Below are 72,089 nucleotides of genomic sequence, written 5' to 3' on the forward strand. Positions count from 1 at the left end.
GTCCTTGGCACCTTTTCTGGGCTCCATGTCCCCGACCTTTACAGACTTCTCCAGCCCAGACCCTCTGGAGTTCCATGATAAAAGTTGCTCTTTTGTCCTCCTTATAATGGTTTTTCACACAGAGCCATACAAGTGGTTTCTTCTAGTCACACACACACACAGGTGCAATCCCATATAGACTTTTTATTTATTATTATTCAAAAATTAAAAAAAAATTTGGACCACACCATGTGAATTTCAAAATCTCGGTTCCCCAACCAGGGATTGAACCCTGGCCAGAAGAGTGGCAGTGCTATCCTAGAGTGAATCCTCACCACTAGGCTACCGGGGTACTTCCCAGATTTTTTTTTTTTTTAACAAAGGTAACTTTCAATAACAAAGAGAACTTGTACCCCACATGTTCCAGATATATTTGACCTCCATTTGCTTTACTCTCACAGGGCAATGGTTTAACTGACCCCCAATCCATTTTCAGTGATCATAAAACATGAAATCAAATGCCAACTGTGCCTTGTGACTTGTTTGCTTTTTTGCTGGGTGACCTTGGGCAAATTCCTTTGCTTCTCTAAACATGATATTCTTCCTCTATAAAGTGTGGTTGCCCACTTATTGGACTGTTGACATTTTCAAATATTTAATAAAGGGTTTGAAAAATCATAAAGAATTGTACAGGAGACAGGGATGAGCTGTTATTAAACTCTCACTCAAAACTGGCCTAAGAATGGGCCAGAAATTCCTTCAGGCCTGTTTGTACTGTGCCTTGCACGTAGCAGACACGTGGCAAATATTTGTTGAATGATTGGAATCCCAGGGGCTGTTGGAGTTGTGGTGGATCACACAGCACATGGGCTGTGCTACTTTCTGTCCCAGAGCAGGTCTCTGATGGGGCAGCTGGAAGGGTGGGTCGTGGGCCTGGACCAGGGCTTTCTGGTACCTGCTTGGTGCCAAGGCCACTTATTCGCCTGACATGAGGCATCTGTCAGCCAAGGTAGGAAGATGGATTTCCAACAGCCGGTGGGGGTGGTGCTGGTGGCGGAGCTTGTGTTTTTCTGCTTGTGTTGTAGCTGTTTTTCCTCTTTCCTTTTGGGAATAAATTACTGTGGCTTTATAGCCCTTACAAGGGGTTCCTGGAAACTCCAGTTGGATGAATCCCAAAAACTGAATTCTTTTTCAAGTTTCCAACTCCCTCAGATCCTCATTTGGAAGGAAAATGGGATCAGTCTCTTTGCTTTTTGACAGACACCCGATCACCCTCCACACGGGGTCACCTCTCCTTGATCTTGAAAATCTTTTTTTTCCCTCCCAAAGGACTCCCAAGGACATGGCTGAGCCACTCAAAACACAGCCACTCCTGAGGGTGAAGAGAGCACTTTGGAAGCCATGTCACCTCCATGACCAAGTGATCAAACCAATCAGGACAGAGCTGGAGGGTGGGGTGGGGTTGAGGACTTGCCCAGTCTCCTTGTCTAGTCCTATATTCCTTTCTCCTAAGAAATAGGCATTGACATCCATCGAATGCTTTTGCACCCATGTAGGTGCATAGGCGTTAGTGATGCTCTGTTGTCAATTAAATTAAACAACTCCTCTGTCCCTGCCCCTATCTTAGAAAAACACTCTGTGCAGCCAAACATCTGTAGCCCAGGATATGTAATCTCCCTCTGTGTCACTTTGCTCCAGACAAAAATGGTGGAAAAGCTGAAATTTATGCCTTTGGAATCTGAGGCATTAACCGTTGTAAATCAGCCGTAGGTGCCCAAAGGTAGCAATTACCGCTCTCATTAATAGATTTCCCCAGTCTCGCTCATAAAACAACTCTGGAAATGTCTCAGGGGACAGGGTGGGGGAAGTGTGCCCGGGGATCATTAACAGTCAAGTACCCTGGGCGTAGAGGGAGCCCGAAGCCCTCTCCCCGGGGCCGGCCCGGCGGACGTGAGAGAAACTTCATGCACGCAGGGGCCCCCAGACAGGACCGGGGTGCCGCTTGCATGAGGTGGGCATGCGGACTGAGCAGAAGCCCCCACATCTGTGCAGTCCCTCCCAGGCACTGGGAAGCACTGGGTCTTGAAGAGGAAAGGGCTGAGGAGAGAGGCTGGGAGGCTGAGAGAAGGAAGGGGGACACATGGAGGGGGAGAGGCGAGGAAAGCTCACATCTCTATGACTACCAGTGACTTTCTTCTCTTGGGAACACCAGGACTGGAAGCCATCTTGCCTTCAGTAACTAGGTGGGGACAATGGGAGCCCAGGACTGGCCTAGGGCCCCCTGGCAAGTCAGTAACTAACTCAGTCGTGACTGTGAAGAAAGATGTAGCGGCCTGCCCAGAGTGTTCAGCGAGGACCCTTCCCATCTCTGGTTGGTTGTAAACTGGATTTGCACCCAGGCAGTGCCTTCTTCTGCCTGGTCTGGATATGGAAGATGCTTGAGCTGCGGATGTTACTTGTTCACTGCTAGGCCTCCCAGGTCCCGCGGCGGGGCTGCCTGTGGGGAATGGCCCACGGTGGCTGGGGCGAAGCGGGGAGGGCGGATTTATTATCTCTGGCCTCCGGTGCTTCACGGGTCAGGTGACATGGCTAATCCTTAATTACACCTAATGTTAAAGGTTAGTCCACCTCTGGGATGTTTCCCAGCTTGAAGGTGCCTATGGAAAATTAGTTCATTCGTAAAACAAAGTGTCGGGTTACAGACCCAAATGGTTTCCCCTCATCTCTGGTGGAGGCGGGGTTGGGGCCGGGGTGGGGGCGGGGGGCGCTGCGGCTGAGAAACATCCCGCAGCTAGCCTCCTGACTCATCGGTTACCTCTAACAGGGTGTCAAATGAATGATTCCCTTTCAGAGAGATAGCAACTGTGCCCAGAGGAAGGGCGAGTTCAAAGGGCTTCAGAAGCATCGGACAATCACTCAGACAGACAGAGGTCAGCGTGAGGAAGATGCAGCCCAGGGAATTCATGCCAATGGTTAAACTTCCCTGTTCCTCCGCAAATGTCTTCCCACCCCCATGGCCGCTGTGCTTTGTAGGATCAATGGAGACGTTGCCAAGTTGCTGAGAAGTGCTGGGGCCCCTGACTCTGCCCTGGGCAGTGCCCAGGTGGCCCCAGAAGTCATCACAGCCAAGTGCCTGCACTCCGAGGCCGTTTTGCTGGGGCCGAGTTCTGTCTGCTCGCTGTAAAGATGAGTTCCCATCAGTCCAAAATATATTAACTCATCCTGCAAGTATTTACTGGGCCCTCACTGTGCCAAGTACTATTCTAGAATCTGGGGATGGATTGCAGTGACCAAACGGACAAAACAAGAATGGCTCCCCTCCCAGGGCTTCCATTCTAGTGATCGAGGGCACAGACAGAAAACAAGGCGAAACATGTTAGTAAAATGATAGCGTTTTCTGATGGTGATGAGGACCACAGAGAGAAAGCAAGCAGGGGAGAGAGGTAGAGGAAATACTGACCCGAGTGTGTGCTGTACATTTTGATAGGGTATTCAGAGAAGCTCTCACCCAAAGTTGAGAGTGGTGCAGAAGACAGAAGGTGATGAGCCCATAAGCCCAGAGGAGAGCTCAAAGAACAAACACTCCAGGCAGGGAACAGCGAGTGCAAAGGCCCTGAGGCAGTAGAGTGCAAGTTTGTTTGAAGAGCAGCAAGGAGGCTGTGTGGCTGGAGCAGAGAGAGTCGGGAAGAGTAACAGAAGATGAGGTCAGGGAGAGCAAAGGGCCACGCATTGGTTTCTGTGCCTCTAGCTTGTGTCCAGCATTCCCTGACCTTGACCATGGATGTGACATGTTGGTGTAGTGTTTTAGAGTAGGGGTCAGCAGACTACGAGTCTTTAGCCAAATCTGCCCACCTGCCTGTTTTTGTTGATAAAGTTTGACTGGAACAAAGCTACACCCATTCATTTGTGCCTGCGTGCTAAGATGCTTCAGTCTTGTCTGACTCTTTGCAACCTTATGGACGGTAGCCCGCCAGGCTCCTCTGTCCATGGGATTCTCCAGGAAAGAACACTGGAGTGGGTTGCTATGCCCCCCTCCAGGAGATCTTCCTGATCCAGGGATCAAACCCACATCTCTTACATCTCCTGGATCGGCAGGAGGGTTCTTTATCACTAGCACCACTTGGGAAGCCCACCCACTCATGTACATATTGTCTATAGCTGCTTTCAGGCTATTGGGTTGGCCAAAAAGTTCTTTTGGGCTTTTCCAGAAGATGTTACGAAAAAAGTCAAATGAATTTTTTGGCCAACCCAATACAGACTCATAGTAGTTGTGACAGTGGATGAACTGAAAGCCTAAGATATTTACTATTTGATCCATGTCTTAGGGCACGGGCTTCAGAATTAGACCACATTGGTTCAAATCTATGCTCATTTATTATCCAAATGGCCCTGGGCAAGTTGCATAACTTCTCAAAGCTTTATCCTTATGAATGTAAAATGCTGATAGTATCTATTTTACAGGGTTTCCTGAGATTAGATTAAACCACTAATATGAAATGCACAGAGTTGATAAATCCAAATACTTTATAAGGAGTCCGCAGTGGGTGCCTCATCCCTGACTCATAGGTTCAAGATCTTAGCAAAAGGCTTCCTTGGTCTAAGTCTCAGTTTCCCTATATGTTAAATGGGGATAATTATTTATGAAACTAAAATGAGATATGCTGTGTGGCTTCTAGGAAGCACATTAAATGGAAGTTGCTGCTTTTAATTTCATCAAGTTACCCTCCATCATCTCCTTTGTAGGGGCCATCTGCAAGTCCTTCAGGATCTAGGAGAAAAAATCCAACATCTGTCTGTATATCCATGTGCCACTGTCCTGCTGCTGGCTCCCGGAGCATACTCCAGCTGACGGTGCCTGGAAGGGAGTGCGTATTAAAAAACCTCCCTTCCCCACAGCTTGGCATCTGGCCTAAACTCACTGCTACCTGAAAGAGTGCCAACCTGTTCAGCACATTTGAATTTGCAAATAATCTCTTATTTACTCTCAGAGTATCCACAAAGCTGAAGCTTGTCATGGGTTTTTATTATGTGGTAATAAGTACTGTTGGGGAAGATCTATCTTTGCAAAGCCCAATTAGTGTATTTATTTATTAGGCTCTTGTATCATCAGGTAAGAGTAATAAATAAGAGGGTCATTATAGGATTCTGCCCACTGAACCCAGTTTGTGCATTTGCTGATGGGCAGAGGTGGATGGCAAATGGCAAGAATTTGGGGTGGGACGGTGGTGGTCCGGGCTTGGGAAACGTTGATTTTGTTGGACTTTGTCATGCCTCTTGGCTGTGATGACAATTCACTTGAGTTACATTGCATTAAAAAAAAAAAAGTGGCGAGAGTCCAGTGGTTGAAATGCAGACGCCCACATGTATTTATATTTGCAGTGCCTGGGCCATGTGTGCGCTGATACAGCGAACGAGAAAGTTGTGGAACTGAAAATAACATATGTCTGTCTGAAGTGCCAGAGGAAATTGTAGCATGGGCGAGAAGGGGAAGGGTCCAGATTTAGAGATGGGGGAAGAAATATGCTCCTTGTTCAGCCGTGGTGTTTATACACAAGCCCTCATTTCTGCTCACACATAATGAACAGCCACAGAACTGACGGGAAAACAAATGCAAAACTGGGCAAGTTGATTGTTTCTTCTAGAGCTGGTTGGAGGAATGGAGTTCTGGATTGGAAATAAAGTTCTGGCAGATTGAACTTTGACCCCCACCCCCATCCCCTTTTTGCGGTTTTCTGAGTTCCTAGGATCTGGTTCGTGAGATCGATGCTGTGATTGTGGTTGAAACAGGTCAAGGTGGACATGGTTAGAAAGGAACCCATCCTTCACCACAAACCTCCTTGACTTAAAAATGATTAAAATAAAAATTTCCAAGTCAATTACTTTCAGTCCCCTGAGAGCCAGAGGATCATTTAGGGTTTTTCTGGAGTCAGGGACCCCTAAGATCACATTTCTCTTCTGGCTGGGGTGTTATTTTTAAGCCTTGGTTACCAGCCTCCGACTCTTAGTTCCATGTGTCAATATGTATAAATAGATGTGACTAAATTAAAAAAGAAATAATAGGTTGAATTCACATCTTTGTTTTTTTTCCATCTTCATGAAAACAAGTAACAGGTTTGACTTCATTTTCCACATTTCTCTTTGCCGTTTTGACATTATCAGATGCAGCCCAGTTCACATCTGAGTCTGACGTTATCAGACTCAGAGTACATTTGATCTTTGCAAACAAAACTCCATAGAAAGACTCAGTCTCTGACACCTCTCAATGGTTCTGTGACTCATTGCCTTCAGAGCACCCCTGAACCCCAACCTCAGATCCAGCTGGAAACCTCCCACCATGGCCCTTGGCTTGAAACTAGACCCTCAAGATTTTAACATACATGATGGCCAAGCCACTTACATCTGACTTCCTCACCTCAGTGTTTTCATCTGCAGAATGGATGTAATACTCTCGCCACCTGCCAAGATCCAGGAGAGGATGGGAGGAGTTGGAGAAACACTCTTGGTGGGACTCAGAGTAGCTGCTGAAGTGAAATAGAGCCCGATGGCCACTCAGCAATTGTTTTCTGTTTCTTTCTCATCTTCCTGGTTTAATGTGACCAGCACCTGGTTTTCATGCCTTTATCTCCCTTCTGTTCAGAAGTGAGTTCAGTTTGTCAGGCATGCTGGTCCCAGAGACCTGAGCCTGGGGGCTGAGCTATCACAGCTTGAACCAGATGCCTCCCCTTGGTTTGGTATGTTACACCTCATGACAACTGCCAGAAAGACACTGCTGGTCCCATTTCACAGATTGGGAGACTGATGTGCAGCTGCTCCTTTCACACCAGTTGAAACTTAACTATAACACTTGCGGCAGTTTAAAAAAATACGGTTGTTACAACCAAAGACATATGCAGCTGTCTGTCTGTGGAGAAGGATGAGGCAGGCAGGCAGAAGGCAGGGCGTTCAGATGAGGGTCTTGCGAAGAAAGCACTGGATCCTTCCACATCCTGGGTAGTGGGTCTAATAGTGTCCCCTTACCTTGAAAAAAAAAATTGTGTCTGCCTAGAGGTCAGAATATGCCGTTGTTTGGAAATAGAGTAATGAACATGTAATTAGATAAGGCTCTTGAGAGGAAATCATCCTGGATTTAGAACAAGCCCTAAGTCCAATGACTGGTGTCCTTACAAGAAGAGGAGAGGGACACAGACACAGAGGGAAGAAGGCCATAAGACGGGGGCAGAGACTGGAGCCAGAGGATGCTGGGAGCCACCAGGAGCTGGAAGAGGCAAGGAAGGATGCTCCCCTGGGGCCTCTGGAGGGAGCATGACCCTGCTGACACCTCGATTTTGTACTTCTGGCTTCCAGAATGGTGAGAGAACAAATTTCTATTGTTTTTCTTTTTAAGATTTTTTTTTTTAATGTGGATCATCTTTAAAGTCTTTATTGAATTTGTCACAATATTGCTTCTGTTTTATGTTTTGTTTTGTTTTTTGGCCACAAGGCATGTGGGATCTTAGGTCCCTGACCAAGGATCCAACCTGCACCCCCTGCTTCGGAAGGTGGAGTCTTAACCACTGGACAGCCCAGAAAGTCCCAATTTCTATTGTCTTAAGCCACCAAGGTTGGGCAGTTGGTTAGGGCAGTCTTAACAAACTCTTTCCTGCTGTCCTTCTGGTGAGCTGTTTACATTTGGTCACCAGAGATGAGGGCAGGCGGGAACTCGTGCTGAACACACACAAGGAAGTGTTGGCTCTGTCAAGGGAAACATTAAATCTCTTTGGTAAAACAAAACAAAAGGCTGGAAAGTCTCTTGTCTTTCCTTGGAGCGTGCCTTAGAGACAGGATCCGTGAATCTGTGAGGAGTCTGGCAGTGTGGGGTATGGGATTGGGGCAATGATGTAAAATGATATGATTTATTGCTTGTTGAGCAATATTTTCAGCCATGGATCTTGCTTTCAAGCTTAACTTATTGCCGAAACAACCGGCAGGCCAGGGGACTCTGAACACAGAGAATATCTCCAGTAACAGCAGAAAGAGTGTGGCTGATGTATCTATGGGGAAGGGGAGAGGTTAGTGGTTTGAAGACTTGATTATGGAAACACTGCACAGGGAGACTGGATGCCATCATCAATAACCGAATGACACTGGAGTTTGGGGAATATTGAAGTAGTTGGTGGAGCCTTATCTCCAAGGGACTGATATGAGAAGTCTTTTACAATGGGATGCTGGGAAGGGGCATCTAACCCCAACAGGTGAGTGGGAAGTGGTATAATTAGCATTATTGTGGTAATTGAGAGACCTGAGAAGGGTCAGCCCAAATGTGAGGCCACATTTTGAAGAGGACACATGATATGATAGATGAAGGAAGATCAGCCAAAAACAAATTACAGCAGTTCAGCTGGGAGATGACTAGAGGAAAATCTAGAATCTTGGCAACAGTTGTTGTTAAGTATCTGGCCATCCATATGTGAGTATATGCGTGTGTATGTGTTGTATTTTTTAAAAAGTGAAATATAACAATCACAAGACTCCACTAATGCCTCTGCAGAAGTTAGAAATGGTAATCTGTATCCAAAAGGACACACGCATTTCTAACTTGGGGTGGAGGCTGTTGCTGGGATGGCTTACCCTCAGGAAACTGGCAATCTGTCACTCGAGGGGGTGAGGACAGGCCTGCTGGGGACAGGGGAGGGCTTAGTCCAGGAGAGGGTGGGAGAGGGTTCTCTGGAGCCAAGGGTTTCACGGCTGAGTGTCCACCTGCGCAGAGGAAAGACCACCTGCTTTTGTCCATCTCTCTGCTGGAGTCCAGGGAGTTGGTCTTCTCACCAGGCTGTCCATCAGAGCCCAAATCACAGGGGTCAAGAATTACTCAAGCTGATGAAAATGAAAATGTGATTTAAGATGAGATTTTGAAAAAGATACCATAGGCTAGTGGCTCAGAGCCTGAGCTCTGGAGTTTGCAGCCTGAGTTCAAATCCTGCCTCTAGATATACGAGATCAACCTGTTTGAGATCTCAGAGATGTTTGATGCCTCTGAGGTCATGAGATCAGCATAGTGTATGAGATTATCACCTTGCTGGGTGGGAGAGAACCGGGTTCTAGAAACACAGGTATGCTCAACTGAAAAATATTCTTTCCTCTGTCCACTTGTGTGCACCCACATTGTAGGAGAGGGGATTCCGTTAATTGCTCCACAAACATCACAAAACTTGATATTATCTTATTTAAAAAATTGTTCTGACGGGTCTATAGCAGTCTATAATTATGATTTTAATGTGCATTTACTTGATTGCTATTTATTTGAGTACTCTTTATTTATAAGCTGTGCTGGGTCTTCACTGCTGTGAGGACTTTCCTCGGGTAGCTGTGTGCAGGGTTCTCACTGTGGTGGCTTCTCTTGCTGTGGACCTCAGGGCCTAGGGCGTTTGGGCCTCAGTAGAAGTGGTACCCCACTCCAGTGTTCTTGCCTGGAGAGTCCCAGGGACGGGGGAGCCTGGTGGGCTGCAGTCCATGAGGTCGCTAGAGTCGGACACGACTGAGCGACTTCCCTTTCACTTTTCACTTTCATGCGTTGAAGAAGGAAATGGCACCCCACTCCAGTGTTCTTGCCTGGAGAATCCCAGGGATGGGGGAGCCTGGTGGGCTGCAGTCCATGAGGTCGCACAGAGTCGGACACGACTGAGCGACTTAGCAGCAGCAGCAGTCGTGGTACACAGGCTTACTTGCCCCACGGCGTGTGGGATCCTTCCTGATCAGGGGTTGCACCTGTGTCTTTCTGCACGGGCAGGCATATATATTTACATATATTTTTTAACCACCGAATCACTAGGGAAGTCCTTATCTGAACACTTAAAATTTTTTTTTCCTATTTAAGACTTTTGCCCTTTTTCTGTGCCGTTGTTGACTTTTTCTTAATGAGTTCCAGTTCTTGATATACTATGGATATGAATTTTTCAGGCTTGCCTTCTCATTTTCTTTATGAAACAGAGATGAACAGAACAGAAATTTTTGTTATTGAACAGAAATTTTCAAATTTTTTCAAGTTAACTACATTTTGGTAGATTCTAATGACGATATAAGATTGAATCATCATAGGAATTATTTGCTTTGAAATATTATTTCCTACAATGGATTTCTTAAATTTTTATTCTTAATTGTGGAGATTCTCAAATTTAATGAAATCCAATTTATCAATCTTTTCCTTTATGATTTTTGCATCCTGTTAAGAAAATCTTGTCTGTCCTTTGGCTGTGAGGATATCTTCTCATGTTATTGTCTAGAGGCTTCATTGTTTAACTTTCTCAATTTACGCCCCTGTTCCCATTTGGGATTGACTTTTATGTATGGTGGAGGTTGGGGTGACCTTTGCTTCTTCTTAATCCAGACATCCATCTTGACCCTGCAGTATGGGTGGATCATTTTTCCTCCATGCATTGCAAATGAATGTTTATTGTAAGCTTCCAAGGTGGTTCTAGAGGTAAAGAACCCACCTGGCAATACAGGAGACCTAAGAAACGCAGGTTTGATCCCTGGGTCGGGAAGATCACCTGGAGGAGGGCATGGCAGCACATTCCAGTATTCTCTCCTGGAGAATCCCATGGACAAAGGAGCCTGGTGAGCTCCAGTCTGTAGGGTCGCATGGAGTTGGACACAACTGAAGTGACTTAACACACACGAACAACCATATGTGTGAGCCTCTGTTTTCTGAACTCCATTCTGCTGGCTCAGTGGATACTTCAGGGATGAATAGTAGATGCCCTGGGTCTCACGTGCTCCTGAAGAAGATGGAGGTTCTGAGCTTTTGCCTTCTGAGGAGCGCCTGTGTTTTCTTGGCTGAATCATCTGGTTCATCTCTGCCCTTTGCTGACTTCTTCCACGTATGTGTGTGCTTAGTCACTCAGTCGTGTCTGACTCTTGTGACTCCCATAGACCTTAGCCATAGATACAATTAATTGGCTGACAAAATTATCAAGATAGCAAAGTTGTCCATAAAATATACCACCTGCCAGGTTCTCCTCTAAATACGCTGTAACTCATTTAATCTTCACACAAAGACATGACGTATTTACTACTATTGTTTTGCTTCCAAACTGGGGCTCCAAGACCACATGGGTGGTACATACAAGGTCTGGAATTTGAACCCAGGGCTTCAGCCCTGGAGACCATGCTCCTAAGCACAGTGCTGGGCTTGCTTTCAGCCAACAGCAGGAAGTGAAATGGTAGAGGTCCCAGTCACGCTGGCCTAGGAATAAAGACATCTGAGCTCTTATCTTGGCTTCTATTAATATCTACTAGATGGGAAGTTTTGGACACATTGATTAATCTCCTTGAACTAGTTTCCTCAACTAGAAAGTGAGAGAGTACAGTGTTATTTTCGGCTCTGACATTTTACAATATCATCTCTTTGGAAGATTCCTAGAAAGACTGTGGAGTTTTTGGAGAGGAGACTGGTGTACAATGGAGACTAGGGTAGAGGCACAGATGGGGGAGGAGCCCAGAGGGAGTGGTGAGAGCTGGCTTAAGGTGGGTAAGGAGGTGGGGAGGCAGTGGGAGAGAGAGAGGAGGGAAAGTCCCAGCCCTCCAACCTGTCTCTTCCCATCTGTTTACCCCCTTCAAGGACCCTCCAATCCAGCCTATCAGGTTACACGATGGAGGGGGTGGTGAGGCCTAGGGGCTAAGTTTTCTAATTGACCTGCCTCTTGGGAATTTGTTTGAGAGGCTCCCATTTGTTCCCAAGGCCATGGCCCCTGTGTGAGTCTCCTGGGGGGCAGTTTCTCTGCCCAGAGCTGGCTAATTTTTCACCCACCGTGTCCACTCTCTGGTGAAAATCACACCAGACTCTTCCATATAGACACCAGAGGTCCATGGGGTTGTCTCATGACCTTGGAGGCCCTCACAATCCGAGGCTGGAGGCCTGGGACAGTCTTTTATCATTAACTTCTGGACAGGGACATTTGGTAGAGGTAGTGGTGGGGGAAGAGGAATGGTTAAAAGGTAACTTAGAAATGCCACAAAAGGCATTTTAGACAAATTTAGAAAAGCCAGAAACACACAAAAAAGAAGACTGAAAAAGTGATCTGTAATCACTTAATCCAGATATAACTGTTAACATTTTGGGAGTGATTTTCTTTAGAAGTGTTTTGGATGTCTCTGTTTCTCTCTTTCTTTGTAGATCTTTCTCTCTGTCTCTGTATGTGTGATACGTGTGTGTGTGTGTGTGTGTGTGTGTGTGTATGTGTGTGTGTACGCTAAGTTGCTTCAGTCGTGTCCAACTCTTTGTGACCCCGTGGACTGTAGTCCACCAGGCTCCTCTGTCCATGGGATTCTCCAGGCAAGGATACTGCAGTGGGTTCCCATGTCCTCCTCCAGGGGATCTTCCCAACCCAGAGACTGAACCTGCGTCTCTTATGCATTGGCAGCCAGGTTCTTTACCACGGGTGCTACTTGAGAAGCCCATATATACATACATACATGTATATATTTAAAAAAATGAAAATAGATTGTACTCTTCTGGAGCTAGATTTTTAAATTCAGCAATATGTTATAAGCATTTCCTCAATCACTCAACATGTTTTATCATTTTTAATATTTGCATGACAAGCCATAGGAGACAGTTTCTCATGTTTGCTATTACACACTGATGAACATCCTTATTCACATATTTTTGAAAGTGTGAATTTCCTTAGGAAATTTTTTGAAAATATCAGAATAAATATGTCCCCGTGATTTTGAAAGATAATAAAGTTCTTATTCCTGTCCTTGTCATTACCAAGTAACATTTATATTGTACTACTAACATTAAAAATTATCTTTTAATTGAATACTTTAGAGATTACCAACTCTCTCAAGGCCATCTTATTTAATTTTCTGAGAGGTGTGTATTTATTAGGACCATTTATTCCCATTTTACAGCTGTGAAAATTGAGGCCTTAGGAGGGGAAATACTCCTCCAGGTCACCCAACCTAGAAAGGGACAGGAAGCACGTCTGAGTTCCATCCACTCTGCTGGGCTCCTTGCACCCAGCAGAGCCTGTGAGCCCTCCCAGAAAGAGGCCTCTGCTTGCCAATGCTCTGGACAGGTCCCAGCAAATGGGCTGAAGATTGACACCTGTCAAAGGAGAAACCCACGTAATGCCTGCTGGGGCATCAGAGCAGCCTTCCTGGAGCTAAGCCTCAAAGTGGGGAGAGAGGGAGCCACAGAAGAGTGCAGAGAACACCGCAGGCAGGGGCATGGTGTGAGCAAAGGGGTAAGTCAGGGAAAGCAGACACCGCTCCCTCGACTTGCTCAGGCCCGGGGGCTGAGATCAGCTTACAGGAGGCCTGTTCCAGCACCTTTGCCAGACATGGACAGTAAACGTGCAGTGCCACAGGCCATGGGATAATAATGGAGGTTTAATGTTCTGTTACGCAGCCTTGTGTATATTTAAATCATTTCATTATACGATAGAAATATTTTCCTGATTTCTTCTTTTTGCCTCACGATGGTAATAGCCTTTTGCCTGATTATAAGAATACTATCTACTCAATTGTAAAAAGTAAAAATTTTACACAAACAGAAAAGCATAAAGATACAAACAAAGGCAAGAGGAGGACCCTCCCTATCCTGAGATAACTGTTTAGCGTCCCAGCTTCCAGACTCTCTCTGGGCGCACAGACTCAGGGGATTTTCCTTCACAGTTTTACATAAAGGAGATGGAGCCAAACACACTCTTCTCTAGTGCATGTTTCCCCACTCAGCAATCTGTCTTGGACCCCTTCCCTCATCATTATGTGTGGATTTGCAACATTATTTTTATTTATTTTTGTTGAGTCTGACCTACATTAACTCAAAAGGGTCATATTGCTAGTGTATAAAAATGTTAATTAATATGCACAGAAATTAGGGTTTGACTCTTCTTAAAATGGCAAGGGCTTTGTCAGCCTTGGTGGCCCATGAACAAGGGATCTTCCTGTTTATATTTTTAAGTTTATTTTTATTAGGCAAATTTTCAAGCTACTTAGAAGTAGAGAGAAGAGTGCAAGGAAATTTCCAACACCTGGATTCAGTAATGATCAAGATTTTGCCACATTTGCTTTGTCAACCCTTTATTTTGCTGAAATATTTTAAAGCAAATCCAGTTATCTTGTCATTTTAGCCCTGCATCCTTTAGTATGCATTCCTTATATTAAAAAAAAAAAAGAAGATACTGTTTTATGCAGCCAGAATACCAGTACCACACCTAACAAAATGAGCCTTGATTCCCTGGAGAGTCTATCATCAGATTTCCTGACAGTCCTCCAAACTCTCTTTTTAAATAATGGTTTTGTTTAAATCGGGAAGCAAAAAGGGAGAATACTTTTCTTTTTTTTTTCTTTTTTCTTTATTATTTTTTTACTTTACAATTCTGCAGTTCTGTAACCTCATCTAGCTAGATTATAATGACATGATTTCTTTGCACTGTGGTTACTATTTATGGTAACTGACACTAATATTCTGTTTAGGGTAATATAGTAGTTTTTTAAGAAATTACATTTATTTGAATAAAATGAATGAATCAGTTTAAAGAAAAGTCATAGAAACGTAGTTGCCATATGTAAAATAGATAGCCAGTGGGAATTTGCTGTATGTCTCAGGGAACTCAAACAGAGGCTCTGAATCAACCTAGAAGGGTGGGATGGGGAGGAAGATGGGAGGAAGGTTCAAGAGGGAGGGGATATATGTATACCTATGGCTGATTCCTGGGGACGGGGAAGCCTGGTGGGCTGCTGTCTCTGGGGTCGCACAGAGTTGGACACGACTGAAGCGACTTAGCAGCAGCAGCAGCATGGCTGATTCATGTTGAGGTTCGACAGAAAACAACAAAATTCTGTAAAGCAATTATCCTTCAATTAAAAAATAAATAAATTTTTAAAAAGAAAATAAAAGTCATAGAATGGATGATATGCAAATACAACAACCTTCTAGAAAGTGGTTTGAGAATGGAAGATTCTGCTCATCATCTTTTAAAGGACATTTGGGGTGTTTCCAATTTTTCCATTACTGAAAAGAGTGCTGTGATGAATAATCTTGTATATACATAGCTCTGTGCCCCAGTCTGGTTATTTTCTTAGGGTATATGCTTTAGAAGGGCAAGTGCTGATTTTAAAGGCTATGAGTCTCTTAAAAAGTGTGAGTGTGCTGTACTTAATTTAATATTTTGTTCCTATTTTCATCTTTGACTCAGGGTCCTATTGGGTGTATCAACAATTGTACCCTGATGGCCTCAGGCTTCCTGCACTTTTTCTGTCTCTCTCCAGGCTATGATGGTGAAGGTTTTGCATCCACCTTTAATAGTGCTTCTGTCTCATCCTTTTCAGTACATTTTTCCTTTGTCATTCTCTCCCCACCTTTTAGTTTGCTACTTCTCAAGTACTGTGAACTGGGAAACAGATGAGTAAGTTGTTCCGGTTGTACCTAAATTAAGAGTAAATAGAATCTTGAGTGAGGATCTGATGGGACAAACATGAGGCAAGAGTTTTCTTAGGTCCTGTTCACCCCCACCTCCTTTTAAATATATCCTGCTTCAGCTCTCCAGGGCTATTTGAAGGGTGGTGATGGTCATAGAAGTTATTGTTACTTATGGCAGAAACCTTGACACATGAAAAATATCATGGGTCCCTTGTGTTCCCATAGAGATTTTTCAGGATACAACATGAGTTTGCTGATTGCCTTGCTCAGTGGTAAAGAATCCACCTGCCAGTGCAGGAGACAGAGGTTTGATCCTTGGGTTGGGAAGATCCTCTGGAGAAGGAAATGACAACTGGCTCCAGTATTCTTGCCTGGAAAATTCCATGGACAGGGGAGGGCAGGAAAGCCTGGAAGGCTACAATCCATGGGGTTGCAAAGAGTCGAACATGACTTAGGGACTAAACAACAACAATCCTTACAGCATTTTGACGTAGCCAGAGTTAGCATGATGACCTCTGATTTGTGGAGGAGGAATCTGTGGTTCAGAGGCTAAGTGATTTTCCAAAGACCACACAGCTGATTGTGCCAGAGCTATGACTCGGATTTTTTTCTGCTTACCACCTGGGCCAGATGCACCTGGGGGTTTGAATAATGGGTGTTTCCAGGAGAAGTGATGCTAAGAGCAAAGAACCAGGATGTCATGGGGCATTTGCCCAGCCAGAGTATGAACAGGGTCCAGGGACTAGGACAGATTCATGGGAATTTGGCTTTTCTATGACTTGAGACATCCTCAGCCAGAAGTACAGCTGGGCAGGAGTGGGGGCCAAGAACGCTAAGTCCTCATTACTACTCAGCCTCCTGGCTGTGGAAGGAGGAGCAGGTCTCCAGGAGTCCCTGAGCGGGGTCCCAGAGCTGTCCCAGCTGTGTGCTCTGAGCCAGGAAACACCCTGCCTCTGAGCCTCAGCTGAAAAGGGGGCTCAGACCCACATCACGGGCCTTCCAACAGCAGTCCTGGGGAGGCCAACCCCCCACCACACCTTTCCAAGACACCTTAGTCATTGAAGCAGCTCTGTGTATTGTTTTTAATTCTTAAGGTTTCGTTTGAAGGATTCTGAGGCCAACATTTTTTCTGAACAATTGACCAAAATGATCTTGCATATTTCACTCTCCTTTCTTCCTGAGTGTCCACCCCTGGCTCACGGCACTTCCCCACCCCATACTGGCCTTAACAAGCCTTTTGGAGACAGCCCTGGATGCTACCCCTGGCGCCTCCCCATTCTGCTTCCTCAGTTTCCCTTTTAGCCCCTGCGCCCATCCTGGTCCCACTCAGTTGCCTGGTCTCATCACCGGCCTCCCCCACCCCTTAGCCTTGGCCCTGCACTTGGCCTTCCATGCGGTTGTGTTCACTGTCGGCAGAAGAAAGCCCAAGATGTCAGGCATTCCAGGCCCTTTGCTCCTGCCCTGGGAATGGTTTCCAGGTTTCTGAACACTGCCATCTTTCATGCATCTAGGGTACAAGATTCTCTTTGCCTGGAATGCTCTTTCTGTCCCTTGTCATCTTGGAGCCCCTGGACTCTTTCTGAAGACTCAGTTCAAATGTCATGTCCTCAGTGAAGCCTCCTGCGAGCACCCACTCCAGCTAGTGAGTCACTTCTGTGTCCCTGCAGCTGCTGCTAAGACTTGTCACGACACCCAGGACTGGGTTCCCTGCTCAACCCCTAGCTTCCTGAGGTCTGAGATTGAAAAATTTACCCCAGTCACAGACATTCAGTGCTTCTAGCAAATCTGAGTTCAGCAAATGCTTGGTGAATGGACAAATGAGTTTTCTCTGCAACCAGGGCCCCGTGCCAGGTACAGGGAGCTTGCACCTTGCCATTTGACCCTGTGAACATGTATTAATATATCCTACGGTGTTGACCCCTAGAATTCTCAGACTGCAGCTTTGTTTACACAAACTTTAAAAAATACAGAATGATACAAAAACAGATATATGTACAATCGAGACAGGAGGCACACTCTGCCAAGCCAATTTAATAGATTAATCAAACACGGTTTACTTGGTTAAACAGGTCTTGATTTTCGTCCATTTTCAACAGTATCAACTCCTTCTTAGGTAGATTTTACAATGAATATTTGCTTCACTGATCATTTTTTCTGGTCCTCATCAACTTTTACAAACTGTAACAGTTTCTGTTGGAATTCTCTTTTGTGGGTGTTACTTTTTTGGTGTGGTAGATTTTAAAAACCTAATTAGCTTTTAATTTTTTAGAGCAGTTTTAGGTTCACAGCAAAATTGAATGGAAAGTACAGAGACTTCCCCCGTGCTCCTTGGTTCCCACACCCACACAACCTCCCCCACCATAGACCTCTCCCACCATGGTGGCACATTTATCACAGCTGATGAAGCAGCATTGACGCATCATCACGCTAAGCCCAGAGTTTACATTAGGGCTCACTCTTGGTGGTGTACATCCTATGGATTTGACCATATGTAGAATGACAGCTATCAGCTGTGATAGTACTATACAGAATAGTTTCACTGCCCTAAAAATCCTCTCGGTTCTGTCTATTCATCCCTTTCTCGTCTGTAACTCTCGTGATAAAAGTCTTATCAGAATGATTTCAATCTTTCGTTAGTTCCAAATGTATAATACATTTTAACATGTTCAATTTGAACAGTTTGCAGTTGTATTTTTGTGTAGGTCACTTTCACCCATAACGATCGATTAAAAATGAATCTGTATTTATTCTTCAGGTCATTTACGTGAAAATTGTGAGGAACTTCCTGCTGGATATTCCAGGCTTCTTCTAGGAACAAAGAGGAGCCAGGTGAAAATGCAAAAGTCAGACTGTCCCTTCTCAGACCCTAATGTCCCTCTCTTTACTGTGAACATGAGCTGGTCGCTATCCCACCGGAACTCAGAGGGCTTAAGTCTCTGGTCAAGGTCATGGAGCTTACTCTGAGGTCAGAATCAAGACCCAAATTCAGCCAGCTTGGCTCCAAAGCTGATATACTTTTGTTGAGCTCTTGCCCTGTTCTGCAACTCTCCCAGGAGATGACAAAATTTTGTAGAGTCCTTTGGTGGAAGGTGTCCATCAGGTTTCCATGAAATATCAATTATCAGACCAGACCAACCCTGAGTTGAGAGGCTGGGGAGGGTAGCAAAATCCTCTTAGAAGCAGGAGACTGCCTTCTAGAACCAGTACTCCAGTTGACCTTGGGTGTGACCTTATATAAACCATTTACCTTCTCTGACTCCTGGTTTCCTTATTTGTAGGATTCATTTATCCAGTAAATATTTGTTGGACACTGCATGCTGAATGCCAGACAGTGCTATAGGTACCAAGGTTACAGCTGTGAACAAACCAAAGTTCCTGACCCTATGGAGTTGACTCTGAACTAGATGGTCCACGATGCTAGGGAGGAGTAGGGCCAAGGGGAGGGAGAGGGGCATGTTGTTGGGATATAGAATAAGTTCAAGGCCAGTCTTTGGCTAAGAGCAGTTGATCATTGGGCAGGGGAAAACAGACTCCCACTGTGAAACCATTGGAGACACAAATTGCCTCTAAAGATGTCAAGGACCTGCATCATTTGGACCCCTTTATCCTCTCTGGCCTCCTCGAGGGCCAATCATCTTTCTACTCACCAGCCAAGTCCTTTCCAGCCTCTCAGTTTGTATGCCCCAGAAGCAGGCTCTGAGGTTAGCAGTTTGAGTCCGAGCAGTTGATGTGGGAGGTGATCTTAGAAAGCAACAGAGGCAGAGCAGAGCGGTAAGGCTGAGAAAGAAAGGAAAGGAAGCCAAGGGTGTCTCATTACAGCAGCTCATTGCTGAGAGCAGTTGGAGCTCAGTCCTGATGGGGAATTATAAGGATGAGGAAGCTGGAGTATTTACCCATCAATTCCTATAGGGCGTTGGCTGAAGGCTACTCCTAGGGACATTCATTTCCTGGCATTTCTGATCTGTTCAAGGCACCATCCAACAGAGAGCCCTCAGGCAGAGACTTTTGGGGGTTTTCAGTAGAGCACTGTAGATGTGTGCTGGAAAGGTAAGTGCTGATGTGGAATATGGGAGGGCACTGTAAGACCTCAGGACCTTTGCACTTACTGCTCCTTCGATTGGAGCAGCCTTCTCCCCAGGTCTTTGCAAGGCTGGCATCTTAGCCTTCTGCTCTTAGCTCAGAGTCTCCTCCTCTGTAAATTAGCATCCTATGGCACTAGGACTCTCCATCATGTATTCTGATTTCTTTCTTTTGCAGTGCATGTCACAATCAGAAATCAGCTTCTGTGCTTGTTTACAAGCATTTCTGTGATCTCCAGTGCCTAGAGAAGCATGTCCCATGGTTGCACTTCCAGAACTATTTTCTGCACACACATGTGCCTTGCCATCCACAGCCAGCTAAATACAAACATAACTTTGACTCCCACTTCCGGACTTGTGACCAGATGAGGGAGTAAAGATTGAATTTGGATTATGGGAGACATGAAGATGCTGCTCAGGTTTTCAGGTACGTTGGCTAGACATCTGCTCCTTAGAAAAGTCTGACACCTGTATTGTGCTTTGGGGGACAGATGGTAGTGACATCCCAGCAGGGTAAGAGAAACAATGCCCAATATTAATGAAAATATTGGCGCCTGCAAGTTCCCCAAATGACTGGATATTTTTACTACATCCCTTCTAACAGCCCACTTGTAGGTATTAAGCAGACAAGAGCCCAGTGAATGTCCTTCAAGATAAATTTCATGTCATCTTTTCTTGTGTAAAGAGGTTTATTCCATCCCTTCAAAAATCTGTAGGGTATCCTGCTTCTATTTTTTAAAACTATATTTAGTTTGCTTTGAAGATGAATAAAACGAGATGCTATTATATTCCTTTCTTACTTTGCAGCATCCAGAAATTCCTTTGCTATTAATACTCTAGAGAAACAGATTTCTTTGATTTTTTTCTTTCAGTTTAGAAGATCAAAAGCTGCCAGAAATTGTTTCAGGAGAAAAATAAATCTCTGAGAAGTTGGATTTGAAATTCCGAGGGGCCGGCGCTTGTGTCCGCTGTGTCAGGAGTCATGTAATGAGAAGGGCTCTAACTGTGGCGTCTGCCCTCTTTGTGTCTCTCCTCCTCTCCTAGGGAAGCCCTGCCTCAGCCTCTACTATCTGCTTTCTCTTATGAAATCATAGAATATTGGGCCTAAATTAAATTTATGGTAAATCTGAGCAGGCAGAATCATTTCCCAAAGAGAATGAGTAAAACAAATGACTGCCAATCTTTGGAAAAACCCTCTGTGTATTGGAGCTGAGGACTCAGATTATGGAAAATTTTGAATGAAGGATTCAATTTTCTTTTGACGTCTGAAATGTACGTCACATCTGTTTCATCACCCCTTTTCTATCATAAAGGAAGTGCCTGAACCAATTCCTTATGCTGTTTCTCCTCTCTGCCAAGAGGTCAAGAGTTCAACAACCATCTCTTTATACTTTCCTATGTGCCTAAGGATGTTTGTGCTTTGGGCTCCAAGAGGACTTGGGGACCTTAGAATGCTAATAGATGGCATTTGGGGAGAACAGAAGATCTCAGAAACCCCATCCGTAGAGGTCGGATACCTGGTAGGAGATAGAAATCAAAGAAGGGGAGAAAGGTCCAATATTGCCTGTGTTGATGCTCTGCAGTAAAACAATAGGGACTGGATTCAAAGAAGACGATGACCACAGCATCTTCACGACACACCCATTGGAGCTGAATCCTGCAGCTGGGTCTTTCCCAGATTTCCCAACTCAGCTTCATCCTTGGATTACTCATAAATATTGAAATGATAAAATTTCAAATATACACAAAATTGATTAATGGCATAAGAAAAAAAAAGACAAAAGAAAAAATTAGTACCATCCACCATCCTACTCACTCTGCAAAACAAACAGCAACACTTTGGTATTATTTTTTATTTTGTGTACGATATATTAGTATGTATACATTTATGCAATCATAAATAAAACAGGTATGTGAAAGTGAAAGTGTTAGTCACTCAGTCATGTCAATTCTCTGTGACTCCATGACTGTAGCCTGCCTCTGTCCATGGAATTCTCTGGGCAAGAATACTGGAGCAAGTTCCCATTCCCTTCTCCAGGGGATCTTCCTGACTCAGGGATTGAACCTGGATCTCCTGCCTTGCAGGCAGATTTTTTATCATCTGAGCCACCAGGGATGCCCATAAACAGGTATTTGCACATGTTTACAGGATTTCCAGGTGGCGCTAGTGGTAAGGAACCCGACTGCCAGTGCAGGAGATGCAAGAGACATGGGTCTGGGCTGAGAAGATCCCCTGGAAGAAGGCACAGCAACCCACTCCAGTATTCTTGCCTTGAGAATCCCATGGACAGAGGAGCCTGGCAGGCTACTGTCCTTGGGGTTGCAAAGAGTCGGAAATGACTGAAATTACATAGCACACATGTACTTATATACACATTTGAACAATAAATATGTCATGTACATACTTGTCTTGATAAATAAGCAAGCATTTTATAGATGTCTATTTTGTGATTTGCTTGTTCTCCTGTGAAAATCTTTTGTGTCCATAAATACATATTTACATCTATATAATTAAGTTTTGGGGGATATAATTTTAGACAGTGAAAATGTTGCAAAATAGTACAGAGAGCTTCTGTATGGCCTTTGCCAAGCTTCCCCTGACGTTAATATCTTGCACAACCATGACATGATGATCAAAACTCAGAAATTAATATTACTGAACTACAGACTTTATTTGGACTTCTCCAGTTTTTTCCCTATTATTATCCCTTTCTGTCCCCAGGGCCAGTTCAGGATCCTACATTGCATTTAATTTTGTCTTAGTGTCTCATCTGTGACAGTTCTTCATCTTCTTATTTTTTGTGACTTTGACCCTACTGAAGCATACCGGTCAGTTGTTTTGCAGATGGCCCCTCAATTTGGGTTTTTCTGATGTTTTCTTATGATTGGATTGAAGTTGTATTTTTTTGGTAAGAACATCCCATGTGTTCCTCACCCATTTATCTTCAGGGGCTACATGCTGTTGTTATGTCCCCTTACTGGTGATGTTAACCTTGATTGGTTGGTTAAAGTGATGTCTGCTGGATGTCCTTCCAATGTAAAGTCATTTTTCCCTTTGCAATGAATGAATCTTGGGGGAGATACTTTGGGAGTTGGCAAATATCCTTTTTTGCTCAATGTTAGTTTGGTGATTTCAGCATCCACCAGTGGATATAAACTGCAACAGTTATTACTGTGATATTTTAATGATGATTTTATATTTGCTTCATTCCTTCATTTATTATTCTTCAGTACAGATGCCAGTCCTTCCTTCTTCCTCCCTCTCTTTCCCCCCACACCAACCCCTGTCCCTCCATTCCTTCCTTCCTTTTCCCTTCTGTTTCTTCTTTCCTTTCCTGTTGATTATTCATATTAGTATGGCCCCATAGATATTTGTTCTATTTTATGGTTATAATCCAATGCTACCTTTATTTTGTTGCTCAAATTGTTTTGGTTTGAACCTTGGGAGTGCTTTCAGGTTGGTTTCAATGCCTTTTCATCAGGTCAGCCTCCCACCTCCCCAAACTTCTTTTGAGCACTTTCTTACTTTCTGGCACCTGGAGGTGTGTATTTTCTATGACCAGTCTTAGAATCAACTGGTTCTCCCAGGAGCTTTAGTTCATTTTACTGGAGAGTGGTATTTAGAAATAAAGATCTGGCTAGATGTCCTCACTTGCTTCTAAGCCCATTCAGCAGACAAAGCTTGGAGATATATATTTGGTACACAACACACACATTTATTTTCATTTCTTAAAAATATCCCTTGAGTTTGTGCTGATACCTCTTGTTCAAATCCAACACTGCAGGGCTCATTCTAGCTTTCTCACTTTCCTTATTTTTAACTTCCTCATACAGAAGCCAGGCTCTCGTAATCTACAATATGTTGACTTAACTGTTCAACTAGTCTATACACATAAAGCAGTTTCAGAATAGCTAACTCTTCCTGTAACAAAAATATAGTAGTTGCGTACAATTCTTTTGTCTTTGACCTAAAAATATCCAGTCAACATTTTGTTTCCTGAAGTAGGTTAGTTGTTTTTTTCTCACCCCCTTCAGTTCATTTGTAATACAGTCAGCTTGACTTGTTACGCTAGGTCTTCTGGTTGAGGATACCCTCCACATGCTGAGTTTTTGAAGTTACATGCAGTAAAATTCACTCTTTATGGAGCAAAGTTCTTTGGTTTTTGATAAATTCATGGAGTTATATGTCCATCATTCTAATGTCATATACAACAGGTCATCATCTCCAGCAATGTCTTTACACAGTCCCTTTATGGTGGTCCCACCAATCTGTTTCCAGCTCTAAAATTTTACCTTTTTCATAATGTCATATGAATGGAATCATACAATATGTCACTCTTTGGGTCTGACCTCCATCACTTAACAAGTGCATTTAAAATTTGCACGCCTTCTTGTGTGCATTAAGAGTTATTTTCTTTACATTATTGAAGAGTATTCCATATTATGGAGAAGGAAATGGCAACTCACTCCAATATTCCTGTGAAGAATTCCATGGACAGAGCCTGGTGGGCTACAGTCCATGGGGTCACAACAAGCTGGACAAGACTGAGCAACTAACATTTTCACTTTCTTTCATTCCACATTATGGATGTACCACAGGTTGATTTTTTTTCTACTTACTAGTTGAAATATATATGGGTGATTTCCAGTTTTGGCAATTACAAATAAAACTACTCTAAGTATTTATGTACAGGTGTTTTGTTTTTTTTTTTTTTGGTGTTTAGATGTTAAATTTTATTTCTCTTGGATAAATACCTAGGTATGGAAATGCTCAACCATGTTGTGTGCATATTTAACTTTTGTAAGAAACTGTCTGTTTTCCACAGTGGTTGTACCACTTTGAACTCCCACCACTGATGTATGGAAGTTCCAATTCTCTGAATCCTCACTTATGCTTGGTATTTTCATTTCAAAATTTTAAAAATTGTGGCCATTCTATTAGACATATAAGTGGCATCTCACTGTGGTTTTAACTTGAATTTTCATGGTCCCATCACTTGATGGAAAATAGAAGGGGAAACAGTGGAAACAGTGTCATACTTTATTTTTGGGGGCTCCAAAATCACTGCAGATGGTGACTGCAACCATGAAATTAAAAGACGCTTACTCCTTGGAAGAAAAGTTATGACCAACCTAGATAGCATATTGAAAAGCAGAGACATTACTTTGCCAACAGAAGTCCGTTTAGTCAAGGCTATGGTTTTTCCAGTGGTCATGTATGGATGTGAGAGTTGGACTGTGAAGAAAGCTGAGCCCCGAAGAATTGATGCTTTTGAACTGTGGTGTTGGAGAAGACCCTTGAGAGTCCCTTGAACTGCAAGGAGATCCAACCAGTCCATTCTAAAGGAGATCAGCCCTGGGTGTTCTTTGGAAGGAATGATGCTAAAGCTGAAACTCCAGTACTTTGGCCACCTCATGTGAAGAGTTGACTCATTGGAAAAGACTTTGATGCTGGGAGGGATTGGGGGCATGAGGAAAAGGGGATGACAGAGGATGAGATGGCTGGATGGCATCACTGACTCGGTGGACGTGAGTTTGAGCGAACTCTGGGGGTTGGTGATGGACACAGAGGCAATTCATGGGGTCACAAAGAGTTGGACACGACTGAGCAACTGAACTGAACTGAATAACTAATGTTGTTGAACATCTTTTCATAAGCTTTCTTGTCATTTGCATGTCTTCTTGGGTAACATTTTTGTTTATATCTTTTTTAACATAAATTTATATCATCCTTAAAACATCTTTTGTTTATGTCTTTTGCCTCATTTTAAACTACATTGTTGTTTCCTTATTGTTGAGTTTTGAAAACTCTACTTACTCTGAATACAAATCTTATGCCAGAAATGTGACTTGCAAATCTTTTTTCCTACTCTGTGACCAGTATATTAATTTTCTTAACAGTGTCTTTTGTAGAACAAGTTTTTAAATTCTAATAAGGCTTATTTATCAGATGTTTTTCTTTTATAGATTGTGCTTTTGTTATAATATCTAAGAAATATTTGTTAACCCTGGGTCACAATGATTTTTTCCTGTTTTCATCTACAAATTTTATGGCTTTATTTAGGGTTCATTTTGGAGAAGGCAATGGCACCCCACTCCAGTACTCTTGCCTGGAAAATCCCGTGCATGGAGGAGCCTGGTAGGCTGCAGTCCATGGGGTCGCTAGGAGTCTGATACAACTGAGCGACTTCACTTTCACTTTTCACTTTCATGCATTGGAGAAGGAAATGGCGACCCACTCCAGTGTTCTTGCCTGGAGAATCCCAGGGACGAGGGAGCCTGGTGGGCTGCCGTCTATGGGGTTGCACAGAGTCGGACACGACTGAAGTGACTTAGCAGCAGCAGAGTTCATTTTTGTATACAATATAAGATTCAGATTAAGGATTTTTGTTTTTTTTTTTTTTCCCTTGTGCTGCTTTCTTTTAGGTTGGGTATTTTTAAATAAATTTATTTTTATTTTCTATTGATTTATAATTTATACCTCTTTTAGACTGCTTTGTAGCTGCCCTAGGGTTTAAAATATGGGTTTTTAGCTAATCAGAGTCTGCTTTCAAATAATATACCATTTCATGTATTGTATAAGGACTTCCAACAGTATAGTGTTCCCAATTCCTCCCTCCAATTCTTTGTACTATATTTGCATACAGTTTACATTTACATATGTTATAAGCACATGACACACTGCTACTATATTTTGCCTTAGAGAGTCAGTTATCTTTTAGAAAAATTAAAGTTAAGAAAAATAAATTTCATTTTACCTTCTCTTTTCCATATCTTTGTTTAGAGACAAGTTTCTGTTTGATATCATAGTCCTTTGGCCTGAAGGGCTTCCTTTCACTTTTCTTCTACTATAAATGTCTTGGCAATGAATTTTCTGTTTCTGTTTCCCTGACAATGTCTTTATTTCCCTTTCATTAAAAAAAAAGATTTGTGCTGGATACAGAATTCTGGGTTGACAGGTGTTTTTCTGGCTTTCAATACTTTAAAGATATCACTTCATTATCTTCTCCTTGCATGGTTTCTGATAAGTACTGTAATCATTCTCTTATTTTCTCTGTAGCTGAGAAGTCTTTTTCTCTGGCTGTCTTCAGAATTTTTTCTTTGATTTCCCGCCCTCCTTCTTATCTACCTAGGTAGTATATTTTTCTTTTCTTCTGAATGTATCTTACTTGGTGTTCTCTGACCTCTCTGGATCTGTAGTTTAGTGTCTGTCATTAATTTTAGACTATCCTTAGCTTTTATTTCTTCATATATTTCTTCTCTCTTTTTTTCCCTCTTCTTAGGTGTCTGTCTGTGTCTGCCCCAGTTAAGCAAGTGCTCTTGCTTTATCTCTCCCTCTAGGCACCATCTTTCTCCAGATTTTCAGGTGGCTGGCTGTCCCATGACCTCAGGTCTCTGATGGGTTTAAGAAGTATAGCAATCTTGCAACTTCTGTGTATTTTTTTTCTTATAAGAATAGGAATGAAGCTCTTTCCGGATCTTTCCATCTATAAGTGGAAACCAGGAATCCACAACATAATTTGAAAATAATTGCATTATATTTTATGTATGTGTTGTGCCTTGTTAAAACTATGTTCTATTTTTGGCATTTAGATGACTTAATATTTGCTTTTGTTATTAGTAGTGATGAAGCAATAAATATACTTGGACATATGTCTTTGTGCTCTTATCTGAGTAGGACAAACTAGTAGAAACTGGATTGTTAAGTACATATCTTTTGAAGAATTTTATGAAATTTTGCCAAATTGTTTCTCAGGAAAGGCACGCATCCATCAGCAAAGATGAGAGTGTTCATGATACAGTGTTGGACCTCTAGGGAAGCTGTCACCATGGCATGATTGACTCTCCCTCACCACAGACATATCATTTGCTTGAACACGCCTAACCGTGAACTTGTGTTTCCTAGTTTCCATCTCCGGCCAGTTTTGGCTATCTAAAGCTCTGCCAGAAAGGAAAGCCTGAAGTGGGGCTAGATTAAATACTGATAAACCTCAGCCCAGGCTGTGACTACAATGTGCTCTTCCAATGACTGATTAAGATATTGGAAGAGCATTTGGCATTTTCTGTCTTACGAGTTCTAAACCAGTTCCAAGGCACAGACCGACCACACTCATGCAAGACTGATAGCTCAAATTGGACATGGTGGAGATTAATTTCCGATCAAGGCAACTTCTAATTATTGTGCTGGCAAATAAATAACTGAAACAATCTTGAAATATTTTTGGTGTTGGGGGATGTTGTGGTTTGGATTTTTAATTCCAAATTAAAGTATTTAATGCTTTATAAAGCAGTTGCTATTTAAACTGCCAATAATATTTAAAGTGAATTTACTCACCATTTCCTATCCTCATACTGTATAATTTATAACACTAAGCCCTTTCAATACTCCAAAATGCCAGATAAACTTTTCTCATTTGCTCTTAATTTGGTCATGCAGGATAATACCAACATCTGAAGGCTCTTTAAACTGCTTTTTAAAATGCATTCCTGTGAGCGCACCCGTGCCCCCTCTGCTCCTTGTCATCATCCATAATTATTTCCAATCCAAAGCGGCCCTTAATGCACTTATTAATCTGGCATTCTCCTCAGTGTGAAGCACATTCAGCTCGATTAATTTTTAAAACCCCCCCCCCCTTTTTATAGGGGACTGCAGATGCTTGGCTATTACTGAAAAGCTATTAGAAGTTAACACCTTTCTCTCCCTGGAGACTGGCATCGTCCTAGGCCTTCAAATGCCACCCTGTTTTGCATTATCAGCTGCTAAGACGAAGTATTAGAGTCGTTTTTTTTCCTTTTCACTTCAGGATTGGTAATGCTATTATTAGCTAATGGCAGAATCCTGCATGGCCTGTGGCTAGAGTGAGATGGTTCCTGGGCTAAAACAAACAGATTTTTAGATGTTGTGGCCTTCTCAGAGTGTGTACCTCCAGCTCTGGAATTCCTGTGCTTCCAAGTGAGACAGACAGGACTGGCCTGCTTGGGGGATGGGGAGGGGGAGAGAGAGAGAGAGAATGAGATTACCTTCTCTCCCAGTGACCCCTTCCACTTTGGATGACACCCTTGGGCCTTTCCAGTCATCATGAAAACATCAGAAAATGGCTGAGACTCTTGTGTAATATAAACAATGCAGGTTTCCTCCTGTTTTCTTAGAAACTACAATAGGGACAAAAGCAAAGTGATGGCTTTTGGCTTCACGAGGCCTGATGGTGCCCTGGGGGCCTGGTGGGGACCAGGAGAGGACGCTGACAGCTGATTTTGCCAAGGCCCGTTTCGGGATATCGAGTTTTACAGTGTGGGGCTGTGCTTCCAGTTCACCTGCAGGGAAATGGTAGGGACAAAGGAAGCCAACCTCTCAGAAGTGGCTGTTCTTTTGGAGCTGGTCATAGTCTGGGGTTCCCAGTGAGGAGGGACTTAGGGTGGGATCATGCCAGGAATCAGAGCCTCCAGTTGAGTTTTCTGGGCTCTGGGGTTGAGCTCAAACAGGCAGAGATGGCTGCAAACCAACCAGACAAAGAGGATGCTGACCTTGTGTATCTAGTCACGTGGTTTCTCTCTCTGTCCTTCTTGTATTTGGGAAAACAGGAGGCCAGGAGACGATGCTGGAGATGCTGAAAGAGAGACCGTGGGCCATCCTGACTGCAGATCTTCCCAGGAGCCCCTCTGCTAGGGTGAAGACAACCCTGGCACCCACCCATTGAGCCTGGACCTCTGACCATGTGTCCCTCCTTTGCTTTCCTGAAGCTTGACTATTAGTCACGTTGACCTCACCTGTAGACAGTTTCCTTAGGGAATGTTCCATTAAAACATTCATAGCCACAGTGCTGGGGAAGACACTCTTATATCCAACTTACAGACGAAGAAACAGAGGCTCTGAAAAGTGGAATGATTTCCTGAGATCACACACTGATAGGGACAGGGGTCATCCCTGGCCTTGCTACTGCCAAGGCCTGTGCTTGTCCAACCTCAACACCCGCCTCCATGGCTTGAATGGTTTCACTAGGGTCTTGAGTCTTCATCAACACCACCCTGGTCAGTTTAAGTTGCAAAGGCTGGTCTCTGCATGGTCTTCTTGACAATGATTGATCTCCTAAAGAAACTTTTCCAAGGCACTTTTAAAAAGGGCAGTAGTGCTCTCTCTCTCCTGCGTGTGGGTGCTCTTTCTCTCTCTCTCTCCCCTGCCCCCCACCGCATGCTCCCCCACTCTCTTTTCTTCGAGTCTTTGGGTTGGCATGCCCTCACGCTTCAAGGATGGATTCTCCTGCTATCTTCTAAATAAAATAGAGCTGTAACACTGATTTGCCTAAGAGCTATAACACGATTTGTCCAAGACCTGAGAGCTGTGATGTGCCGAGGGCTTTAATATCCGTCACTCCAAATCTTTGTTGTGACGAGACAGAGAACTGAGGAACATAGACTCGCATGACATCTATGGTGCCGGACTCGGGTTTAACCTGGCTGAAGCAATCTCCGCGCGGAAGAGGCCAAGCACAGCAGGAGCCCAACTCAGTGAAGCTCCCACGCTAGAAGCTGAAGGCGACGAAACCCAGCGCAGGGGAAGGCCCATCATGCTGGAAACCGGGACAGCGATAAACGAACTCAGCAGAAAGCTCATGTGGCCCAGTCTCAGATTCCAGAAGACCTCCAGTTAAGGTAAGAGGTCCTTGCTCCTAGAGCTGGAGAGACGTTTACAATCTCTCGTTTCTTGTTTCCTCGAACCTCCCGCGAACAGGCGGGTGGCAGGGGGCACAATTAGGGACTCTGGAGAGGCTACTCCTCAGCATGTCCCAAAGGCGCTATCTGCTGAGCTCCAGTAGCTGTTACACAAGCCGGTGGGGGTTCTTCTGTCCTTTCTCTTCTCTGTGCCAAGGATCAGACCAATGAAACAGTGAGCACTGGTCAGATATTTAACAAATTTTCCGGTGGGCTATGAAGGGGATTCCTTGGCACGTTTTTCCCACTGGTTTTTCCTCCTGTCCTTCAGCTCTCTCCTGGGACTCAAGCCCGGCCAAAACTAATGAAACTCAGGCTCTGATGTCTCATTGCAAAAATTCATTGAGAGACAAAGCGATAAGAGGTGGATTTGTTAGGATCCAGAGAGAAGCCACTCTTCAGGGTGTGAACCATTGCAGAGGGCAAGGTCTGGGGCCATGGAATTAGGCCTGGCTAGGTTTTGTGAGGGGGTGGAATTCATATGCTAATGAATGGGAGGATCATCCCAGCCTATGGGGAACCAACCATTCTTCCCTCTATTGACCGTGCTTTGGAGCTGTCCTGCCACCTCTGGGTGTGTCTATTGGTTTATAGATTGGGGATTAAGCTTTACTGGAATTTGACTTGTCATCTTGGACCCAACTTATTTTAATTGGTTTATATTATACCCTTGTGTTTTGTCATTCTTTCAAAGGTTGTGCTCTGCCCCCTTCCCTCCTGTTTCATGCTCTTTTCCTGAGCCCCATCCAGACCCACAAGGTTGCCTCTACAATCTTCTGGAGAGACAACCAGAAAATAGCTGGCCTTGGGAGGGAAATACTCTATAAATACTGGACCCCCTAATCCTACCCAGTACTGGTCACACTGGAGATCTTGGGGACTCCCAACTCCAGTCCGGGGGTCCCAGGAGGTCATCACGCCTTGACCTGCCTAGGGATCTGGTCCTCGAAAGGTTGTCACTCCTCAACCTGCTTGGGGATCCACTAGTCCCAGGGGTCCCAGGAGGTCGTCACGCCTCGACCTGCCCAGGGACCCAATTCTTGGGAGGCCATCAGTCCTCGACCTGCTCGGGGATTCGATCTCTAGGAGGCTGTCACTCCTCAGCCTGCCTGGGGATCTGCACCCTGACCCGGGCATGCCTGGCTCTCAGGTTGCAACAGTTCTGGGTAGGATAAGCTCCAGAAAGACTCACCCCTAAGGAAGTCCACTCATGAAAACAAAAAAGCCTATAACTTGTGGGACTGTGCCCAGTCTCAGCAATAACTCAGTAGCCCAATGAGAACCCCATTGCCTTTCTGGAAAGGCTAAAAGAGGCACTCCAAAAGTTTACCAATCTGGACTTAGACTCTTACGAAGGATAGGTGATTTTAAAAGACAAATTTCTGTCCCAATGTGCATCAGATATCAGGATTCAGTTACAACATCTACAACAGCAGGACCCTGCTGCCTCTTTAGATGAGATGGTCCAGACAGCCACCAATACCTTTTATAACAGAGAATAGGAGAAGGAGGCCAAGGCCCAGGAGAAGAAGAGAAAGAAAGAGACAAGGCATGCCCAGATGCTGGCTACCCTCCAGAGAAGCCCTATGGCAAACCCCGAGTCCTTGAAGGACAAGGCACGAGACATGCCTGATCTGTAGACAGGCAGGGCATTGGGCCAAAAAGTGTCCAAACCGTGACAAGTCTCCTAGAACGGCTTGCCACAAATGCCGTCAACTGGGACACTGGGCGGCACTCTGCCCTCAGGACCCAAGAGCCTCAAGGTCAAGCGCCAAGCCTACCCTCACGATTGTTCAAGAGGACTGAAGCGGCCCGCTCCAGGCAGCCCGCCTGTCATAGATAACCACCATGGGGCTGGAGCCAAGGGTGCAACTGGATGTGGCAGAAACCTTGGACCACTGGACAAAACCCCGAGAGGAATTGTCAGAAGATCCCCTGACCAATCCTGAGGAACTCTGGTACACTGATGGAAACAGCTTTGTCTTGGATGGAACAAGAAGAGCTGGGTATGCTGTAGTCTCCAATTTTGAGACCATAGAGGCTAAGCCTCTGCCACCAGATCAACAAGCTACAACATACAGTGCCAGTTCAACAAAGACATAAAACTACAGCCGACCAGGGAAAATATCACAAACCCTTAGATGGACACCGCTATAAGGACTCTAAGGCTTGAGACTAGCAAGAGGGGGGAGGCCCAATACCCCTCGCCGTCCTGGTTCAGCAGGAAGTAGCCAGAAAGACCTCGACGCCCCTATTCCCAAAGAATTGGGCCTCCTATCTCTTGAGGGGGGAATGTTAGGTAGGTAGAATAGGGAAAAGGAGTCCAAAATGGCGTGGCTTAAAGACAAGGAAGGGAAAAGCCCACGAAAATAGAACAAAGGAAGGTCAAAGGAAGGTCTGAGGACCAGAGTGAAGATTTCAGGTAGAACAAACAGCACTCCTGGCTAAGCCCAATTTGCATAGGACAGGCCCAGGTGGAGGAATAAACATATAAAAAGAGGAGCCAAAGTGCTTTCTCACTCTTTCTCTCCCGCGTGCGTGCGTGTGTGCTCTTTCTCCCTCCCCCGTGTGCTTCTCCACTCTCTTCTCTTCGAGTCTTTGGGTTGGCATGCCCTCACGCTTCGAGGATGCATTCTCCTGCTATCTTCTAAATAAAATAGAGCTGTAACACTGAAAAAAAATAATAATAAAAAAAAATAAAAAGGGCAGTAGTAAAAAAACAACAACAACAACAACAAAAAACTAGACAGGAGTTAAGATGTGGAACGCCCAAGAATAGAAACAACTCATGAATGAACTGTTCTAATATTAGGCTTTAAAACAATACTGTTTTTTGTAATACTATAAAGATCGTTTGATAGGCAGGTCTATTTTTCCTGGATGCCCTGGATAAATGCATTTTGTTTTATCTCAACATGACATTGCTTGCAATTTAAAACCTTTACTCGACTAATCTCAAAAGATAGTAGATTAATTATGATGATGTTAAAAATACCAATAATAATACTCTCAACACTTTCCATATATTGAGTGCACCCTGACCACTCTCATGTGCATATTATTATATTGCCATTTGGCGGGGGGCGGGGGCTCTGAGAGGTATATTGCCTGGAAAATCCCATGGACAGAGGAGCCTGGTAAGTTGCAGTCCATGGGTCTCGAAGAGTCGGACACGACTGAGCGACTTCATTTTCAATTTTCACTTTCATGTATTGGAGAAGGAAATGGCAACCCACTCCAGTGTTCTTGCCTGGAGAATCCCAGGGATGGGGGAGCCTGGTGGGCTGCCGTCTACGGGGTCGCACAGAGTAGGACACGACTGAAGTGACTTAGCAGCAGCAGTAGCAGCTGAGAGGTTAAGTAATTCTCAAACTTCCAGAGGACAGTTGAAAGGGTCCTGGCACTGTAATTCATTTCCGATATACATTGTATTGTTGCAAACTTTATCTTTTTGAAGAAAGTAATCTGACAGTAGCTATTAAGAATACGTACACATATACGTTTGACCATTCAATATGCTTTGAGGAAATCTAATCTACAGGCAGTTTGACCTCTGGATTTTCTGCTTCTGGGACAGACAAATAAGGATATTTTTCTCTAGGATTATTTGTCATAGCAAAAAAAGAAAAAAAAAAAACACCAACAATCTAAAAGAAGTCTTTTAAAACAAGATTGATAAACTAATCAATCATGATTAATGATAAATTAGAGTGTTGATGTAGAGAAGTCTTTGATATATTAAGTGTCAGAAGCACACTCTCAACTAATACCTGTAGTATGATCTTACATTCATAAAAATAGAATCAAACCAAACCAAGGCCATACATGTTTCTGTAATCTAACTGCATTTGTATGGATATGGACAATGTCCTCCTGGGTATTAATATGGGCTGTGAATATGGTTGAAAGATTATTAGCTTTTCCTTCTGTATCTTTCATGGATTTATTTGTTAGAGCAAGCATACATTATGTTGTAACACAAGCAGCAAATAAAGAAAATAAGAAGAATAAAGTCACCTGGAAAAGTCAAGGCTGAGAATTTGGGTTCCCACTTTATAGTCAGAGGATGTTAAAGATTACCTGTGCTCTCATTATGGGAAAGGTTGTTCCCACAACTAGTCATTTTGAATATGTATTGAGATTTTTCACTTTTTAAATTGCTAGCTCCCAATGTTGTATTCCTACACTTGACTTTAGAAAAGAATTTACATGTTAACACAGCTCAGCAATAATATAATCACTGCAATGGAGAATATTCTTCAGTTGTCACAGAGGGCTTGTCTTTCAAATAATTTTTCCTCATGATTTAAACAGCAGATATGGATGGAAGAATTGATAACAGATAGTGAAGTGAAGTAGAGGTTTGAATAAGAGGTGTTGCTGAACCAGAATATTCTATCTTTCTAATAAAAAGTAATGCTGATTTAATGCCTGATAATACACTTGATTGACTATTTTTGAAAGGCTGCTAAATAGATTGATTTTCTAATGGACTTTGCTCAGACTTACTCATGTCTTTCTTGTCCCTCAAGGAATATTCTAATTTCAAATGTTTGAATAATTGAAATGAGTTCCCACTCAGTCTAAAAGTTGTAATAGAACCATCAGTCTCTGTTGAGAGGAATTTCTGAGCTCTAGGAAACTTGAGGTGAGATTAGAACCATGTGTGTAGACTCATTCTTACTCTTGATGTTCCAGTGCCTTTCATCTGATTGCTATCACAAGACTACTTCCCTTTGTGCCTCTCTCTACAGTGATTATTCTTGTGGAAGTCTTCAGATGAGAGAGCTGGACTCTTACCTACTAATTCTATCAACTGTGTCATTTTGGGGTCTGTTTCTATTGATTGATTTTTCTCCTCATTATGGATTGGATTTTCTTGCTTCTTGGCATGCCTGATAATTTTTGATTGGATGCCAGACATCATCACTTCTTACCATGGGTGGTGCTTGACATTTTGTATTCCTTTAAATATTCTTGGCTTTGCTCTGGGATACAGATAAATTCTTTAGAAGCCATTTGGTATTTCTAGGGTTTGTTTTTAAGCTTTGGTGGGTGGGAAAAAAGCAATCTTTAGACCAGGGCTAATTTTTCTCTAGTACTGAGACAAAAAATACCCTTTTGGGTACCTACTTGGTGCCTGTGTATTATGAGTATTCCTCTCTGGCTCATGGGAACACAGACCCTTCCCAGCCAAGTGTGAACTCTGGCGATTGTCCTGCTTGGTCCTATCTTTGTTTCACCACCCTCTCCCCGCTGCCTTCTTGAGTAGCTTTCTCACATGCATGCACTGATCAGCACTCTGCTTAAGACTCAAGGGGAGCAGGAAAATGGACAGTTCTTTCTGTAGCTTTCTCCTTTCTGTGCCTCTATCTTTTCATAGGTACCCTATCCTTTGAATTCCAGCCACCTTGGCCTCCCCAAATTCATAACTGTGTCTCTTCAACTCAGCTCTATTGCTGGACTTGTTTGAGTTTCCCCACCTTGTGCTAAGGTCTGGAAACTCCAGCGGCAAGCTGGGCCAATCACAGGGCTCATTTTACTTATTTCCCTTCTTTCAGGGATCATTGGCCATGCTGCCTATTGCCCAAGTTCTGAAAAGAAATTTTTTGTTTTGGCATCTTCTTCATTTTTTTGGTTAAGATAAGAGGATATTTCCAGTCCCTGGTACTGTCTCATCATTGGAAGTGGAGACCTTAAAGACTCCCAACACAAAATGCCAGGTGGGTCACTCATTCTCACTGGGCTTCATCACTGTCTTATAAATTGCAGTGAAGCAGTGTCCCTTAGTGGGGCCCTAAAGCTGGAAAGTCTGATTCCAGTCTGGGAATTTTGAACGGGGCTTTGGGTCTGTGAAGAAACAAGATATCCAGGGAGGCTTTGCTAGTGACAAGAGGTAAGATGGTACCTGCCATGTGGTACCCACAAGAGCTTCTTTAAATCAGAAATCTGTCACTTTCCTACCTGAAATCCTGCAATGGTGACCTGTTGCTCCTTTGGTGAAAAGAAACATCCTGGTGCTTTCCCATATCTGCAGACTCATCTCCTGTACCTGCCTCTGGCCATGCTGGCTTTCTTTTACTTCTTTAGACCTTGCCAGCCTGCCTTGCGACACACTCCAGGCATATTCTCACCTCTAGCCTCTGTTTATCTCTCAAGTCTCAGCTGTGGTTCACTTCCCTAGACTAGCTAAGACCCCTGGGGGGTCTCAGAGCCCTCTGTACTCTCCTTTAAAACACTTACACCAGTGTGATGACAGGAGGCCTTGTTATCCATGGGTAATCATACCTGGAAAGAGCAAGTTCACTTAACAAGGGAGCCAATATTTCATAGGCAATAAAGGAAAGTTTTAAAAAAAAATTGGATTCAGACTTTAGCTTGAAAACTGAATCTATACACCATAAAAATAAATTTATTGTAATCTTATTCTTCCAGTTTTAGAGTCTAATTTCCATCACACACTGTGGTTTTAGAATGAACAAAGTTATGTGTTGATAATTTTGAGGAATGTAATTTTTAATGACAAAATTGGATAGTGGCACAATACGGCTTCCCTAGTTTAATGCTTCTTTATATCTTCGCAATACAAACATAAAGAAAGCTGTTTATTGCAAAAAGAGCTTAGAGCTTCTAAAGGATTTCCTAAACCACTTGATGGCCCAGCCATTCTGTTTTGACCACCAGTTCATCACCTCTGCCAATCCCCGCCCCTTCCCTTTGTTACCTGATGAACTGCAAGACGCCCATCTGTCATTGGCTTGGCGTGAAGTTTAAGTATTTCTCTCATCAGCTTCATAAAATCTTACATCTTTGGTAAACTCTTCAATTTCTCTCTGCAATTTGCTTGCACTGTAATTGAATTGGACTGTCAGATAACCCAGAATGAAAGGAGATGGATCAAAAGCGATGACAACTCTTTGGGCCGTGATAGACTCTGATACTATATAGATTTGAATGGAAACAGCTTACAAGTGGTTGGTTCAATAATGCAGATTTTAAAACGATTGAGATTATTTTTGTTTTTCTATGGAACCTCATGAATGTGGACACGACTTGATACATACTTAAAGAGTATGAGGTCCTTGTAAAAATGTTCATGTACTTACTCGTATGACGTTTTCTCCCCAGGTGGACATCCGCTCCACCAGAGAGGGACCTTTGAACTACAGGTGCCCAGAACAGTCCTGGCCCAAAGTCAAGGCTCAAGAAAATGTTTTCTGAAAAAATAAATATACTAAAGAAGAGCCAAGAGGAGAGGCGCCTGGGTGAAGTTTCAACTTATCAAATCATTCCATTGTCAGTGATCTGAGCTCCTTAAGATCAGAAACATACACTGGTGGTAACCATTGGGCGGATTCATTGAAATTCCTTCCTTGTTCTTAAGTAGTGTTTCCTAAGATGAATGCATGACCTAGTTTTTTTTTTTTTTTAAAAACAAGTTCCTTGAATGGCTTTTGAGAGATTCAGGCCCTACTGACAAAGTTCCATATAGCCAAAATTATAGTTTTTCCAGTAGTGACGTATGAATGTGAGAGTTAGACCATATAAAAGGCTGAGCACTGAAGAATTGATGCTTTTGAATTGTGGTGTTGGAGAAGACTCTTGAGAGTTCCTTGGACAGCAAGGAGATTGAACCAGTCAATCCTAAAGGAAATCAACCTGAATATTCACTGGAAAGACTGATGCTGAAGCTGCAGTACTTTGGCCACCTGAAGCCAAGAGCCAACTCATTAGAAAAGAACCTGATGCTGCAAAGATTTGAGGGCAGGAGGAGAATGGGGCAGCAGAGGAATGAGATGGCTGGATGGCATCACTGACTCAATGGACACGAGTTTGAGCAAACTCCGGGAGACAGTGAAGGACAGGGAAGCCTGGCATGCTGCAGTCCATGAATTGGAGATGACTTAGTGACTAGAAAACAACAATAACAAAGGTCTATCTTTAGAATTGCTTCTCAGGTCCAGGAAGGTATAGAGTTATGTCCAGATAAGGAACCAACATTTTAGTCCCAGACCATCTCTCAGAGGAAATGCAGTGCTTTTGATGATTTTCTTTACTCAGGAAAATGACACTTTAAAATGCTTACTCTGTGGATATTTTAGATTGTCTAATATCGGCCTTTCACCCTTAGTCACATCAGTATCCCTGATGAAGGAGGCTACTCCTGAAGACACATGTTGGAAGAAAGACAAATTTTGATGTTTGATGTTTTACCCTTCAAGTAAAAATTATGCTCCTGGAAGATTCAAGTGGATTCTGTGGGCTTGTGTACACTCAGGCAGTAAGCCCAAGGGTTTACATAGTCCAGTTTGTGAAATTCATGCTAATAACTCTTTTCTGGAAAAGTATCCATTTTCCCTGCTTCTCTCCTGCAAACTTATTCCCAGATGCACCAGCAACCTCAGTATTGGGTCCTTCTGAGCAATGATACTGAAATAGAAAAATAAAATTACTCTTGGCTAATATATACTCTTTATTGCTTCCAGCCCCAGTTCCAAGAATGCAACTTCATGAAATATCAGTTCCATTCAGAGAGCATTTAAGAGGGTCATTATGATCTATTTCAATCACTGAAGAAAACAAAGAAAACCGACGTATGTTGCTCCTGTTTCCATTTTTTCTCCCTAGGTAACTTTTAAGAAGAAAATCATTGGGTCACTTTCTAGATAAATAAAAATATGAATTTGGGGGTTCTGCAAATCATAAGATTCATTAAGATTTTTCTTCCTTTTGCAATCTGGGGGCTTTCTCTTCCACAAGGCATAGTCCCAACCCTGTTTTTGAATTTTCTGAAAGCCTCACATCCCAGCAGAAAGCTCTTTCTGGATTTAGATGTTGATAGTAATTTCCTTTCTTTGCATGCCAGGATCAGTTATAGTTTCATTCTGGTCAGCTTTTTTCAACTTCATATTTTAGCTTAAGAGTCCAACAAGATCATAAAATGCTGAAGAAGCATTTTGTGTTTATGTTCATATGTCAAGTAAGCAAATCTCAGTCTCTTGCCTCGAGGCAAGAAAACTCCAGAGACTCAGCTATGCCTCAGCTCAGTTCATAGACTATTAACTGCACTCATGAGTATTTGTGATTGAGATTTAGAATCACAGAATGTGACATAATTGGAAGGAGTTTTTAATGCTTGTTTAAGTTTGATAATTTAATTGACTGTCCTCATTTTATAGTGCAAGAACTAGGTGCACCAGAAAGGTCCAGTGACTTGCTGAAGGTTGCACAATGAGTTGGAGGCACAACCCTTGTCTCCTGAGTCATTATGGGATGCCACAATGTAAATAGTTAACTTCTGCCACATATCAAACAGCTTCAAACTTAGTGGCTTAAAACAACCAGCAATTATTTAGGTAATGATTCTATAGGTCAACAATCTAGCCTGGGTTCAGCTGGGTGGTTCTTCTGGTCTGTGTTAAGCATGACTGATCTTGACTGGGCTTGCTCATGTGTCTGCAGTCAGCATATATGTTGGCTGAGGCTATCTGGTTTATGATGATCTCATCTGGGATGGCTGATGTGACTGAGGTTTCTCTCTTTAGGGCAATCGCGAGGTTCCAGGAGCAGCACAGGAGAGATCCCTCAAGGTGCAATCACTTTTAAAGACTTTGCTTGTGTCATGATTGCCAATGTCCTATGGGTCAAAGCAAGCCACAAGACCAAGGCCAGATGAAAGGAAGTGAAAGAGAATAATTTGTGGCCACACATGGTGATTTCCATTTTTGAATTACAGGGTATCTTTTGGCCATGTTTTTAAGTCTCACTTCTATTTACCTTGTATTAAAATATTGACATACAGCGTTTGTAAATTAGGTCATGGGATAGACTCTCAAAATCCAATTTTTTAAATTTATGGGGGATCATAATTTTTTGGATAAAAATTTCCCCCTAGAGTATAACCTTAGATGGACATATACATTTGTCTTAAAGCCATTTCTAGTCTCCCAATTTATGATGGGAATATTTTTCAATCTTCCAAAATGCTGCTAAAAAGAAACCTAAAATGTCAGTTTATCCACCCAATTATTTTCTGCATCGCTCTAAGAGGCAATGATGGTTTCACCCTATATATTTTTAGAGCTGTTATATGGTTTGTACATGAATCATGACCTTTTGGGATTTCAAACCCATTGACTTCTGTAACACCTGTGGAGTAGTCAGACATGGGTTATTTGTCCCAACCCAAGAACCTGATTCCATCTGCTTGGGGGGATCAGTGGATGATCCCTGGAGCAGATGATATATAAGCTGGCCCCTGAAGGATGAGTATGGTCAGCCTGATGAAAGGCAATACTATGAAGCATTTTCTAGGAAAGAGGAATTGGTGGTGATCAACATGAGAACTGCATGTGAGTTTTTATGACTGGAGGGGAGAGAGAAAGAAAGAGAGAGGGTGTGTGTGTGTGTGTGTGTGTGTGTGTAGTGGGAGAAAAGGGAAGGGAAAAGATGGATCCTTCCCTCAGCTGGGCCTACCACAACCTGAATTCACCTGGAGGGAAAAATCATTAACTTGTATGAATAAATCTTGAAGAAGTGGCCGTCTTGCTAACCAGAGGCCAAAATTCATGGCCACCTGGTGCTTTCCTCCAGCTGGGGCAGGTGAGCACATACCAAAGGACTGGAGTGGTGTGAAAAGAGACCTTTGCTTGATTGGTGAAGGCAGGTTGTGAAGACGCCACCTCCACACCAGTCAGCATCTTCTCTATAAATCTGAGTGCCTGGAAAAGTTGTATTTCCTCTGAGGAATTGCTGCACTTTTGCTAGGTTGGTTTATTTTAATCTGATGGATGCCATTCATAGTTAGACTATAACTGAATGAAGGTCCCTTTTTTCTTTGGCTTCTAGGAAGCTCAAGGATGACTATTTCTCTAACATATTTTAAAAAGTAAAAATCACTTTATTGATTTTATAAATAAAAATATAATAATTTTAAAATTTAATCAATATAGTGATGTATGAAAAAGTGTTTAAAAATCACTACAACTATTACCATGAGATGAAAAATATTCCAAATATCATACTATGTTTGAATGTGTATACTTATCTATATCAGTTGTTATTCACAAATGGGCTTCTATATATCTATTTATTTCTACTTATTTACCTATATATCTATCTACCATATATCTATTTATCTACATGTATAAAAGTCGATTCATGAGAAGAAGATCATATGAATTATGCATGTTATTTTTAATATAAGTCTTAAAGTCATTTTTATTTGAATTTAAAAGAAAGAAAAGAAGCTAAAGGGAAGTGGAAGGAATTGTTGAACTTGAAATAAAAGTTCAAGTTCAACTTGAAATAAGAGATATTCTTTTAAAAAGATCTCTCTAAGGTTAAGAAAAGAGGTTTTGAAAAAACGTGGAGGTTGGAGCAATTATGATTTTCTAACTGCAAATTTCAGTTTTACATATTATCAGTTACCTCCCTGCCATGAAAACTAAGGATGTTCATACCTTCTCTTACTCCCTTCCCCTATTAATTTTGTAAGTTTTATAACTATTACCCTTTGAAGACTTATAAAATGTGCACAGTTCACACAGTGATTTAGTATTAATTCTTTATCTAAGTAGACTCTCAAGTCTAAGATTCTATTGTCACCATTGACTCTTTTACCACACGTATTCCATTGCTCAAGTCCTGATTTTAATTTCTCTCAATTGGCTGGATTTCATAGCCAGGTACAACAGTTTTGTCAAGAAGTCACTGTATTCCATCAATTTTTAAAATGTGTCTTGAAAGTCTTTAGATGTCTGAGAATGCTTGCTTTTTGCCTATGTACCTGAGCAGCACCTTGGCTGGAAGAAGTACTCTTGGTCTCCCTTCCTTTTGAAGTGAGCCCTTTCACCACTGTGACCTTGAATGTTGCCACGGAGGCCCGAGAGCAGCCTGGCCAATGGTCATTTGCTTTTTATGCCTGGATTATTGTGGACTTTTTACTTCCTTATTGAACTTAAATTACTTAATCAGGACATGTCATGGTGTTGAGAATTCTGAATTAATTTTTTTAATCTCTGGAACAGCACATATTGTGGATTCAGTCCTCCCTGCATTTCAGACAGTGCTGCGTATTATCCAATACTTTTTGCATTCATTATTTTTCCATTCCATTTTTTGATTTCTCTGTATCAGTTCAGTTCAGTTCAGTCACTCAGTCATGTCTGACTCTTTGCGACCCCATGAACTGCAGCATGCCAGGCCTCCCTGTCCATCACCAACTCCCGGAGTTTATCCAAACTCATATCCATTGAGTTGGTGATGCCATCCAACCATCTCATCCTCTGTCGTCCCCTTCTCCTCCTGCCTTCAATTTTTCCCAACATCAGGGTCTTTCAAATGAGTCAGCTCTTTGCATCAGGTGGCCAAAATATTGGAGTTTCAGCTTCAACATCAGTCTTCCAATGAACACCCAGGACCAATCTTTAGGATGGACTGATTGGATCTCCTTGCAGTCCAAGGGACTCTCAAGAGTCTGCTACAACATCACAGTTCAAAAGCATCAATTCTTCGGTGCTCAGCTTTCCTTATAGTCCAACTCTCACATGGATACATGACTACTGGAAAAACCATAGCCATGACTAGACGGACCTTTGTTGACAAAGTAATGTCTCTGCTTTTTAATATACTGTCTAGGCTGGTCATAACTTTCCTTCCAAGGAGGAAGCATCTTTTAATTTCATGGCTGCAGTCGCCATCTGCAGTGATTTTGGAGACCCCCACAATAAAGTCAGCCACTGTTTCCCCATTTATTTGCCATGAAGTGATGGGACAGGATGCCATGATTTTAATTTTCTGAATGTTGAGCTTTAAGCCAACTTTTTCACTCTCCTCTTTCACTTTCATCAAGAGGCTCTTTAGTTCTTCACTTTCTGCCATAAGGGTGGTGTCATCTGAATATCTGAGGTTATTGATATTTCTCCTGGCAATCTTGATTCTAGCCTGTGCTTCCTCCAGCCCAGCTTTTCTCACGATGTACTCTGTATATAAATTAAATAAGCAGGATGACAATATACAGCTTTGACATACTCCTTTTCCTATTTGGAACCAGTCTGTTGTTCCATGTCCAGTTCTAACTGTTGCTTCCTGACCTGCATACAGGTTTCTCAAGAGGCAGGTCAGGTGGTCTGGTATTCCCATCTCTTTCAGAATTTTCCACAGTTTATTGTGATCCACACAGTCAAAGGCTTTGGCATAGTCAAAGCAGAAATAGATGTTTTTCTAGAACTCTCTTGCTTTTCGATGATCCGTCAGATGTTGGCAATTTGATCTCTGGTTCCGCTGCCTTTTCTAAATCCAGCTTGTACATCTGGAAGTTCACGGTTCATGTATTGCTTTTTAGTTCCTCTTCACTTTCTGCCATAAGAGTGGTGTCATCTGCATATCTGAGGTTATTGATATTTCTCCCAGCAATCTTGATTCCAGCTTGTGCTTCTTCCAGCCCAGCGTTTCTCATGATGTACTCTGCATATAAGTTAAATAAGCAGGGTGACAATATACAGCCTTGATGTACTCCTTTTCCTATTTGGAACCAGTCTGTTGTTCCATGTCCAGTTCTAACTGTTGTTTCCTGACCTGCATACAGGTTTCTCAAGAGGCAGGTCAGGTGGTCTGGTATTCCCATCTCTTTCAGAATTTTCCACAGTTTATTGTGATCCACACAGTCAAAGGCTTTGGCATAGTCAATAAAGCAGAAATAGATGTTTTTCTGGAACTCTCTTGCTTTTTCGATGATCCAGCGGATGTTGGCAATTTGATCTCTGGTTCCTCTGCCTTTTCTAAAACCAGCTTGAACATCTGGAGTTCATGGTTCACATATTCTGAAGCCTGGCTTGGAGAATTTTGAGCATTACTTTACTGGCATGTGAGATGAGTGCAATTGCGTGGTAGTTTGAGCATTCTTTGGCATTGCCTTTCTTTGGGATTGGAATGAAAACTGACCTTTTCCAGTCCTGTGGCCACTGCTGAGATTTCAAAATTTGCTGGCATATTGAGTGCAGCACTTTCACAGCATCATCTTTCAGGATTTGAAATAGCTCAACTAGAATTCCTAGCCCTATCTTATAATGTCTACAATAGGCAATCATGTGGGCTAATCTTGCCCTCTGTCCTCTGGCCCCCAAGCCCTGATGTGTTCCCATCCCTATAATTTTGCCTTTCCCAGAAGAATCATACAGTAAGACAGACTTTTTAGAGGAACCAGATATAAGACAACTGGCCAAGTACTGGTTTTGAGCACCCACCAGTATCTTTTGTCATGAAATCCTACCTTCGGATGAAATCTTCAATGGAAATCCAGTATGTACAGGAGTAAAAAAGCTGTTTTTACAACTCAGCATTCAAAAACTAAGATCATGGCATTCAGTCCCATCACTTTATGGAAAATAGATGGGGAAACAATGGAAACAATGACAGACTATTTTCTTGGGCTCCAAAATCACTGTGGATGGTGACTGCAGCCATGAAACTAAAAGATGCTTGCTCCTTGGAAGAAAAGCTATGCCAAACCTATACAGCATATTAAAAAGGAGAGACATCACTTTGCCAACAAAAGTTCATATAGTCAAAGCTATGATATTTCCATTAGTCATGTACTGATGTGAGAGTTGGACCACAAAGAAGGCTCAGCACTGAAGAACTGATGCTTTCGAACTGTGGTGTTGGAGAAGATGCTTGAGTGTCCCTTGGACAGCAAGGTGATCCAACCAGTCAATCCTAAAGGAAATTAACCCTGAATATTCATTAGAAGGACTGATGCTGAAACTGAAGCCTCCATACTATGGCCTGATATGAAGCACTAACTCATTGGAATAGACTCTAATGCTGGGAAAGATTGAGGGCAAGAGGAAAAGGGGACAACAGAGGATGATGAGATGGCTGGATGGCATCACTGACTCAGTGGATGTGGGGTCACAAAAAGTTGGACATGACTTAGTGACTCAACACAACAAAGGTTAGGCGGCTTAGCTGATTTGAATGTGGCAGCCTGAAGCAGAGAACTCCAGAAGTCTCCTTCAAGGCCACATGGCTCGGAGGAACAGTTTAGAAACCTTCAGACTAGATCACAGGCAAGGTCTTCTTTCCCTGCCCTGATCTCCTCTTGTATTTTCTTCTGTGTCTCTGGGAATAGTCTCTAGCTTCCCAGCCCTGGACATGGTGGCTTTGCACATTACAGATTGTCCTTGAATTAACTTTCAAGCACGTGTGTGCTTTGCAAATTTGGAAATTATTTTTGTCTCATGGACAAACTCTGAGTGTGTGTGTGTATGTGTGTGTGTGTGTGTCCATGGGTGTGAATATGTGTATCTGTGTGTATGCGAGCCTGGGGATGAGAGCACATCTGTTTTTTGGGTGTTTATAGTCTCGAGAAGGCCAAGTTGATTGTGCAGGGCATGCCTTGAATTAGTGATATTCTAGAACAGAGATCAGCAAACTACCACCTATGGGCCAAATTCAGCCTGTAGCCTGTATTTGTATAGTGTGTCAGCTGAGAATGGCTTTTACATTTTAAAACGTTTGTTAACATAAAAGACCTGCACACATACTACAAAGTCTAAAAATTTACTATCTGGCTCATTACTGAAAATGTTTACCAAGCCCTATTCTGAAACGTCTTGTATGTTCTCATTTGTTGCTGTTGTTCAGTTGCTAAGTTGTGTCCAACTCTTTGTGATCCCATGGACTGTAGCACACTAGATTCCTCTGTCCTTCACTATCTCCCTGAGTTTGCTCAGGTTCATGTCCATTGAGTTGGTGATGCTATCTAAACATCTTATCCTCTGCTGCCCTCATCTCCTTTTGCCGTCAGCCTTTTCCAGTATCAGAGTCTTTACCAAAGAGTTGGCTTTAAAGGTTCGATGCACGATACTGGATGCTTGGGGCTAGTGCACTGGGACGACCCAGAGGGATGGTATGGGGAGGGAGGAGGGAGGAGGGTTTAGGGTGGGGCACACATGTATACCTGTGGCGGATTCATTTTGATATTTGGCAAAACTAATACAATTATGTATAGTTTAAAAATAAAATAAAATAAAAAAAAGAAGTTCTAAATATTCTCATTTAGTCTGAACCAACCAGTCACAAGTCTTTAAATAAGCCTCCCATATAGAAGTGGTATCAGCGGGCTGCCTCACTCTGCTCTGAACAGGCTGCTACTATGAGCTTGCTCCCCATTTCTCCTCCTGACCAGCGTGATGCTCCCCAGGTGAGTGAAGACAGCCCAGTACTTGACCAGCCTGGAGAACGGGGGCTGTAACCCTGCAAAACCTGTGGCCAGGCTGAGTGACTCACATGTCCCTCTCCAGGCTTGGCCCCCTAGGAGCTGGATTCCCCAAGGAACACTCCGTTGCTGCCACATCCACGTTTAGGGTCTGCTAAACCGGGAGGCTTCCATATGATTCCTCTGTCTGAGCCATCATCCAAGACAATGAAGACTTGGATAAACTTTAGGATTCAGACAGTCTAGTTTTCTCTGAGCCCAAGTGGATCCCACTGACACTCTTTGGGCTAAGGAAGAGGGCTCTGCTGTTGCAGGGGCTCCATGGCTGTTGCTTCACTTCTAAAGTCTGGGAGGGGCTCTTGGAAGTCATTCCAGCCAGTCGTCTACCCTGGGAGAACCCCTTCCCCCTGTGCTTCCGAGATGCTGGCTCCAGCTGTCACTCATGGTGTCCGAGAGCACAGCTCTTCTCCAACTCCAGAGGAAGCCATTCACGTCATAGTCAGTGACTCTAGCTAATGGGCACGCTTCTTGGTTCTGGTTGGCAGACTTCTGCTCTGGTCAGCTGTCTTGGGAGCTCCTTGGGCTCCCCCTTGGGCTGAGGAGGAGTGCAGGGCACTGAGTCAGCACACCCCCATTCAAACACGGCTTCAGCCCCAGCCCCCACCGTGATCTCGCCAAGTTACTGTCTTCCTACGGGACTCAGTTTCTTCATTTGGAAAAGGTGAAGGCTGGGCTAGATCCCCCAACCAGTGGACAAATCTTCTAAGAGGTTTTTTTTTTTTTTTTTTTTCACTACTCTATTTTTATTTTAGAAAATGGTTGTAAACATTTTCTGGCTCATCTGGCAGGTCACCGTACACCTGGACATAGCCATAAAATGTTAGTGCCTAACTTTTGTGTTCAAGAGGACACTGAGTCAATCAGAACTACGTACTTTAGTCCTCATGGGCTGATGAGAGAAAGCGCAGATGTGACTGAACATTTGTATCCACCGAAGGCCCACGATGTCATGGCTTTCTATGTCAATGAAGGTTTTTGAAAGAGAAGAGAAAAGCTGAGTGGGGGAATTGAGTCATCACACAACACTCTTTTCATAGCAGTCTTGCCAAATGCAAACAAATCTGTACACGAGCAGCACATTCATGCTGTGAACAGCAATGACTCTTCAGCAAAAGCATCATCGACTGCATTATTTTAATGCTGTTCATTTTAATTTTAATGTTTCTGTCATTTTGTTGGCATTTAATCCAAGAATGCTTTTTGGTTTTCCAGTTGTATAAGAGCTAAAAGCCAAAAACATTTATACCTAACTTTATATATGTGTGTGTGCGTTTACTACTATAATAAAAATAAGTTAAGTCAGAGTTGGGGCCCTGTGGACACTTTTTTCCCTCTCCAAGTATCATGCACTTTACTCAAGAATCAATGGTGTAACTGAGGATCTTTGGATCATGTCTGTAAAGGGCCAGAGAGTAAATATTTAGAATTTGTGAGTCATATTATCTCTGATGCAACTTCTCAGCTTGGAAGTTGTAGTGCACAAGCAGTCATAGATAATATGTAAAGAGATGGGTGCGGCTCTCTTCCAATAAAACTTTATTTACAAAAATAGGCAGCAGGCTGAAGTTGGCCCTCAGGCCATAGTGCGTGGACCCCTGATCTACAAGATAACCGGGGCATCTTCCTTCTCAGATACTTAACAAAGTAGTCTTACTCAGAAGGTGGGTTGTCTCTGGTTTCTCAAAAGACCCTCCTGGTTTCTGCAGTGTTAATTTCCTGGGGTGCTCCAAGGAGACTTGCTGACAGCCCAGATCACAGGGAGGATTCCTTGCTTTGGCCGTGGTTTCCGGCTCCAGCTCCGGACCCCAGGGTCAGTTGAGATTTCACCAAGTTTCCCCAGGGGACCACCTTGGCACCTTTGTCGGGGAAAGATCTCCACTCCCTGGCACACACACCTTGCCAACATTTGGAGGCTGTTATCAAAATAATCCTGTAGCCCAACCTTATGAAGTTGGGCCCTTTTATCTTTCTTTATAAATCACCTTCTCCCTCCACTTAATCCTGCCTGGCCCACTCCTCTGAACTCCCTCCAATCTGTCTCTAGTGAGCTGATGCTGGGCTCTGCAGGCTGCAGGCAGCCAGGTGCGGCCTTGCTGAGGCTTTGGGGAGAGAGAGGGGTCTCTCTTTCATCTGCAGGGGAAGAGCTCTAGCTGCAAATCCTCACACCTTTTTTCTGCTCTTGCTGAATGGAACCCAAATAAGTTATTTATTCAACATTCTCTCAACATTTGTTTATCGAGCTCCCCACTAAGTGTCACGCAGCATGCCAGGCACTGAAAGCACAGCAGGAGATGATGGCAATGCCACACTATCTTGGGATTGACATGGAATGGATGGACAAAAACACAAATCCTTACATATTTTCAAAGTGCTATGGAAGGAACCAACAAGGGTTGAACTGGACAATGGGCAGTAGAGTAAAGGGACTTCCGTCCAGACAGAGTGGTTGAGAAGGCCCTCCAAGGAAGTGACATCTTATGCTGCTGCTGCTGCTGGTCAGTCGCTTCAGTTGTGTCTGACTCTGTGCGACCCCATAGACGGCAGCCCACCAGGCTCTGCTGTCCCTGGGATTCTCCAGGCGAGAACACTGGAGTGGGCTTCCATTTCCTTCTCCAATGCATGAAAGTGAAAAGTGAAAGTGAGGTCGCTCAGTAAGTGTCCAACTCTTCACGACCCCATGGACTGCAGCCCACCAGGCTCCTCCATCCATGGGATTTTCCAGGCAAGAGTCCTGGAGTGGGTTGCCATTGCCTTCTCCGGTGACATCCTATACCTAGGTCTAAAAGATGCAAAGGAGTCAACCATGAGGCCATTGGAGGGAGGAACATCCCATCCAGTGAAATAGCATGTGCGAAGGTCCTGGGGTGGGAAAGGGCTTCTGGTTTTATTGTGTGAGGAGCAGAGAGGAGAAGGTCTGCTCAGAGATTCCTGCCTAGGGCTGCTCAGGGCAGTTAGAAGAGCCCTAGTCAGTGCATGGAAGCACGTACACATGCAGATGTGAATACACGTGAATACTCTTCACATAAAAGCTTAATAATTACACAATGAACTTAATAATCATTATCAAACTAGCTTCTACCTAATGGCAAGGACCGGGCTTCCCTGGTGGCACCAGTGGTGAAGAACCCGCCTGCCAATGCAGAAGACATAGAGATGCGGGTTTGATCCTGGGTCGGGAAGATTCCCTGGAGGAGGGCATGGCAACCCACTCCAGTATTCATGCCTGGAGAATCTCCATGGACAGAGGAGCCTGACAGGCTATAGCTCATGGGATCACAAAGAGTCAGACGCAACCGAAGTGCCTGAGCACAGCACAATGGCAAGGGCCTACATGGCATGGCTCTAAACTTCATCAAATTTATTACACGTCCTGTTCAGAGGGGGGCTTTCCTGAAGGCTCAGTGGGTAAAGAATACACTTGCAACGCAGAAGACACAGGAGACACATGTTCGATCCCTCGATCGGAAAGATCCCGGAGGAGGAAATGGCAACCCACTCCAGTATTCTTGCCTGGAGAATCCCATGGACAGAGTAACCTGGTGGGCTATAGTCCAAAAGGGCCGCAAAGAGCTGGACACGACTGAGTGACTAAGGACACGTGTGTGCGCACATGCACACACACACACACACACACACAATATTCAAGGCAACCCTTTGAAGGAGTAATGCCCTCCCTGGCATTTTACAGATGAAGAAACTGACATTCAGAGAGGTTAAGTAATTTTTCCAACATCACACAGCTAATAAGTGACGGAACTGGGATTCTGATCCAGAGCAGCTGGATTCAAAGCCCTTATTTTATTTTCACTTTGATTCAAAATTCTTCTATTACATTTGGAAATAAATTAAGTCTCCAGCTTGTTCATTCACACCATATGCAAGATGCAGGCAATACAGGGGAAAAAGACACAATAGTGCTCTTGAGAGTTCTTGAGAGCTCATTGCTTAATGGATGAGACAGATGCTGAAGAGAGTACATGCTGTGCTGGGGTCAGTGCAGAGGCTGTGGATGTATTGGGATTGGGAGGTCAAGGAAGGCTTCCTAGTGCTGAATCTTGAAGAGAAAGGTGGGATTTGGAAAGGTGCTTGAGGCAGAGGGAGCGGCAAGCATGAAGGCTCAGAGGCATAAAAGTGTTTGCTGTGTTCAGCCGTGGACAGTACGTCATTTGGCCTGGCCGGAGCCCTGGCTGTGGAAAGGTGATGAGCGCATGCTTGGAGGGTCGGCTGGGTGCATCGGGGTGTGAGGGGCTGTGTTCTGGGGTCTGTGTCCTGTGGTGATCATGAAGAAAACCACTGAGTGTCTTAAGTACGGAAGGCTGGGGTCAGACTGCCTATGTTCGTACCCTGGCCTCATTATCCACTCCTGTGCGATCTCTGCAAATGACTTCACCACCATGTGCCTCAGTTTTATCATCTGGAAAATGGGGATAGTGATAGCACTTCCTTGACAGAGCTGCTGGGAGGCCTAAATGAGTTAATTCAAGCAAAAGGCTTGGGACAGGGCTGGGCATAAAGTCAGCACCATCATCAGCACCATCATCATTTGATGGATCACGAACATGCCCATCTTGCAGCTCTGTGGATGCTGGCCTGGAGGAAGTCTTGTTGGAGGCTGGAAGGCAAGTTAAGGGCACTGGCAGCAGGGCAGGGGACCCATGAGAGGGCCTGGATGGGGCACTGGGCATAGCCAGAAATGAACTATCTGGAAGACGAGCAGGAGGTGGAGGGGACAAAACCTGAGAAGCAGTTGGAAGCCCAGCAAGGAGTTGGTGAGAGGAGACTAGCATTAGAATCCCACGGACAGAGAGCCTGGCAGACTACAGTCCACAGGGTTGCACAGAGTCGGACACGACGGAAGTGACTTGGCACGCACGCACACACGGCTGCTCTTACGGCTCTTTTATAGATAAGGAAACAGAGTCTCAGAGATGCTAAGTAACTGACCTAAAGTCACACAGCTAATTAGTGGTAGAAGCTGGCCTGTCTGATTTGACTGTTCTTTCTCCACTGTATTGTTTTAATTTTCCCACTTTACCTGCTACTTCCTCCAATGGCCAGTCTCCCCACCAGACTCTTGTAATTCCTGGGCCTGACGCAGAGCAGATGCTTATGTGTATATACAACACTGTACTTCCTGTTTCCTGTACCCATCTGTATTTCTGATAGTGGCTGGAAACTGGTCCTTTAACACAGCTTTGCCAGGTGCCTGGCTTAGTGGGAGGAACTCGAGTCTGCAGATTATGATCAATTCTATTTTTAATTTGAATCCCCCCAATAGCTGAGTCAATGGGCCAGACACCTTCAACGTCTCCCTTTCCTGGGCTTAAACACAAAGAAGAGATGCTATTTTCTGTATGGATTTGAATTGGCTAGGAAGTTGCCAGAAAATGTCCTGCCTTGGAGCAGCCTGGAGGGACTGGGCTGTGTGCCCTGGTGGCCTTGGTTGGGAGAAGCGAGTCCTTCTTGCTCAGCCTCCCACTCCTGGTCCCCCAGTTCAGCCCAAGTGCAAGGAGCCGGGGTCCCAGGAGGGTCGGGAGCTGAGCTGCAAATGTCCGGCCCGGCCTGGCCTCTCTCAGCACATGTGATGCATTAGGCCCCGAGGGCTCCCTGGGGATTCTATTCCCATCATCTCCTCCGCAGCAGTTCGGAGGTGCTGGGAAGATCAAAATGAGCACGTTTGTGTATCATGTGCTGAAGGCTTGTTGGCTTGGGGCCGTCTCTGCTGGGGTGTGGGGAAGGAGGTGACATTTGAGGTCCAAGTGAGGAGAGGGGTGAGCTCCAGCAGAGTGGGGTTTGCACAGGCCCGCCCAGGGGCAGTGACAGAGTGGCAATCAGTAGCCTGTGAACCAAGCATCCACACTTCCAGGGCCCAGCAGGGCCTGGATGCAGCTTTCTGGGCCCTTTTTTGGGCCAGGTCTTGGCTCCCCACGTGTCAGACTGTGGATCTGCTCCTGGGGAGGAGGGATGCTGGCAGGGCGAGCCCACTGGGGACCCCGAAAGAAGATCAAGAATCTCTGGAGGGGGTGGGGCACAAATGACCTTCCTCACCCTAGATTCCATCCCGCTTGAAGGGCAGCCCTGGGGATGGAGACCACAGGATCCTGAGAGACAAGCGCGGCTGAGGGTTTCAGCTCATGTCTGGCCCCAGGGTGAATGCTGGGCAGTGTTTTCCTGTGGGTGATAAGTTCTTTTAGCCACTGATTCATCGATTTTAAAAAGTATTAAAACACGATTCCTCGCTAAGTGTGAGGAATGAGCCAAATAAGTTTCAATTCCTGGCCTTGAGAAAAGATGGATGCATATGTAAGTACAGAATAATGAGCTAGTTATAGCATTCCTCTGTGTTAGGCAATTTCTGGTCCTCCCACGGTTCAGAAGCTCCTCCCCCACAGCAGTCAATGTCCCTGACTGCAAAATGCAGTCAGGTTCACTGGTCCCCTTCTGATCCTTAGTGAGTCTGCAAGTGTGATGCTAAATGCATTTTGAGTTGTGGGTCCCTCCAGTTCTCCTCTGGGCTTCCGTCCCAGTGCAGCACAGCAACCCCAGAACCTCTGCTCTGGGAGGACTGGGAGCCCAGATCACTGGTTGAGCTGAGATGCGGATGCTCGCAGTAAGGTCGGTGTACCCTCTGTAAAGCTGTGGTTCTCACGCTCCAGCCATAGGTGAGGCAGAGGAATGAATACAGGTGAGTTTCCCGGACCACTGGCTAACAGCTCCAAACAGCTGCTCTAAGAGTCCCGGATGTTTGGCTCACTCTGAAGGGTCAGCCTAGTTATCCCTTGTGTCTTTACCCCCAGGGCTCGTGCCTATATGGCAGCTGTAGCATATGTGTTTCTTTTAAGGGCCACATCTTCTCCTGGACCAGGAGGATTTCACACTTGAGGGGAACTGATGGCTCAGATGGTAAAGAATCTGCCTGCAATGTGGAGACCCGGGTTCGATCCCTCAGTTGGGAAGATGCCCTGGAGGAGGGTATGGCCACCCACTCCAGTCTTCTTGCCTGGAGACTCCCATGGACAGAGTAGCCCGGCAGGCTACAGTCATTCCATGGGGTCTTGAAGAGTCGGATACGACTGAGCAACTAACACTTTCACTTTCTTTCCAGATAGGGAGGTGTCCTGGTGGAGTCGCTTATGGGCCTTGGCCTCCTTGGCTTCTGGGCTTGAGGAGGCTGTGTCTATACAGGTTTGATGAGAGCAGGTCCCATGATGGCTATGGGCATGGACTCTATCCAAGCACCCCTTCCCCCATTTGCCCAAGGCAGGCAGGAGCAGGAGGAACAGGCTGACCCCCGGTCTTGAGACAGGTCCACTTGCTGCCAAGTCACTAGGCCCTTCTGCTCGGATGGTGACTCATGGGAAGGCCCGAAGGGACAGGTGTACTGCAAGAAGGCTGAGCTCATCTCCTTGGAGAGGGAAGCGTGTGTGGGTGTGTGCTCAGTTGTGTATGACTCCTCTATCCATGGGATTTTCCAGGCAAGAATACTGGAATTGGTTGCCATTTCCTCCTCCAGTGGACAGGGAAAGCCTCGTCAAACCCTCTGGTTGGGGCCACTCTTGGGGAGCAACTGAGGTCCTCCTCTTTCTGTAAACCAGCTCCATTCAAACCCCAGGACACTCACTACCCTGGCTGTAACTATCTGCTCACACCTTTTCCCAAAGCAAATGCCAGGCTTGTTAGAACCCTCATTTACATTTCATTAGGAGGTGTCAGGCGGGGTGTTAAAGAACAAAGCTCTTCTATCCCTGAATCCAGAGTTTTCAGGGCAGCACTCAGCTCTAATTCTCCAGTCACCACCTCAGTGGATCGACCTCCCCCACCCCAAATCAGAGCCCAGAACCATCTGAACCAAAATACTGCCTCCCATCCATGGAGGGAGCCCCCTGCATGTCAGCTTCAGCACCAGGCACTTTGCCTATATTTTGACCCATTCTCAACACAAACCTGAAAGGTAGGTATCATCATCTCCATTTTACAGGAGAGGAAGCTGAGGCTCAGAGACAGTTAAGTGACTCAACCAAGGCCACACAGCCAGGAAATGGCAGAACTGAGCTGCAGACTTAGGTCAACCTGCCTACACTTTTCCTGTTCTTTTCATTTCACTAAGCTGACTACCCCACTACCCAGGTGAAGGGAGTCAGGTGTGACAATTACCTGTATCATAGGAGTTTAGTGTGGGCTCTTGGAAAAGAAATGCAAGAGAGAGTAAGTGAGGGTGAGAGAGAGAGATTCTGTATGTGGTGTGTGTGTGTGTTTAGGAGACATTCATACAGCTTTCATCAACTTCTTTTTGTCGTTCAGTTGCTCAGTCATGTCTGACTCTGCGACCCCATGGATTGCAGCATGCCAGGCTTCCCTGTCCTTCACTATTGCCCAGAGTTTGCTCAGACTTGTGTCCGTTGTGTTGGTGATGCCATCCAACCATCTCATCCTCTGTTGCCCCCTTCTCCTCCTGTCCTTAATCGTTCCCAGCTTCTTCTTAATGTCCCCCAAATCACAGAGCCCAATGGTGGTGTTTCTCTGTCTACTACGAGGCCCCGTGTGACATTCTCAAGTTGACCACAGCTTAACTGAGCTCCTGGGTCAGAACACCGTGGAGGCATGGAGACCTCCGATATGTGCCTTCTAGAGGGAACACGGCATCACCGCTGTCTTCCAGTCTGGTACTTAGGGCATGGACAGTTTGAAATCTTGTGGAGCAGATGCTATGGTGGATTTATCTCAAAGGCACAGAACCCTGAGGCTCAGAGGAGAGTGGGGAAGTCCTGTTGTTTTCTCTGTTTTCCCAAGGACCTGCAGCCATGATCAGCAGTGCGCTGGTTCTGAAGAACAGTGGTATGCCTCTCCCGCCCATCCTGGAGAGCCAGTTCCTCCTCAGGTTCGTAACAATTTGTGTTTTAATGCATTTCCACATGCAAAATGTGTCTCAGCATTTTTCATTAGATTTTTAAGGCTCAGATTGATGAGGACGAGGTGAGAGGCAGACACGGGGGTCTGAGAGACAAAAGGTTCAGTAATGAGTTCGAAATTTACAAAACACGGAAGCAAATGTGGCTTCAATACACGGCGTGACCCTTTATAAGGCTGGAAATTACTCTTCAAAAAATCATGCTGGACTGACTTCAGAGTCGAATGGACGCGGGGATACCACAGATTGACTTTGAGAAGTGGGTTGGTATTGCAAGAATTTTTTAATTTCCTGTAACTCACAACAATTTTCCCCCAGTGAGACTTTAGAACCACTCCTGCGATGGTACATTGACTGCATTTGTGGAACGATCTGCTGCTTGAACCAACTGATGAAGAAAAAGAAAACCCAAGGAAGGAAGGACACGAATGGGATTACCTTCCCTCCTTCCCCCAACCCCCCATCACGAAAAGTTTAGTAAAGACTTCCAGGTAAAGGAAGGATCGGCCACTTCAGCCTACGCATTTTAAAAAGCGAAGTAAAAATGGCGTCACTTACACTTCTGAACTGAAAAGAATTTGGGAAAAGCAGATTATTATTAATTATTTTTAATAGCTTCTTAATTAGCCCTTCAAACAAGTTTTTCAAAATCCCCAAAGGTGTCTAATTTGCATGACATGTTTTTACTTGTCTATGCATTTCATTAGCAGTACTTCTTTTTTTAAAAAACCTAACAGCAAGACAGTATTACGCTTTCAGAAGGTGGACAGGGAAAAAAAAAAAAAAGGAAAGAAAAAGAACTTGAATCATTGCTCCAGAAAGTCTTGTGTTTCTTGTTCCAGTCGGTGGTGTCTTGCCTGTATCTCAGGGCACTTATTAGAGCTTGTCTGTCTTTCAGAAATCACTAAACAAATCCGTGAGAGTGAAAACCTGCATGGAAGATGGGCTGCTGGACATGATCCACCAAGGGCAGGGGTTTATTAGGCGGACGACCCCTTCTTCTTCCCAACAGCAAATCCATTACAATAATGGGCTCCGGAGCCATCAGCGGGTCAGGAGCCTGACGTGTGGACACTGAGCAATCCGCACACGGCTGCTTTTTACAATGTGTGAAGCCAGGCAGAAAAGCGGCACATTTGATTGAGAACAGAGGAGAGCGGCCGAAACCAGCCTTCCCTTTGCGCCAGCTTCCGGGGCGATTCAGGACTGGGGAACAGGAGAGATGACACTTGGCAGCCTAGGGCATGGGGCTAAACAGAGGGCCTGGGACCCGGAAGGAGAGGAGGGGGAGCTAATTAATGCTTCGCCCTGCTTGCCTTGTACTCCTCCCTTTTGTACCTCTGCCGCCAATAGGACAATACCGTTAAGAAAAAATAGCAACATAATCTAGTGCTTAGCATGCGCTAGGCCTTGTCCGGAATGCTTTACTTCAATTATCTCATCTTTATCCTGGCAGCAAAATAAGACCCTTTATTGCTCCATTTAAGAGATAATAATCATTTCCTATCTCACTTTTATTGAGCATTTACTATGTGGCAAGACCTGTACTATACATGTATTAACTCAGTGAATCATCACAACACCCAATGGGGTTGGTGTTTTTTTTTTTTTTTGCCCACTTTACAAATATAACTTCCCTGGTGGCTCAGGCGGTAAAGTGTCTGTCTACAATACAGGAGACCCGGGTTCGATCCCTGGATGGGGAAGATCTCTTGGAGAAAGAAATGGCAACCCACTCCAGTATTCCTGCCTGGAAAATCCCATGGACCGAGGAGCCTGGTAGGCTACAGTCCATGGGGTCACAAAGAGTTGGACACGACTGAGAGACTTCACTTTCACTTTCACTTTACAAATGAGGAAAGGCAGGCACAGAGAAGTTAAGTAACTTGCCTTGGTCACACAGCTGCTGAACGTCGGAGATGAGATTTGAAGCAAGGTGGTAGGGCACCATCTCTTATCATCCTTGAAGGCCCATCCTCCCAGGAAGTCTTTCCTCCCAGGAAGTCTTCCCGTGGATCTGCAGGTCTCTTCTTCTTTGGCCGTATATTATTGTGTGTGTTGTCCTCTGAGAGTATACGCCATGGGAGAGCAGGGCTCATGTTTTCTGCCCCCTGGATTCTCAGCATCACCCAGCCCATTGCCTTGCATGTAGCAGGTACTTAAGACGTATTTGTGGAATGAAGGATGTAACCACAAAACAACTTTAGCTTTGAACTTCAGCACCAGGTGGAATTTAGCACATAGGACATTGCTAGGAGATAAGCGACTGTGATGGTCAGTTTTTGGTGTGTCCGTTTCTGGTGTGTCAGTTTGATTGGGCCAGGGAACATCCAGATAATTAGTAAAACATTATGACTGGGTGTGTCTGTGAGGGTATTTTTGGAAGAGACTAGTATTTGATTTGGTTGCCTGAGTGAAGATCACCCTCACTCATATGATTGGCATCATCCCAACCCTTGGGTGACTACGTGGAACAAAAAGGTGGAGGAAGGTGAATGTGCTCTCTTGCCTGAGCAGAGACATATATCTTCTTTTGACCTTGGACATCAATGCTTCTAATTCCTGGGCTTTTGGACTCAAACTGGGACATACCCCATTGGCTTCCCTGGTTCTCAGGTCTTTGGGTTTGGACTGGATTTAACTACTGCTTCTCTGGACCTCCCTGGTGGCTCAGACGGTAAAGAATCCACCTGTAGTGTGGGAAACCTGGGTTCGATCCCTGCATTGGGAAGATCCCCTGGAGAAGGGAATGGCTACCCACTCCAGTATTCTGGCCTGGAGAATTCTGTGGACAGAGGAGCTTAGTGGGCTATAGTCCATGGGATCGCAAAGAGTCGGATACAACTGAAGAGACTTTTACATCACTTTCTGGACATCCAGCTTGCACAGGGCAGATCACGGAGTTTCTTGGCATCCATAATCATGGATGGTTCCTGATTTTTAATAGAAACCTTCTCTTCTAAATAAATACCTCTATCTATATATTTTTTTATACAGTTCTATATATGTGTAAGGGACAAGGAAGCCTGGCATGCTGCAGTCTATGGGGTTGCAAAGAGTCAAACATGACTTGGCTGCTGAACAACAATATCTATATATCTATCATCTATCTGTCTATCTCTATCTATCTATTTATATCCTATCAGTTCTGTTTCTCTGGAGAACCCTGAAAAATACAAGGCACAGTACTGTTTATTAAATTTCAAGGTTATTTGTCTTCTTTTCTTACCTACTGATGGAAATTTCTCTTCTGGAGTCACACTCATTAGCACTCAGAGGCTGTCATGGCAAAATTCTTCCAAAATAGCCCCAAGTATATTCGTGGGAGGAAGAGAAACTAAGTCACCAACAGGAAGAGTATTATGACTCGGCACACAGGAAGAGTTTGAAATACAGGGCTGGCAGCCTCTTGCCTCTGTGCTGGGGCAAGGACGGGAAATTGCAGGCCCCAGAGGGCTTGTGAAGATTCTGGGTTTCCTGGGAGAGTGGCATGGAGAACCCAAAAGGCTTGTGCCAAAGCCACGCGGAAATTTTGTGATGTTGGTTCATCTTTCCAACATACCTAGTTTCCAGCAACACACAACTAATCAACGGTAGTAGAAGGCATGTAATTGGCACCTCTCATTATCAGATGCATGAATCAAGAGGGAATCTTTCTCTAGTTGGAGCAGGAGCTTAATCAAAGCGGTGCAGGACTTTGCTTTAGGACACGTCTTCCATTTTCCTCTGGGCTCTCTTCATTCCCTTCCCCCCCCCCCCCCCCATATACACCTTTTGTCCACTCACCCACTTTGAGCCTCAGCATCCTCATCTGTGAAATGGGCAATAATTAAACTTACTTCAGAGGGCCGTTTGGGTGGTTGTGATGACTAAATGAAATAAGGCATGTAAAAAGCAGGGCAAAGTGCCTCCTAAAAGGGCTCAATGACCATTGACAGTTATTCTATTATATTATAGACTTCATACCCTCTTCTGAAGGAACTGTGAGAAGCAAGAATTTCAGTTCTCCCCCAGACCAGCCTCCGGGGAGATGGGAGCTTCATGATGTAGATGCTCTCGTCTTTCCATCTTTTCTTCCCATGTCTCCTGCCTACCTGGTCCCCAGCCCTTCCCCCATCCGACACAACTGCTCCTTGGGAAAGGACTCAGCCCTAAGTCGAGAAACCCTACAGGGCAGCTCATTCCATGAGATACCAAGGCCCAGAGAGGTTAGAGGCTTGTCTAAACTCACACAGCTCATTAGAGGCTGAGCCAGTTGAACCCTCGGTATGAATTGGAAATGCCATGTCCCTTCTCTCCAGGCCACCCGTCGTGTCGAAGGGCAGAAATACCGTGGGTCCTACTGAAGCAATGATTCTTGACCAGGGCTGGTATTCCCCCCAGTAGAGAACACTGGGCAACATCTGTAATATTTTTAGTTGTTGTAAGACTGGGTGGAGTGGGCCTGCTTCTAGCATTTAACGGTAGAGGCAAGAGATATTGCTTATTATCCTACAGGGCTCAAAACAGCCTCCCTAAAGAGGGCTTGGCCTACCCTGAACATCAGTATCGAATCTGGGAAAATCTGTACTAAGGGAATTTCAGAGATCAGAAGGGGAAATCAGTTTGGGGGTCCAGGGGTCACCATTCCACTCTGCCTGGATGTGTCCACAGAATAGTAATGGCAATTCACACCAGGAAATCTACTTTCCAAGGCAAAGGGCTTTCACAGGGATCATGTTATTTTTTTTTTAAGTTGAAGTATAGTTGATTTTTTCGGAGAAGGCAATGGCACCCCACTCCAGTACTCTTGCCTGGAAAATCCCATAGATGGAGGAGCCTGGTGGGCTGCAGTCCATGGGGTCGCTAAGAGTCAGACACGACTGAGCGACTTCACTTTCACTTTTCACTTTCATGCATTGGAGAAGGAAATGGAAACCCACTCCAGTGTTCTTGCCTGGAGAATCCCAGGGACGGGGGAGCCTGGTGGGCTGCCGTCTACAGGGTTGCACAGAGTCGGACACGACTGAAGCAACTTAGCAGCAGCATAGTTGATTTACAATGTTTCAGATGTATAGCAAAGTGATTCAGTTATATATATGTGTGTATATATATGTATATATTCTTTTTCAGATTCTTTTCCATTATACTTTATTACAAAATATTGAATAGAGCTGTACAGTAGGTCCTTGTTTATCTAATTTATATATAGTAGTGTGTGTCTGTTAATCCCCAGTTCCTGTTTTATCCCTCCCCCATCTTCCCCTTTGGTAAGCATAAGTCTGTTTTCTATAGGCCATTTGCAGCCACATAGATGGATCTACAGATTACCATACTAAGTGAAGTCAGTCTGAAAGACAAATATTATATGATATCACTTATATGTGGAATCTAAAAAAAAAAATACACAAGCATTGTATTGTTTAAGTCTCACTATAACCCCAAGAAAGTCGGTGTGATGAGTCCATTTTACAGATGTGAAAAAAGGGTATCTAAGAATAGATACAACCTGCCCAAGGCCACACAGGCAGGAAGTGGCCCATGGCAGGGCTTGAGGTCAGGTCTTCTGACTGCAAGTCCCTTGCCATCCTCACACCAGCTTTACCCCATTCTAGGGCTGGGCCCTTGACCCTCAGAGTGTGGGGGAGGAAGGACCCATGGCCATTTAGAAGGGAGCCAACTTCCCAGACACCTAAAATGAATCCCACAGTAAATTCCACTTCACTGAGTCTCGCTGATCAAAGAAGATTATCATCAGGAAAAACAAATCCTGGGTCTTGGGAACTGCTTCTGTGTGAGTGTGAAATTTTAACCAAAAGCGTTCATCTGGGGAGGTTTGTAGGGCTTCCCAGGTGACTCAGAGGTAAAGAGCCTACCTGCCAATGTAGGAGACATGGGTTCGACCCCCAGGTCAGGAAGATCTCCTGAAGTAGGAAATGGCAACCCATTTCAATATTCTTGCCTGGAAGATTTCATGGACAAAGGAGCCTGGCGGGCTATAGTCCATGGAGTCGCAAAGAATCAGACTGAGCGACTGAACACACATGTGTGAGGAGGTTTGTGGTACAAGTGAGGGTCCTTGGCACAGAGCAGTTACCAGTTCAAGGACTAGGCCCCATCAAATTTTACCATGGAGCACCAGAAGCTCAGAGAGAAGTGGATCTCACTGAAAAATCACACAGCAAGTGGCAGGCCCCGGCTGCACCAACAGTCAGGCCTCTGGACACTGGCTCTGATCCTGCTTCCCTGTGAAGAAAACGTGCGTAGAAACTGACTCAGACCTCCCACACCAGAGCAGAGTGCCTTTCAGACAAAGGGACGGTGGCCATATGGGCTGAGCATTAGAGCCTGCAAACCCAGATCCCGGGCTCGATTGCAGCCAACATGACTCCAGGGCTCACAGAAATGCTCTCTCTTCCCCTCTGTCCCCTACCTGCGCTGGAGCCTGGCAGTGTCACATATGGTCCCCAATGGGGCTGGGGCCGCTTGTGGACAAGAGGCTATCTCTGAGTCAGGGGCTTGTTCGGGAGCAGTCATTCCTGAACCCTGGGTTTTGGAGCCTCAGGGGAGAAGCCCACGGAAGCGTGGAAGCAAGGCCTCAGTTATCTGCCTGGTCATACCCATTCATGGCGGAGGATGAGAACACACCCGCCCAAATGGGGCTCCATGATGGATGTGGAGAAGCAACCAAATGTCCCTCATTAATCACCAGCTCCATCTGGTTCCCCGCCTGATGGTTTTCAGCTGACTTGAAAAAGACCCAATTAGATCAAAACATTTTGACAATTTGTCTTGTGGCATGAACAGGTCCAGATCGAGGCTATGATTTCATCATCCGGGAGGGAGGAAGGAATTGGGGCGTGGGTCACGCACAGAGCTCAGCGGGACGTGGGGGTCTCCCCGGGGAGCCTTCCTGTGAAAGCGGAGAGCGGCCCACCTCCTGCTGGCTGCTAACCCTGTCAATCCAGGGCTGGCAGGAGCAGGCAGGATGGGGAGTGGCCCTGGGTTTGGGTGGAAAAGGCCTGGGTTGAGAGAATATGGGTGGGGTGTAGAAGATGGACAACCAGGAAGGACCAAATATTTCAGCCACTTGGCATGTGTGTGTTGGATGTGCACCAGGATTAGAAGTGGAGATGTGACTAAGGCCAGGCCTGTTCCAACTTGTGTACCAGCGAGATGCCTGGGGACCCAGCTTCTCAGCCCCAGAAGTGAGTCGCTCTGATTTCCTGGTGGTTCTGGTTCCTGGAGATGGGCTTATAGATCCCAGAGACTCCCACACTTCCCTTGCAGAGTGGGGGACTCCAGAGGGGCCCGAACATAGCCATGGCAGGCAGTCATGTCCATGGAAGCAGAGCTCTTGGTTCTTGAAGACCATGGGTTTAGCTGCCCCCTTGGAAGTTCTTGTGGGAAGCTCACCAAAAGAGAGCGCCGCCAGACTGATCATCAGCTCAGGTTTGCTCATTGCTTCTCTCTGAGGCATTCAGAAGTTGCCTTAGGACTGGAAAAGAAAATTAGACTGTCTTTCCCGACAAGTTCATTTCCCCAGCCTCCAAGCCAAACATGAGGTGTGTTGGCATCCTGGGGTGAGGAATCAGGCTGGCATTTCTGGGCTGGATTACTAACACAGGCAACTGGCCAGGCCACGAGGCCCTGGGGTACACCACCCTGGCACTGGCTAGGAAAGCCAGTTACCTGGGGTTCAGGGTCTGGGAGAAGGGGGCCTGATATATGGGACTGTCTGCTGCCTCACCTGGAAGGTCTGGTAGGGTCTCCCCTCGGGGGCTGCTCACCGCCAGCAGACCCCTCACTCCCATCCCCCAGCTCTGCCATATGCGCCCAGCAAACACATCCCACCCACTCCACTTCCCTGAGTCAAGTGGTACCCCTCCATCTTCGAGGCCTGTTTTTTCATGTGCAGGCATGTGTGTGCACGTGCACACACACACACAGTATTCACACTCCCCTCACTATCCTTTACCCCCTTTCCACGTACTTGTCACTCTTTGTCCCTCATCTACCCTCTGTAAGACACCCATGTCCACTCACCCACGTGTACTTGCCTTATTTATGAACATCACATGCCCTTGCCACCTCTCACAGACACTCATGCAATAGCTGTGTCATCCCGGTATCCCACTCAGGTCTTGGGAAGCACACAGGTACACACACGTGTGCTTACATGTATCCTTCATCCAGACACACAGCTGGGGAGGGGCAGAGCCAGGCAGAAAACCAGGCTCAGGTGCCATCCTGGAGAGAGCCCAGGTAGTAACAGGGTACCTCCAGTCCCCAGATAAATGCCACTGAGCTCCCCTTGGCTGACTGGCCTATATTCCTGGAATCCTGAGTGAGCCTTCATGAATGAATGAAGCTGTTTTGGTCTTTCAGGAGTGTGTTTCTTTTCTGTCTCTTTCTGGCTAGAGTCTGTTTCCCTCCTTAGCATTCAGTTCCTCTTTGGGCTTTTATGCCTGCCCTCAGCTCAGCTCTGAGTGTGAGGGTCTTCCTCATGTGCTGGCACCGGGAGGGTCCTTTCCGGGACACTGGCAGGACTGCAGGACTCATGATCCGGGACTGATGGGTCTGGCTTTCACTTTGGGTGGGACAAGCCTCCCCTCTCTGAAAAAGGAGAGCGGATTTTGAGGAACACGTGCTTACCTGGTCACCAATGACCCTTCTGGATCTCCTGGTCTCTGAGTGTCCCTGAGGCCACAGCCAGTCACAGTACTTCCTTACCGGACTTGGTTGATATATTTACTCAGAACCCTTTTTATTTGCTAATGACAGAAGTGCAACGCAAACAAAACAAACAAAAAAAAATCAATCAATTAGCTCAGGTATCCAGGGAGGATAAACAGGAGTGCTTTTGGACATTTGAATAGCCACCAGACTCCCCCTGCTGTGTCTCCATGGATGTTTCTGCACTGGCCTTGTGCTTTTGGGCTGCTAGCGGCTCTAGAGCCAAATTCACAGGGTCTATTAGCTTAGGAAGGAGAGCTATTAACCCTCTCCCCCCAGTCTGGAAAAAAAAAATCTAGGAGATCCGTGATGGTCTCATCTTGAGTCAGCTGTTGTCCTCAGAACATTCACAATTCTAGGTAAGGTTCTACTGTGATTGGTCCACCCTGGTATGACCCCACTTTCATAGCCTGAGTGGCAGATCCCTCCTCATCCACACCCAGAAGGAGGACGGGTAGGGAAGGATACCAGGAATATGTTATGATTGCCCTCTGCTCCCTCTCTCCCCTCCGCCTCCAAGGATTTGGGCAGAAATAACAGTAGAGATTGGCACTCTTTTCTTGGCACAGCTGCCTCAGTTTGCAAACTCCTTGGCAAGTTTCTGCTCTGGAACACTTGCCTCAGGCCCCTAAAAGAGGCATCCATCCACCCTCCAGCCCTAAGGAGTGTGGGAGACTTTCTCAGGGAACAACCAAGAAAGAGCTGAAGAGAGCCCTGTTTACAAAATTCAGCCCCAAGACCAGCCTCAGCCTCTGAACCATCTCATTCCCATCTGGCCTCTCCCTGAATCGAAGATGTGATTAGGAATTTTGGCCTTCAGGACCTCTAGTCACCATGGCCCACTGAGTCATGAGCTAGACTTGTCAAGTATCATGTCTTTATCTTGTCCAGTTCAGGTGTCAGCTGGGCACAGAACTCCCCTGTCCTTTTTTCCTTTGAATTTTTTTTTAAAACCCATCAGATGAGTCTCCCATGGATGCTGGCCTTTCTGCATTGGTTAAGGTGGGAGGTGTGAAGTATGAAGTGAAAGTTGCTCAGTTGTATCTGACTCTTTGCGACCCCATGGACTATACAGTCTGTGGAATTCTCTAGGCCAGAATACTGGAGTGAGTAGCCTTTCCTTTCTCCAGAGGATCTTCCCAACCCAGAGACTGAAACTTGGTCTCCTGCACTGCAGGTGGATTCTTTACCAGCAGAGCCACAAGGGAATCCCAATGTGGGAAGTGGTCCACACTAAATCTTCCTTAGCAACGTGAGCCCCTCTCGCCCTCCAGTTTCCTGATGGGTGCCCTGTAGCTGAGTCAGTTCATGCCGGGGAAGTGTTTCAAGTCTTTGGACATGGGAAACTCCATCATTTGGCCCGCTTTCTCTGAAGGATTTTGATGGCATTTCTGGGTGAATTGGCTTCAGCAGACTGTTAACTACATGGATTAATAATGATAATATGAGTAGTAATAGTAATAATGCAAATAATAATTGAGGTGTGGTAAAAAATAATAGCAAATTCTGCCACTTTTGAGCACTCCCTATGTACCAGACACTTCATTCATCCCTTTCACTCAATGTCACTGAAAACTTTAATTCTGTGAGGTTCTCATTTGACAGACAAGGAATACAAGGCTCAGAGAGGCCAAGGAACTCCCCCATGGTCACAGAGCTAGTCCAAAATTCAGTTCCAGGTTTCTGCGAGCCCAAAGCCTCTACTTCCAACTACCATATCATGTGGTTCAAAGAGTCCCAAACTGGAAACAACCCAAATATCCATCAGTAGGGGAGTGATGATATCCAAATTATGGAATATTAAATAGTTGCTTAAAAATAATTCTGCCTGCATGTCCTGCTGTAGAATGATTTCGAAGACAATGAGTAAGGGAGAAAAAGAAAGTTGCAAAAGATACAGAGACATTTCACTGAAGTGCTCACCGACCACACAGCAGGACTGGAGCTCTATGCATTCACATACGCAGAGAGGAAAAGGCCGAAAGGATGTGCCAGAACTGCGCATCACTCTGGGAAGGGGAGTGAAATCTGGGTGAGGGTTAATGGTTCTTTGGCTTGAGCTGTATTTCTAAGATTTTTTTAAAGATGAATTTGGCCTCCTAAAGAGAGGAAACTTGGGTCCCGTTTCCTTTAGAAGTTTGACAGCCTAGGTTTACATCCTGGCTCTGCCACTCAGGGGCTATGTCACTGTTTTCGGCTTCCACATCTGTAACCTGAAAATTATCACTAGCAGTACCACCATTCCAACAAGATGACTACTGTAACGATGAAGATGATAAAATACCATGTAGGGTTAATGCAATTTCCCAGTCATAGCACTATTGATGTTAGATGCTGGATGATTCTTTGTTGTGCGGGGCTCTCTTGTCTATTGCTGGATATTGAACAGCATCTCTGGCCTCTACCCAAGGGATGCAGTAGCGCCCCCTCAATCCAATCATGATAATAAAGACACTCCCTGGGGGGCAAAATCACCCCCACTGAGGACCGCCCGATCAATAGGATGACAAGATGAGTTAATTCATGTAGGTGGGAGGACAGTGCCTGCCCCAGGGAGCCCTGGTTAAATGTTAGCTCCCATTCATCCAAAGGACGGAGAAGATGGATGGAATGACTTTCTCCAACCGGCCAAGCCTGGGGACAATGGTTGGTGCAGGGGAAGAATTCAGGGCTGGAGGTCAGGGCACCTGGGGTCTGCTTCTGCCCCCGCCCCTCCATGGCTGACTCTGAGTTCGTCTTTTCAGACCTCAGTTTCCTCATCTGTGATAAATGTGGGGGCTGCATGCAGGCACTCGGTTCCCCAAGGAGTCCTCTTCTGACTCTCAGAGCTGGAGGGTAGAAGGATGTGATTGAGCCCCCTGCCCTCCCTGTTCACCCTCCCCCCCGCCAGCTGCCCTCCCTGGCGGCCGAGGCTTCTGGCTCTCTGGCTGGGAATCCTTCTCAGATGCAGCACCCCCTCCCTCCCTCCACAACTGCAGAGCAGATGCGGCCAGAGAGGCTGCTGCCCAGACACAGGTGGTACCACCTGCCACAAGTTCCTTGATTCTTGATCGTCCTACAATCACTTTTGGCCCCGAAACAATTTGCTGGGTGAAGGGAGAGGAGGGTCTGGAGGGAAAGGAGGAAGAAAGGGAGGGAAGAGGGGTGGTTCGGGGTTAAGAGTGGCCTTTGAAGTCTGCAAGCATCTTATATAAAACATCCTCAGTCATTCCCCATTTGGATGATGTCAGGAGAGCATATTACCATCCCGAGATCAAATGCAACAGCCAGAATCACTTGTTGCTCACCAGGCTACAGTCATATATCAAGTATTCCAGGCACACGCAATTCGTAACTTTCCCCGAAACAGATTGATATTTTCCTCTTCCACTTTCTGGGAAGGCGTCATCTGACTTTGCTTCGAGTGCAGTTTGGGAGGAGGTGGGGAAATTAAACCAGTGCCCATTGTCTCTGCACACTGCTGGCCACGCCGCTGCTGGGACGATGCCATTTCATTCCTCCTTTGTGTTCACTTGGTGATGGGCTGTTTGCTATCAAAGCCAGGCAATGAACAGGAGATCCAAATTATTCTCTTAGGCTCTCCAGAACTGAGCCCAAATGATAAATAGAGCAGCAGGAGTTGACTTTTTTTGTGTGTGTATTTTCCTGACATGTTGTTGTCTTTCCCTTTTCCTTTTGGTTATTTTGAACCCATGGGGTCTTCCTAAAGCAGAGGTATTGAAGAATCAGTCAGACTGGGAGATGGGGATTTTCTCCTGCTTTTCTCCCCTGAGAACTGCTGATTGTCAATTGTGAATCACCGGGGTCAACCCTTCTGTTTTACAGATGAGGACATTGAAGCACAGAGAGGAAAAGTGACTTGTCCAAGGTCACACGGCCTTGACTTTGGGCAATTTGTTTACCCTCTCTGGGTGCTTCCCTCCTTATCTGTCAATAGGGATGGAGTGCTTTTCACAACAGGGACCAACAGGAAGGCAAGAGAGAATAGAGGTTTTTTCAATAATTACAATGTGTTTTCCAAAAGCAAGGGCCCCTGAAACTCCCTATTAGATGAAGTTAAAATGAACAGGATATACCTACTTTTCTCTTCTGCCTTCTGTTTCTTTTCCTTATTTTATACATCTGTGATAGCTACACAGTGCTGGAACTTGGAGCAAACGCAGGCAGATTTGTGAGCCTGTTGTGAGCTGGGGTCACCATGCATTGAGTGGAACAAGGCAGGTGGATTCAGAGGCAGACTGTAGTCTCCTGGAACCAGCTTGGGGAAGAGGATGATCCAGCACCGACCTCACCTTGAGTCGTGTCTGACATGCACCTGTTCGCACCTGTCCCTTTGTGGAGTAACCTGGGTCATTCAGATCCACTCCTCCGCCCCACCCCCATGGCCCACCCCATCCCCAGGCCCTGTAGTCTTGTGTGTGTGTGTTAGTTGCTCAGTCGTGTCCGACTCTTTGCAACCCCATAGACTGTAGCCCACCAGGCCCCTCTGTCCATGGGATTCTCCAGGCAAGAACATTGGAATGGGTTACCATTTCCTTCTCCAAAAGGAACTATAGAAAGAAAGAAAGTGAAGTCGCTCAGTCGTGTCCAACTCTTTGCAACCCCGTGGACTGTAGCTTACCAGGTTCCACCATCCATGGAATTTTCCAGGCAGGAGTACTGGAGTGGGTTGCCATTTCCTTCTCCAGCCTGTAGTCATACCTGTGGATAATATTGTATTTGTAGCTGCTCTTGGGGGCAGCCAAACACACGAGACAGCTCAGCTCAGCTCATGGTTACGTGGACTCTGCAGGCAATTGCCTGTGTTCAAACCCCAGTGCTATCAGTCACGAGCAGTGTAATCCTAGTCAAGCTATTGTCTTTCCCATGTCAGCTTTCACCATTTTGATTTTTCTTGGAAATTATATATATGCACATATAATAGAAGACAGACAACATATGAATAAGTGATAAATCCCCATGAACTCACTTCCCAACCTAAGAGGTATTTTTTCCCAATATCTTTGCGTCAGCTATGGGCCTCTTTCCTTCAGCCCTCTACCTCCACAAGAGAAGTAGCTGTGATCCTGAAATGTGTCTATGGCTCTCTTCCTTAAAAACAACAGAACACAACAGAAAACAGCACAAACTTTTTTTTTTTACTATTTATTTATCCACCCCTAAATAATATACTTCTTATTTTTGCTTGTTTTTTTTTTTTTTTTTTTTAGCTTTAAAACAGTTGTATTGTACTCTCTTGAGGTCTTGTGTGACTTGCTTTTTTCTCACTTAAACATATATTTCTGAGATTCATTCTTGCTATTAAGCAAGGCTGTGTTTCATCCATTTTTTTTTCCAGCTGGAGAATATCCTGTTGCAGGAATACATTAAAATGTATTTATCTAGTCTCCTTTTGATGAGCATTTGGGCTGTATTGATTTTTTTTACAATTATAAATGCGCTTCTGTGCACATTTTAGTGCATGCCTTCTACTTCACATGTGGTTGAGTTTCTATAGGACATACACAGAGAAGTGGAATTGCTGGAACTTAGAGACTAGGGAAGGGCTTCCCAGGTGGTGCTAGTGGTAAATGAACCTGCCCACCAAGGCAGGAGATGTAAGAGACAGGGGCTCAATCTCTGGGTTGGGAAGATCCCCTGGAGGAGGGCATGGCAACCCAGTCTAGTATTCTTGCCTGGAGAATCCCATGGACAAAGGGGTCTAGCAGGCTATGGTCCATGGGGTTGCAAAAAGTCGGACATGACTGAAGCAACTTAGCATGCACGCAGGCAGGGAGTAGGGATCTTCAACATTACATGCATGCATGCTCCGTCACTAAGTCACGTCTGACTCTCTGTGACCCCATGGACTGTAGCCCACTAGGCTTCTCTGTCCCTGGGATTCTCCAGGCAAGAATATTGGAGTGGCTTGCCATTTCCTTCTCCAGGGGATCTTTCCCATCCAGGGATAGAACTGGAGTCTATTGTATCTGCTGCTTTGGTAGGTGGATTCTTTACCACTGAGCCACCTCAATGATTTTCCAGGGGCTTGTACTAAAAGCCTCCATTTTTTTCACTTAGAATATGAATGTCAACCCCATGTGGCTGATGCAAGAATTAAATGCATGAAAAGCCTACAGAACATTTATTTTAGCACAGGCCTGCACAGAGGAGATGCTCAGGACCCTGGAGCTTTGACAAGCTGGCTCCATTCTCCAGCAGGGGTGGTGAGGGTCCTTCTCTGTCTTCAGCAGTACATTCTGTCGCTACTCATCATGAACACTTTACCAGGGTCTGCCCCTTGACTCTCACTTTAGAGCTTATAAACCACTGCTAGTTTTCTCTGTCCACACAGCATGGGGTGCTCTCTCATGAAGCCTCAGAACTAGATGCTTAAGTTCCTTGCCAGTAGACCAGCCCTTCTCAAATTGGTACGGGGATCTGGCAAAAAGGCAGATCTTGATCCAGTAGGTCTGGGGCAGTTCAGTGATTCTGCATTTTGATCATCTCCCAGGTGAGTCTGATGTTGCTGGTGCTGGGCAGAGGCTGGGAAATGCTTTTGCCCAAGCTGGGTACCGGAGGAAGTCCTGGGGAAACCAGGCCATGGTGGCGGCAGATGGGCCTTGCCAAGGAGTAGCCTGGGAGTGGGTCATGCTCTTTCCATTGTGGAGGGTCAGCTGTTCTTCCAGGATTTCTTTCAATGACTTTATAAAGAGTTGGTTCAAGTTTTATTAGAATGGATGAGAATCGAGTGGCCCCAACCGCCTGGTGTGGTCCCTACCAGAACATTCCAAAAAGAAGCTTGGGAAATCAGCTTCTTATTGTCAGTTAGGTGTGGAGTGAGACTCCCATTTTTTCTCACACAATTTACCCTGAAGCCCCGCAAAGCACAGACCCAACCCAGTGCTGACTCCTATCTCCAGCCCAGGGATTCCAGGGGGCCGCAGACAGGAGAGAGTTCAGGGACCACCCCACCCCCCAAATGTACAGCCTGGGATTGTGCCCTTTCCTCCCACTCAAAAGCTGCCTTCACCCTAACTCTAGGTAAAATGACTCTTAGCTTTTCATAGCCAAGAACTTCTTGGGATATTCCAACTAAGGGCATTTCTTTAAAACTTAGAAGTGAAAAAACTCTCATTCTGTGGTGAGCTCAGGGTGTTGGGCTTTCAGAGATTAATTTCTTTTTTTAAGTGGAGGCTTGTGCTTTTTCTTCATCTCCATCTTGGCTGCTGACAGCCAGACACCCAGGAAAGCATGCAAAAACAGTTAGCCATGGCTTGTCCCTGAAGACATCTATCACTTCTCAGCGCTGTGCAGGACCCTTAGATGAGACACCCAGAAGCACCTGAAGGGGGCACTTTTTTCTTCCTTTTGAAAGTGACAATGCCCAGATAACCTCTGACATCAGGGTAGTAGTGACTCAGATTTCCCGATATTTAAGCTGAGATCCACATGATAGCTCAATTGGTAAAGAATCCGCCTGCAATGCAGGAGACCCCAGGTCAATTCCTAGGTTGAGAAGATCCACTGGAGAAGGGATAGGCTGCCCACTCCAGTACTCTTGGGCTTCCCTTGTGGCTCAGCTGGTAAAGAATCCACCTGCAATGTGGGAGACCTGGGTTCGATCCCTGGATTGGGAAGATCCCCTGGAGAAGGGAAAGGCTACCCACTCCAGTATTCTGGCCTGGAGAATTTCATGGACTGTGTAGTCCATGGGGTTGCAAAGAGTCAGACACAACTGAGTGACTTTCACTTTTCCACATGTCCAAATCCCAAGAATGATGCTTTGTGACATGTGAGTTCACTCCTGCTTCTGACTCCAGCGGGACTCTCACCTTTTGGCACCAGCCTGGTGGCTCAGATGGTAAAGAACCTGCCTGTAGTGCAGGAGGACTGGGTTTGATCCCTGGGTTAGGAAGATCCCCTGGAGGAGAGTATGGCAACCCATTCCAGTTTTCTTGCCAGGAGAATCCCATGGACAGAGGAACCTGGTGGGCTATGGTCCATAGGGTCACAAAGAGTAGGACACCC

General features: G+C 45.0%; 1 long non-coding RNA gene across 3 annotated transcripts; it reads left to right on the forward strand.

The window, feature by feature from the left end:
* The first annotated feature begins 836 nt into the window (after positions 1-836).
* Positions 837-24,527, forward strand: LOC123331341. Of its 3 annotated transcripts, XR_006547913.2 has the most exons (4): positions 837-988; positions 18,141-18,214; positions 19,643-19,891; positions 20,337-24,527. It is a non-coding gene; the product is annotated as an uncharacterized LOC123331341 (long non-coding RNA). The 3 variants fall into 3 exon arrangements; XR_006547915.2 differs by having other exon boundaries at positions 18,141-19,891; XR_006547914.2 differs by lacking the exon at positions 837-988 and adding an exon at positions 3,997-7,327 and having other exon boundaries at positions 18,141-19,891.
* Positions 24,528-72,089: the final 47,562 nt, after the last annotated feature.

Source organism: Bubalus bubalis, chromosome 23 (genome assembly GCF_019923935.1).
Source record: "Bubalus bubalis isolate 160015118507 breed Murrah chromosome 23, NDDB_SH_1, whole genome shotgun sequence".
Lineage (NCBI taxonomy): Eukaryota > Metazoa > Chordata > Mammalia > Artiodactyla > Bovidae > Bubalus > Bubalus bubalis.